This window comes from Zea mays, chromosome 9 (genome assembly GCF_902167145.1).
Source record: "Zea mays cultivar B73 chromosome 9, Zm-B73-REFERENCE-NAM-5.0, whole genome shotgun sequence".
Classification (NCBI taxonomy): domain Eukaryota; kingdom Viridiplantae; phylum Streptophyta; class Magnoliopsida; order Poales; family Poaceae; genus Zea; species Zea mays.
The window spans coordinates 147,064,710-147,136,082 of record NC_050104.1 but is presented as its reverse complement, the minus strand read 5'-3'; the positions used below and the strand labels follow the sequence as shown (position 1 = coordinate 147,136,082).

Below are 71,373 nucleotides of genomic sequence, written 5' to 3'. Positions count from 1 at the left end.
AGGAACTTGTTCGGCTGTCCTATCATTTTAGATTCAAGAAACACTTCAAAGAACCTTGCCAAGAATGGTTAGACACGATTGAAGTTATGTGCAACGAAAACCTGGGCAACTATTCTAAAAAAGAAGATCAATTAACGACTGCAGCCTTCGGCACTCGACAGAAGCGAAGGTTGAACCGGGTGATGGATGCTCTGAATTTTGAATATCCTGACTATGAGCGATTGAATAGAGGTGTCGAAGGGCAAAAAAGAAAAAGAGTTGTTAGCGTTCTGGGTAGAGAAGCTGCTAAATTGGTGAAAAAGGATGAAGAAATTCTGAAGAAAAGGAAATTAAGCCCTGAGCCGAAGATAGTTGTTCCGAAGAAAAGGAAAGCTGCGGCTCCGAAGCAAAAAAACGACTGATATTGAGGATGAGGCTCCTTCAACGCCTTCTGCTGCCGACGTGGAAGAAATTTTAAAGGTAATGACTGAATCTTTGCCTATCAAGCTAAGTCCACTAGGGCCACATCTGACGAAGCTTTTTCAGAAGGAAAAGGAGCCCTCGGCAGCGAAGAAGCCCGCTGAGCCGAAAAAACGGAGAATTATTCATGTGGTTGAAGTCATTGATCAGACACCGCCGCCGGCCTCAGCATCCAAAACACCAGCCGTCGAGGGCACTGTTGCTACCGAAGCTGCACCCACCGAAGTTGAAACTGTCGAAGCTGAAGCTGCCGAAGATTCAAATCTAGAGACCACGCTTTCTGATATTGATAAAATGCTAGTGAATATGGCGGCGGAAGAAGCTGCTACAGCCGCTGAAGAGACTATGGCCACAGCGCCTAGAAAAGAAAAGGAGAGAACCGAAGATACTTCAGAAGAAGAAGACTTCAATTTTCAAGACATACTTGGGCAAGAATTGTCAAAGGCTGAAAAAGAAGAACTGAAGGAATATGCCATATCTTGTGGGTACAGACCAGGGGCGTTACTCTTCGGTGGAGTTGCCGAAGAAGACTTAGGATGCCTTCGGGAACAGACTGGGGCAAAGGTTGTGAGTACTCTATCGAAGAGTGTTGGCCTTCCGAAGATTGAGGCAGACCTCAGCAGGTACCGGCGGCAGCATATCACCGGTAGCCTATTTTATGCTAACTTTAAGGTAAAATTCTAAACTTTTTATTGTTTTGATATGAAGATGTCTTCTGATGAAGGTTATTTTGTCAGAGCTTACTGCTAAGCAAAGTCCTGAGGATGCAACAAGACCTCGAGGACAAGAAAAACGAAGTTATAATTGAGGGTCTGGAGAAGAAGATTAAAGACCATGAAGCTGTCCTAGAGAAAAAAGACTTCATTCTTCAATCCATGGAAGGTTCACTGGCGGAAGCCCAGGCTGAAATTGCTAGATTGAACAGTGAATTTTCCATGGAAAAGAAAAATTTTGAAACCAAACTCGAAGCTGAAGCTGAGAAAAGTTCAAATTTGCAGAAATCGCTGAAAGAGCTTCAAGAAAAATGTGTAGACTTCGGCAACCGATGCCTGCAGCGGCTAAAACAGGTTTTCAATTCGGTTGGAGCCAGTGCTGAGAAATTCAATCCTTCGGTTGAAAACCTGCCGGAGACCTTCGAACATATTGAAGGCGAAGTTGATGCTCTTGATGAAGTTATAGCTGGACACGCTGATTTCTGTGCCCTGCTAGCTTCTCGGGGCATAGCTGTTGCCTTCATGAAATCTGGCTGCACGCATGGGAAAATTGTTAATAGGCCAAACTTCAGCTTATCACCGGCAGATTTAACTGATATCCCTAGCCTAGCTCGGAGCATAGGAAATAGATTCATAACGCAAATTTGGATGAATGGCGGGCGAAACATGGCTGGCGACGAAGCTCGAAGCCACCTTAAGCCGGTAAAAAATTTGTGCCTGTTACCTTACCTTCTCCTTGAACTTTGCACTTTTCTCATACCGTTTTAATATGTACAGGATGACAAAGCTGAGGAACAGTGAGTCGAAGCTTGACAAATGATCCGAAGCTCAATGATGCCGAAGCTGAAGACCTTGCTGCGAAAAAAAACTCTAGAAAAAATCTTGTAATATCGTTGTAAAAAATATTGTAATTTTAAGAATCAGATACTAATTCTGTAAATTTGTTCATACCTTGTAATATATTTTTACCTCATCGTCCATGTATGAACTGCTTTGATGTGGACGAAACTTGTATTTTTTTTTGAGCCGAAGGCGAAAAACACCTTCCCTTCTTTTCGTACACAATGAAGCCTGAAACTGCTTCTTTTTCTTTTTGCCAAAGCCTTATCCTTATAGCCGAAGCATGTGCCCGTGTTTGTATGATATGATGATGATGATCCTATGTATGTCTAAATGAATGTTTTATGAATGCAATGTATGATGTAATGTGACGTGCAAATGAATGTCCAAACACACATACGAAGCCACAACCATAGCCTTCATTCCCTTGGGAATGACTGAAGTCTCTTTGCCGCTTATTTTTCGGCTTCACCGCTTATTTTTCGGTGTAAGTTCTGCATCCACTTAGGAACATCGTTTGAACTTCTTCGCCTTCTATTTCTGCGGTATTCGCGTTGACTTTTCGCGCTTCGCCTTATATTTCGACGATATTTGGCTCTGCATTCCCTTAGAAACGACTTTTGAGCAGAAAACTCTGCGCTCCCTTAGGAACGGCTTTTTTGTAGCTTCGTCATGCTCTGCATCCCCTTAGGGATGACTTTCGAGCTTCTCCCTGTTTTTCCTTTTTCTCTACACTCGATGGTGCATGCTCAGATTTTACATTTACATATTTTGAGGGATTTTGCTCTCGTGGAGCTGAATAAGAAAAGAAAGATTACAAATTATGGCCCCATTAAAAACTTTTCTCCCCCTTCGGAAAGGAAAATGGTACCATAGGAAAAATGAAAAAAGATTACATCTAGTTACACATAGTATTGCCGAAGCTCGTCTGCATTCCAAGATCTAGGAATGTCGTTGTCGTCCATATCCTTCAATCTGTAAGAACCGGGTCTTGATGAAGATACCACAAGAAAGGGTCCTTCCCATTTCGGCTGTAACTTGCCTATTGTGTCTGGATTGGCTACTCTTCGAAGCACCAGATGCCCTGGCCTAATGTTTTTTAGCCGAACCTTTCTATCACGCCATTTTATTGTTTCGGCTTGGTATTTATTGATATTCTCCACAACCTGAAGTCTGGTCCCTTCTATAACATCTTTTGCCACAGAATAATCAGCTTCGTCCTCTGCCGAAGCTACTATTCTGATTGACCCTGCCTTAGCTTCTTCTGGAGTTATTGCTTCGTCACCAAATAATAACTTGAATGGTGTAAAACCTGTTGACTTTGATACTGTTGTGTTGTGGCTCCACACCACTTTAATCAACTCGTCTGGCCATTTTCCTCTGGGCTGATTGAAGATTAACTTCATTATTCCCGTCATTATGATGCCATTTGTACTTTCGACAAGTCCATTTGACTCTAGATGTCTGACTGATGCAAAATGGATCTTCGTGCCAATCTGATCACAGAATTCCTTGAAAGCTTCGGCATCAAACTGTGTTCCATTGTCTACTATGATAGCCTTTGGTACACCGAAGCGACAAACAATATTTTGCTAGAAAAACTTCTGGACTGTGACCGAAGTTATTGTGGCCAACGGCTTCGTCTCAATCCACTTGGAAAAATATTCTACCGCCACCACAACATATTTTAAATTGCCTTGTGCTGGTGGAAGTGGGCCTAGCAAATCAAGACCCCATCTTTGCAACGGCCAAGTGGGTTGTATTAATTGAGTAAGAGATGAAGGTTGCTTCTGGTCTCTTGCACATTTTTAACAGCCTTCACACTTTTGAACTAGCTCTGCTGCATCCAAAGCTGCCTTCGGCCAGTAAAATCCTTGTCGAAAAACTTTTCCCAGCAAAGGCCTAGACCCAATGTGAGATCCACACAATCCTGCATGTATCTCCTTCATCAGCTCTATACCTTCGGCTCTGGATAAACACTTAAGAAGTGGAGAGCAGACTCCATGCTTGTATAACTCCCCTTCTATTATTACATATGGCCTTGTTCTTGCCTCCATTCTCTTATTATAAGTGTTAGACAGCCACTCTTAGTAGGCTATCAGCTGTTATGGAAACCCATCCCAGGATATCAATCCTGTGGTTGCTTGCCCGATTACCCAGATACTATTTCTATAAGCTGGGTATATCTGTGGCTATATATTGTAACCTGTACTGCTGATCTTAATCAAGTCGTGTACTCAACCAAACTCTCACGTCTTCATGGTATCAGAGAAGGCTACGTTCCTCGCCTAGCCCACCCTCGGCTTCCATCTTCCAGTCATGGCCGCCGACGCTCCCAGCAACGCCGACATCGTCGCTCGTCGCGCCGCCGACGCCCGTCGTTCTGCCGACGACCTTCGTGCCGCCGAGGACCGCCGACTCCAGCAGGAGGCTAACGACGTCGCCCAGCGTCGATCTGCTGAGACAGCCGCCGCTCTCCAAGCCCGCGCAGACGCTGCGGCTGCTGCCACTGCCGAGCGTCGCCGTCTTGCTGCCGACGTCGCCCGCCACGAGCAGGCCCTCGCTGCGGCTCGCCAACGCCTTGAGATCGCCTGCGCAGCCGACGACGGCGAGATCGAGCACGACGAAGTCCCAGCCGCCGACGCGCCGGGTAGGGACGCGCGTCGCGACGGTTCCGACCCCGATCCCGTCGCTGCGCTCCATGCCCAGGCTCTCGGCATCCTCAACATCCGCGGCCTCGTCCCCGTCGTCCTCGACCTTGCGACGCCATCCTTCTCCAAGTGGCGCCGCCTCTTCCTCCTCGTCCTTGGCAAGTACGCCCTTGCCGACCACGTGTTGTGCGATGCCTCCTTCCCCGACGTCGCGCACTGGGTACGGATGGAACTCCATGTACTCTCCTGGCTCTATGGCTCCATCTCGCCCGAGCTCTACGAGATTGTCACCACCGCCGCCCCCACTGCCCGTACGACGTGGTTGGCACTCGAGGAGCAGTTTGTGGGCAATCGGGAGACCCGCATCGTCCTCGTCGACACCGAGTTCCGCACCCTGTGCCAAGGCGCCCTCTCCGTCTCCGACTACTGCCGGCGGATGAAGACCCTTGCCGACTCCCTGGTCGAGCTCGGTGAGCCCATCTCCGACCGGCTGCTCACCATCAACCTTCTGCGCGGCCTTGTTGGAGACTTGTTCTCAAATGCTATAAATTAAGAACAAGGCAACACAAGAAATATTAAACGTTAAAGCCCTTCGTCCTTCGAAGCATTATTTCCCTTAGGATATAATGATTTTCGGACGAAGGTTATGAAGGACATACCTTCATAAACTCAACATGTAATAAAGACGAAGGAATCATATGAGACACAAAAGATAGCGTAAACCATTATGTATTATTATCAACTCATTTCTGTATTATTATTATAGAAAAGTAGAAATTATATCAAATTACAAATGTACCTTCGGCTTGAAAGAAAGGCGAAAGTACAAGCGCGACGCAAAAGCAAAATGCCAAGTCAGCGTCCCCAGTACGGGGGCACTGTTCACCTATTTATAGGCACGGGACACAGCCCATACAAAATTACATCCATGCCCTTTACATTTGGTAGTAATTCTATAGTAATCCACCGAGGTCTGAATGGCCTTTTCATCTTTAAGTCGGTTTCCTTTTCTGCTACCATGCCGAAGCTTTCCTGCTCACATCTTCGGCGCCGTATCAACCTTCGTATTATTTGGGCTTCTCCTACTGTGATATCGACTCGAGTCCGAAGATACCTGTTCACACATTATACTCCAGAAACACTGTTAAATCTTGTTTTTGAGGACCTTCGGAAGCCGAAGGCCCCCAAAAGTAGCCCCTCGCAATATTAATTTGTTAAAATAATAATAAATTTAGATTGCGACATGGACGAAGGCCTTAAGCCGAAGGTCCGAAAAAACACCTTCCCTTTGCTAGAATAGCAACATTCACTGACAAACGGGGTCTTTCAATTTTCAACGCACTGGGCGTATAAATAAGAGCATACCGCGAGCTCATTTGGTACGCTCTCTTGCCATCTGCTCTTGCTCACTCAATTTTTAGCTCTTGCGCACCAAGACTTGCTTAGATTTTTAAGTTTTTAAGCTTCGGCGTTGAAAACAGTTTTTTAGTGTTTCCGAAGATGTCTGAAGATAAGAAGGCTGCTGCCGAGATGAAGCTGAGTCTCTCTGAAGAGAAAAACCTGGGGTTTCTTATAGCAATGTCGAAGACCAATACAGAAAAAATCACCAAAGAGATTTTAGAAGGTTTATCTGAAGATACTGATGACAGCGACAGTTATGATGTGGATAGTGGTGGTGAAGACTCCGAAGATCGCCCCTGGCGACCAAGCCATTCGGTTTTTGGCAAATCAGGTATCAAAGAAAATCATCTTGTCAACATGAGGGGAAGATATTTCCAGGACTTATCCATTGTGAGGGCCGACGAAGGAGAGAAAACTTGCCCGTCCCCTGAGGAAAATGAAGTCGTAGTGTTCCGAAGCTTTTTGAAAGTTGGACTACGATTTCCCCTGAGCAGCTTTGTCGTAGAGGTGCTGAAAATGTTTGAAGTCTATCTTCATCAACTTACCCCCGAAGCAATCATAAGGCTGAATATCTTCGTGTGGGCCGTGAGAAGCCAAGGTCTGGAACCTGATGCGAAAAGTTTCTGCAACATACACGAATTATCATACGAGACAAAACCCTGGGGTAAGGAACAGTATCACAATAATTTTGGCTGCTATAGTTTCGTTTCTCGGTCTGGGTCAAGCTGTCCCGTGCCAACCTTTCGGAAGAGATGGCCCGGCGACTGGATGATAGAATGGTTTTATGTGAAGAATAACCTGAAAACACGGGAAGATATTAAAGGTATAATTATGCGCCCTATTTGGCAAAGCTTCGGCCTACGGAGGCCGAAGGTTGAAATGAATGAAGCTGCCGAAGAATGCCAGAGAGCCTTCGGAGTTATTTGTTCTTTTATTGGAACGAGAGATTTGGTCCAAGAGCATATTGCCTTCAGAGTATGGCCGCTCGCGGAAAAATGGGAAATGCCACAAGAGACTATAAAGGAGGCTGACGAAGGTGGACTTATCAGGCTGAAGTATACTTTCAAATTCGGAGACAAATTCGTAGAGCCAGATGATGACTGGCTAAAAAGCATTGAAAATTTAAGTGATGAACTACTTGGGGTTTATTCAAAGGCCGAAGATACTGCATTGTCAGCAGCCTTCGGAGGCCGGAAAAAGAAAAGACTGAACCGAGTGTTCGACGCAATCGGGTTCGTCTACCCTGACTATCGTTATCCCATTCGAGGACAGAAAAGAAAGGGCACGACTTCTACGAAAGAAGAAGCTGCAGCTGTTCCTAGTGAGCCAGCACTGAAAAGAAAAAGGATAAAGGTCCTCACACATCGGCCACGCTATATTGAACCAGCCTCGGTGCCTGAGTTCACCGGAGAGACCTCTTCGGGCACCGAGGCTGAAAAGCCAACCTTGCTGCCAGAAGTCGCAGAAATGGCCGAAGCGCCAACAACAATAGAATTGGAGGAACCAAAGATTTTATTACCAGAAACCAAAGAGACGGCCGAAGCGCCATCGACAGAAAAGATGGAAGAAGCAAGAGGATCAACTGAGGGATCAAAAATATCAGAAATTTTAAGTCCTTCAGCAGAAATTGAAGTAGCAGGAATTAAGAAGGGGCCAACAGTGACCCCAAAAAGAAAATGAATGGTCAATATGCTAGATGTTCTGGAGACAATTAAGTCCTCAAGCACAACTCCGAATAAAATTGTTGAAACTTCCGAAGCGGAAACTAAATTTTTTTATATTCAAGCTCCAAAGCAACAAACTGAGGCTGAAGTTGGGCCTTCAGAACCCACGAAGGTAAAATCCCTGGAAACCGAGGAAGAAAAAATGACGGAGCCCATTCTTGTTGAAGAAATCAGTGCTGTTGCCCCCGAAGCATCCCCCAAAGTCCTTGATTATATTGTTCGACATGCTTCGGGGAAAAATTATCAGAAAAAGAAAAGCAAGAGGCCCAGCTTTACGCCCAAAAACTGAAGTATCCAAAAGGGGCGTTAATATTCAACGGCAGCGGAGAAGAAGACTTCTTGTATTGTCTCCCTGACAGCAAGGAGATTTCTGTCTGTCGAGAGATGAGCAAGAGCTTCGGATTCCCAACACTAGAAGACGGGCTCTCGGTGCTGTCGAAAAACGAACTGGCCGACAGCTTGGCGTACAATAGCTTAAAGGTGCAAAAAATGAGATCTTTGTATTTTTCCTTGAGACCAAAATTTTTCGTTTGCTTAAATTTATTGACGCATACACATTTTTCTTTGCAGGGCCTTATACTTAGCAATGCCCTCAGGGCCCAAAAAGATGCCGAAGACGAAGGGTGCGTTATAGCCCTGAGCAACCTTCGTTCCGAAGTAATTGAACTAAGGAACGAAGGTCTCGAAAAAGATAAAATATTACATTCATTGATAAATAGAATAAAAGAAGACGAAGCTACTTTTAAAGGTCAAGCTGAGGCTTAGAAGCGTGAAATTGAAGATCTTCAAAAACAACTGGCCAGAGCTAAAGAGGAACGCATACTTGAAGAAACGAAGCGAGAACTTAGCGACCAATGGGCAAATCATTTAGAAGGAACTGTTGAAGAGCTTCGTTCGTCCAAGAAAAGATACTATGACAAATCTATGGAGTGTGTTAAAAAGTTGAAAGCTAGCTTCGCCAGCGTCGGCGCATTCTCGAGCGAAGAAAACTTTACAAGAGGCAACCCCGAAGGTCCCATCGAATGGATTAATCACGAAGCTGAGGCCTTTGAGGAAATTTTAAATAGCCGCGGAGACATATGTGCTTTCTCGGGTGCCAGAGGGATTGCCACCATTTTGGAAAAAAAGGGCTGCGAGCATGTAAAGATTTTAGCGCAAACCGAAGCTACCTTGTCCTTCAAAGATGCGAAAGATCCTTCAGCCGAAGCTAGCATGGTTGGCGGAAAATTTTTCACCGATGTCTGGGATAATGGTGGTCGAGAAATGGCCCGAGAAATTATCCAAAAAAGCGAAAAGGGCATCCATGATGCTAGAAAAGTAGCAGAGGCTGCTGAGAAAAGCGCAGAGCCCGAAGGGCAAATAGGTATTAACTAATGGTTTTTATTGTGTTGTAATTTTTGGTTTTAAACTTCGTTCGCAATTTGTAATAGCAATGTAGCCGTATCCTGTCCTCCTTCAGATCCTACTAAAGCGTCTCCGGGCCCTCACCCGAAAGGAGACGACGAAATTAAAGAGATGGCTGAAGCTATCGTGGATGAAGTTGTTAATCGGCTCCTGAACGAAGCTGCGAAAGTTGTACTTAGAGAAGATTAAGTGCTATTGTAAAAACTTCTGAAATGTAAAATGTGTAACATCTTGTAACCTTGAATATAATATACTTGTTTTTATGGTCCAATTCTTTACGATGCATGAAATTTTACATACGTACCATTTTTGAGTCTTTGACGAAAAAACATCTTCCCTTCTTTTCATGCTTCGTGAAGAAGAATTTTCATTTATTACAACAATATCCGTAGTGTTCTGATGAAGAATATCCAAGCTTTGTGAAGATATTTTCCGAAGCTACACTTCCGAAGATCAATAGTGTATCTCCTTGTGACTTAGCATGATTTTCCCCTTTTTTAAAACATTCTTCTGAAGATCGATATTGTGTCCCCTTCTTGTGCCATATGCAGCATGATGTATGATGCTTATGCCATGCGAAATGATGTGATGATGTTATGCTATGTAAGATGATATTTATTCCGAAGATACACGCACATCCCTGTAATAAAACACATAATCTTTTAAAAATCAGTGTTGACTTTTCGCTGTAAGCCTCCCTTAGGAGCTTCTTCGCCTTTTACTTCAGCGGAATCAGCGTTTATTTTTCGCTGTAAGCCTCCCTTGGGAGCTTCTTCGCCTTTTACTTTCAGCGGTATTCGCGTTGACTTTTCGCGCTTCGCCTTTTACTTAGGCGGTATCAGCGTTTATTTTTCGCTGTAAGCTCTGCATTCCATTTGGAACGACTTTGGAGCAGAAAACTTACACTGCGCTCCCTTTGGAACGGCTTTTTGTTACTTCAGCAAACTTACTCTGCGTTCCTTCTGAACGACTTTTTGTTGCTTCAAAGAATTTTTGATAATTCGAAGGTCCTCCTTGTTATCGCAAATCTTTAAGCTTCAACAACTTAAGCCTGTGGAGAAAATATATTTTCCTTGTGGCAAACAACAAAACTATTACATGAAATTTAAAAATGTCCTTTATTACACAGAAAATAAAACTGAATGGAAAAGACTACTTATCAAGGTAGGATATTTGTTAATAGATGTGCTTCGACTCTGGCACAGTGCTATTGACTGTGCGAGCTTTGGACTGTTCTCTGAAGTCCCTTTGGTGTTGAGCATATTGGCCCCCTTCTGGCTGCTGGCCTTGTTGCAGCGGTGGTGGAGGCGGAGGCTGTTGCCAGGAAGCTTGAGGTTGACTCGCCGAAGCAACAGAAACTGCAGGGTGGTTGCCTACATATTCTGGGATATAAGGCGAATGATACGAAGCAGTGTGCATGATTTGCTTCGGCTGAGCCTGTTGTGCTGCAGCTTCGGCTATCTCCTTTTGCTTCTGGATGGTAACATGGCACATCCTGGTGGTATGGCCCTTGTTTTCACCACAGAACAAGCAAAATATTCTCCTTGGTTGATCTCCAAATCTTCCGCCGAAGCCCCTGGCGCCTCTGCCTCTTGGAGCTGGCGGCCGGAAGGAGCTTTGCTGTTGCCCCGAAGCCTGTGAAGAGCACTGTGGCCTTTGCTGCTGACTTCCCTTATCATCATTTTGAGTAGAGTTGTGAATTGACCTAACATGCCTCGGATAAAATCTTCCTCCGAAGCCCCTGGTCATTTCAGAAAACCTGAAAGCCTCCTCCCTTCTTTGACGAAAATCATTGTCGGCGCGAATATACTCGTCCATCTTCTGGAGCAGCTTCTCCAAAGTTTGAGGAGGCTTCCTAGCAAAGTACTGAGCTGAAGGTCATGGTCGAAGTCCCTTGATCATGGCCTCAATGACAATTTCATTGGGCACTGTTGGTGCCTGTGCCCTCAAACGCAAGAACCTCCGGACATATGCCTAAAGGTATTCTTCGTGATCCTGGGTGCACTGGAATAGAGCTTGAGCAGTGACCGGCTTCGTCTGAAACCCTTGGAAGCTGGTTAACAACATGTCCTTCAGCTTTTGCCATGAAGTGATCGTTCCTGGCCGAAGGGAGGAATACCAGGTTTGAGCAACACTCCTGACAGCCATAACAAAAGATTTTGCCATGACTGCAGTATTGCCACCATACGAAGATACTGTTGCTTCGTAGCTCATCAGAAACTGCTTCAGGTCTGAATGGCCGTCGAATATGGGAAGCTGAGGCGGCTTGTAGGACGGAGGCCAAGGTGTAGCCTGCAGCTCAGCGAACAGAGGAGAAGCATCATCAAAAGCAAAATTTCCATGGTAAAAATTCTCATACCAGTCATCTTCGTTGAGGAAACCCTCCTGATGAAGGTCTTTATTCTGAGGCCTTCGATTCTGCTCATCCTGAGTAAGATGACGAACTTCTTCAGAAGCTTTGTCTATCTGCCTTTGCAGTTCAGCTAGCCTGGCCATCTTTTCCTTCTTCCTCTGCACCTGTTGATGAAGCATCTCCATGTCTCTGATTTCTTGGTCTAGCTCATCCTCTGGCGGTGTCGGGCTGACAGCCTTCCTCTTCTGGCTTCGGGCTTCCCGAAGGGAGAAAGTCTCCTGATTGGGGTCTAGCGGTTGCAGAGCTGCAGCCCCAGTTGCTGAAGCTTTCTTCGGCGCCATAGCGAAGGTTTATGATCGCCGAAGGTGTTGAAAACTCAAAGAGTGGAAGTGAGTTCACCGGAGGTGGGCGCCAATGTTGGAGACTTGTTCTCAAATGCTATAAATTAAGAACAAGGCAACACAAGAAATATTAAACGTTAAAGCCCTTCGTCCTTCGAAGCATTATTTCCCTTAGGATATAATGATTTTCGGACGAAGGTTATGAAGGACATACCTTCATAAACTCAACATGTAATAAAGACGAAGGAATCATATGAGACACAAAAGATAGCGTAAACCATTATGTATTATTATCAACTCATTTCTGTATTATTATTATAGAAAAGTAGAAATTATATCAAATTACAAATGTACCTTCGGCTTGAAAGAAAGGCGAAAGTACAAGCGTGACGCAAAAGCAAAATGCCAAGTCAGCGTCCCCAGTACGGGGGCACTGTTCACCTATTTATAGGCACGGGACACAGCCCATACAAAATTACATCCATGCCCTTTACATTTGGTAGTAATTCTATAGTAATCCACCGAGGTCTAAATGGCCTTTTCATCTTTAAGTCGGTTTCCTTTTCTGCTACCATGCCGAAGCTTTCCTGCTCACATCTTCGGCGCCGTATCAACCTTCGTATTATTTGGGCTTCTCCTACTGTGATATCGACTCGAGTCCAAAGATACCTGTTCACACATTATACTCCAGAAACACTGTTAAATCTTGTTTTTGAGGACCTTCGGAAGCCGAAGGCCCCCAACAGGCCTCAACGACCGCTTCGCTCATCTGCGCTCCTACCTGAAGCGCCAGCGCCCCTTCCCGTCGTTCGTCGAGGCCCGCTCCGAGCTCCTTCTGGAAGAGCTCTCCATGGGACCGGGCGCCGCCTCTGCTGCTCCATCCGCACTTGTCGCCTCTGCACCAACTTCCGCGCCCGGCACCGCTACTGCCCTCACCTCGGGACCTCCTCCTCCCCCAAGCAAATGGCGGCTACAACCGCCGCCGCCGGAAAGGAAAGCACAGCGGCGGATCCGGTCCTCCCAACCCTGGAGGCGCTCGCGGTGCCCCTGGCGGTGCCCGTGGTCAGGCCACGCCTCCTCAGGGCAGCTGGCCCAACATCTTCAACCCCTGGACCGGCAGCATTCAGATGTGGCCCGGCCCAGTCCAGGGGCATCGACACCCTGCCTCCCACCAGGCGCTCGTGGGTGGGCCGCCGAGCGCACTTGGGCCTCCCCCGCCCACTCCCACCGGCTGGGCCCCATTCACCTGGCCCACGGCAAACGCGTCCACCTGGCCTGCTCCCGTTCCGGCTGCACCCTGGGCCGTCCAGCGGGCCTCGCCGACCCAGCAGCAGGCGGCTCCTGGTCCTTTTGGCCCATGGGACCAACATGCTTTAGCAGGTGCTTTCAACACCATGACACTCACCCCGCCAGCCGGTGAATGGTACATGGACTCCGGCGCCACCGCTCATATGGCTTCCACCTCCGGTATCCTAACTTATTGCCATCCCCCTTCCTCTTCCACTCCTTCTTCAATTATTGTCGGCGATGGGACCTCCTTGCCCGTTGTCTCCACGGGATCCACACATATGGGTCTGATCCACCTTAATAATGTGCTTGTCTCACCATCTATTATCAAAAACCTTGTCTCTGTTCGTCAATTCACAATTGATAATAATTGCTCTGTTGAATTTGACCCCGCTGGTTTTTCTGTGAAGGATCTCAGGACACGGAGCGTGATCGCCAGGTGCAATAGCTCAGGCGACCTCTATCCACTCTCCATCCCGTTGTCCTCCACCACTACCCCCCAAGTCCTCCTCACCAGTGCCTCTTCATAGCTTTGGCATCGTCGTCTTGGTCACATCAGCCACGACGCCCTTCGTCATTTAACTAGTTCATCCTCTATTTCATGTAATAAAGGCTCTACTGCCCCCGATGTCTGTCACGCATGTCAACTTGGTCATCATGTTCGCCTTCCTTTTTCCATTTCCCAGTCTCGTGCTCCACGTCACTTTGATCTCGTTCACTGTGATCTATGGACTTCTCCAATACCCAGTATTTCTGGTTACAAGTACTATCTCACCATCCTTGACGACTGCTCCCACTTCCTGTGGACATTCCCTCTCCGCCTCAAATCCGACACATTTCCCACTATTGCTAATTTTTTCTCTTTTGTTGCCACTCAATTTGGCACCACCATAAAAAGCTTGCAATGCGATAATGGTCGTGAGTTTGACAACTCCCACGCACGAGCTTTCTTCCTCTCCCACGGTGTCCACCTTCGTATGTTGTGTCCCTATACCTCCCAGCAGAATGGTAGAGCAGAACATGTCCTCCGCGCTGTTAACAACATCGTCCGTTCCTTACTCTTTCAAGCTCACCTTCCTGCTCCTTATTGGGTTGAGGCTCTTCACACCACCACATATCTTCTCAATCTCCACCCCACCAGCACCCTCAATTCCTCCACTCCCCATCTTGCCCTCTTTGGTCGCCCCCATCTTACGACCATCTCCGTGTCTTTGGCTGTAAGTGCTATCCCAACATCTCTGCCACTGCCACCCATAAACTCGCTCCACGCTCCACCATGTGTGTCTTTCTTGGTTACTCGTCTGAACACAAAGGCTACCGTTGTCTTGATATCTCCACCAATCGTATCATCATCTCCCGCCATGTTGTGTTCGACGAATCCTCCTTTCCGTTCGCCGAGACCCCTCCCAGCTCGGCTCTTCCCACTAACCTTGATTTTTTGGATTTCTTTTCTGAACAGGTCCCGGTTCCACCCATTGGCGCATTGCCCTCGTCCACTGCTGGGCAGCGCACCAGCGCCATACCACCTGGACCGCTCCAGCAGGCTGCCCAACCGGCCGCCAGGGCTGGCCCACTCGACGGACAGCCGCAGCCTCCACCTGGGCCGCTTCCGCAGGCTGCCCATCCGGCCGCCCGGGCACCTGCCTCGCCTGGCCCCCTCAACGACCAGCCGCGGCCTCCACCTGGGCCTCCCGCGCCTGGGCCGCCAACTTCCCCGAGGCTTTCGTCTGGGCCCATCGTGCCTGGGCTACCGCCTTCACCTGGGACGCGCGCGGCCGCCCAGCTGCATCCTGCGGGCGCCAGCGATAGTCTTCCTTGGCGTTGGGGTACTACCGACAGGCACCGATCTGCTCGTCATCCGGCTGCTACGACATCATCTGTTCCTGTGGGCTCCGTTCCAGCTCTTCCCGTGGTCAACAGCCACGGCATGCGCACTCGCGCGAAAAGCGGTTTTCACCAACCGCGCCTCAACCTGCAAGCTACGACTACTGCTGCCTCCCCTATACCATCAACGTACCGTCGCGCCCTCGACGACCCCCTCTGGCAGCGTGCGATGGAGGACGAGTTCCAAGCCCTCCTCACCAACAACACTTGGACTCTCGTTCCACGCCCGCCTCATGCCAACGTCGTCTCAGGCAAGTGGATATTCAAACACAAGTTTCATTCTGATGGTTCCCTTGAGCGCTACAAGGCGCGTTGGGTCCTTCGTGGATTTACTCATCGCCCTGGCGTTGATTTCGACGAGACTTTTAGTCCCGTTGTGAAGCCCGCCACCATCCGCACCGTCCTCAGCTTGGCGCTTCATCAGGACTGGCCGATTCATCAGTTGGATGTCAACAATGTGTTCCTCCATGGTACCCTGACTGAGACAGTCTATTGCACCCAGCCAGCTGGTTTCATTGACCCTCACCATCCAGATCACGTATGTCGCCTCAACAAATCACTCTACGGATTGAAGCAGGCTCCTCGAGCATGGTACAGTTGTTTTGCATCTCACATCCGGTCCCTGGGGTTCATTGAGGCCAAGACAGATACTTCGCTCTTCATCTACCGGCATGGTACTGCTAGTGCCTATTTGCTTCTCTACGTTGATGACATCATCCTGACGGCCTCTACATCAGCTCTGCTTCGCCAGATCATCAGTTCACTACAGCAGTCCTTCCCGATGAAAGACCTTGGTCCACTTCAGCATTTTCTGGGGATTACCGTGACTCGTTCCGCCACCGGCATGTTGCTCTCTCAGCGCCAGTACACGCTTGAGATATTGGAGCGCGCCGGCATGACTGGCTGCAAGACCTGCGCCACCCCAGCAGATACCCAATCCAAGTTGTCTTCTTCTGGCGAACCCATGTCCGACCCTACCCTCTACCGCAGTCTGGTTGGCGCCCTTCAGTACTTGACTTTCACTCGTCTCGATATCACCTACGCTGTTCAGCAGGTGTGCCTCCACATGCATGATCCTTGGGAACCACATCTTGCTGCCGCGAAGCGCATCCTTCGCTATCTCCAGGGGACACCTGATCTCGGGCTATTCATCGACCGCGCCTCCTCCCCGACCACACTCACCATCTACACCGACGCCGACTGGGCTGGTTGTCCTGAGACTCGTCGCTCCACCTCTGGCTTTGCTGCGTTTCTCGGCACCAGTCTTGTTTCTTGGTCCAGCAAACGTCAGCATACCGTGTCACGTTCCAGTGCTGAGGCTGAATACCGTGCCATTGCTAATGGTGTGGCAGAAGCTTCCTGGCTCCGGCAACTCCTTCAGGAACTGGGACAGCCCTTGCAGCAGGCTACCCTAGTTTACTGTGACAATGTGAGTGCCGTCTATATCTCGACTAATCCAGTGCAACATCAACGCACCAAACATATCGAGATTGACCTTCACTTTGTTCGTGAGCGTGTGGCCGCCGGCGCAGTTCGTGTTCTACATGTCCCGACATCCTCCCAGTTCGCCGATATTTTCACCAAGGGACTTCCCTCTACAGTCTTTGTTGAGTTTCGCTCCAGTATGAATGTCCGGCCAGCCGACGTTCCTACTGCGGGGGGGGGGGGGGGTGTTAGACAGCCACTCTTAGTAGGCTATCAGCTGTTATGGAAACCCATCCCAGGATATCAATCATGTGGTTGCTTGCCCGATTACCCAGATACTATTTCTATAAGCTGGGTATATCTGTGGCTATATATTGTAACCTGTACTGCTGATCTTAATCAATCCGTGTACTCAACCAAACTCTCACGTCTTCAATAAGCTTCATCATCTAAAAGGCAATTACCTTGGAGGAAAGATATAATCTCAGTCCTCCAATCTTCACTATGAACAGGAGATATAGTGAGCACTGCTCTTTCGACGAGTTCCACCGAAGGTGCTCTTATCGTTTCAAAAAATACTTCCGAAGGTAGAGGCAGCCCCTGTGCCGCTGACTTGGCTAGCAGATTAGCATGCTCATTTTCTCCTCGTGGAATATTCTTAACAGAAAACCCTTCGAATGAAGCCTCAAGCCTTCGAACTGTGTCCAGGTATTTCTCAAGCTTCGGATCTCTTGCTTTGCAACTCTTGTCTACATGTCCAGAAATAACTTGGGAGTCGGTTTTAAGGACCACCCTTCTTATCTCCATTGCCTTTAACTTCCGAAGCCCCAAAAGTAAAGCTTCGTATTCAGCAATATTGTTTGTACAACTAAAATCAAGCCTTGTTGCATAGCATGTTCTGACTTTGGAAGGTGCAACTAAGACAGCAGCCGCACCTGCCCCGAAGGTTCCCCAGGAACCATCGCAGAACACTGTCTAGGCTTCGACATCTTTATTTGCTTCTTCTTCCTAAGCCCCTGGCGTCCAGTCAGCAATGAAGTCTGCTAACACCTAGGACTGAATTGAGGATCTATGCACATAATCAATGCTGAATTCGTTTAGTTCTGCAGCCCACTTTCCAATTCTTCCAGTAGCTTCTCTGTTCCTCATGATATCCTTCAGAGGTTGTGATGAAGGAACAATTATATGGAATGCTTGAAAATAATGCCGAAGCTTCCTGGAGGCCATTAAGACAACATACAACACCTTCTCCAATTCTGTATAGTTTTTCTTTGATAAGCTTAGAACTTCGGAAACAAAGTATTCTGGAGCTTGCTTTTAAATTTGTCCTTCCAATTTCTCCTGCACAAGTGCCACACTTACTGCAGAGTGCGAAGCTGCCACATATAATAGTAATGGAGCCCCTGGCATTGGTGGAGTTAGTGTTGTTAGATCAATTAAATATTGTTTTAGCTCTTCAAAGGCTTTCTGTTGAACTGGACCCCATTGAAAGACTTCGGCTGACTTTAGTATTTCAAAAAATGGCAAGTTTCTTTTTGCTGATCTAGATATAAATCTATTCAATGAAGCCAATCTTCCTGTCAACCGTTGGGCCCCTTTTTTGTGCTTGGTGGTTCCATTCGAAGGATGGCTTCAATCTTGCTTGGGTTAGCTTTGATCCCCTTCATTGAAACCAGACAGCCAAGGAACTTACCCTTCTTCACTCCAAAGACACATTTTTCAGGATTTAATTTCAGGCCAGCTTGCCTGAAATTAGCAAATGTTTCTTGCAGATCAGTGATATGATTTTCTTGCTTCGTGCTTTTTACTATAATATCATCAACGTATATTAGCACATTTATGCCTATCTGGGAATGAAGGACCTTGGCTGTCATCTTACTGAAACTGCCTCCAGCATTCTTGAGCCCCTTAGGCATCCGAAGATAACAATAGGTGCCACTGGGAGTTATGAAGCTAGTCTTTGGCTCATCCTCCTTCTTCATCCATATTTGATGATATCCTGAATAGCAATCCAGCAGACTCATAAGTTCTGAAGAAGCTGTCGCATCCACTAGGGAGTCTATCCTTGGTAATGGAAATTTATCCTTCGGACAGGCCTTGTTAAGATCCGTGAAATCGATACACATTCTCCATTTGCCATTGGCCTTCTTTACCATAACAATGTTTGCTAGCCACTCTGGATATTTTACCTCTCTAATAACACCAGCACTGAGAAGTCTTTTCACTTCATTCCGAGCACTTTCGGCTTTATCATCAGACATTTTCCGAAGCCTTTGCTTTCTGGGCCTAAAAGATGGATCGACATTGAGTGAATGTTCGATAACGTCTCTATTGACACCACAGAGATCATTGGCCGACCATGCAAAAACATCTTTGTTGTTGAATAAAAACCTTATCAAATTTTTCTCCTGCTCTTCAAATAATTGGGACCCTAGCAATACCTTCTGCTCTGTTAAGTCTTCACATAGAAGCATGGGCTTCGGCTGATCAACCGAAGCAGCCTTCTCTCTTTTGTACTTGTACTGCTCACAAGCTTCAACTCCGTCTATATTGTGGATGGCTTTTGAGTTTGTCCAATTTCCCTCAGCCTTTCTGGCAGCTTCCTGACTTCCATGAATAGCAACAGGCCCTTGTTCCGAAGGTATCTTCATGCATAGATATGCTGGATGAAGAATTGCTTTAAAAGTATTAAGTGTCCCACGACCAATGATTGCATTGTAGGGGTACTCCATGTCAACAATATCAAACACAACTTGTTCAGTCCTTGTATTGTGGACAAATCCGAAGGTCACTGGCATTGTGATCTTACCAAGTGCTACAATCTGCCTTCCTCCAAAGCCACAAAGAGGGTGTGTAGCATCATGAATCTTGTCCTCTGGCTCTTGTATCTGTCTGAATGCTTTAGCAAATATGATATTGGCTACACTGCCTGTATCAACTAGAACATTATGGACCAGAAATCCCTTGATGACACAAGATATGACCATAGCATCATTGTGGGGGTAATCCTTGAGCTGAAGGTCCTCCTGGGAGAAGGTGATTGGGATGTGGGACCATTTCGACTTAATGAAGGGTCCCTGCACCCCAACATGCTGCACCCTTCTCTGAGCTTCCTTTTTCTGCTTCTTGTTGACTGGCTCTGAGCATGAACCGCCTGTTATCGGGAGCACCAGCTTCGTAGCCGAAGCAGCTTCAGCTTGCTTGTTGGACGAAGCTATCAGCTCAATCAGTGGAAGTGAGTTAATCGACGGTGGGCTCCAATGTTGGGGACTTGTTCTCAAATGCTATGAGTTAAGAACAAGGCAACATAAAAGGGTTAATGGTTAGTACCCTTCGTCCTTCGAAGCATTATATCCTTTAAGATGTAATGATCTTCAGACGAAGGGCATGAAGGACATACCTTCGACATTTCAATACATATTAATAAAGGAAGAAGCATATGAAATATGAGAAATAACATAAATAATCATATGGCATGATTGATATCTTTGAGTTATATCATCATGAACAAACGTGAACAATATTGAATTACATTTATACCTTCGGCTTGACAGAAGGCAAAAGTCAAGCGTGATGCGCGAGCAAATACAAGTCAGCGTGAACAGTACGGGGGTACTGTTCATCTATTTATAGGCATAGAGCGCAGCCTGTGAGATATTACATTCATGTCCTTTACAAAAGATTACAATTATGACACAGGCTCTCATGGACTAATCGGTCATTTCATCTTTAAATCGGTGCGATCCTTCGTCTTGAGACATGTCACTGTGCCGAAGCTTCATAGATGGTAGCTTCGACGCTGCTTTTGAAAGGATCTGCCGAAGGTGTTTCTTCTTACAGGATCTTCGGCGACGAAGCATACCCCTAACATCCATATAGGGATAGATCCAAATACTTATTGTTAATTTTTTAATCGTTTTCTTTTTAATTGCGAATAGATAGATATATAATCTGCTATATAAATTATTATAGTTTTTAATATTGACTATTGAGCTTCAAAAGGTTCATAAAAATTAAACCTCAAACTTATCCTATTTCTTCTTAAATGATGGATATTAAAAAAATCAGATACAAACACTATTTTAGATTTAGATGAATTTTCACATTTTTAGTTGTAAGGAGCAAATAATATAAAATAATTTATACAAAAAATTTATTCGTGTTTTTATAATGTGTTTAATAACATAACTGAGATTAGCATCAAATTTTATTTATATTTATTTTAGATATTAAATTTATCATAATTCGGTGTGTATTTCCACATCCACAGACTACAAGCATACCCTCAGCAATTCCGACTCCGACAATTCCAGAAAATCGCCGCGTGGTCGGTCCATCCGGGTCGACTTGACTTCCCTCTGCAACCTCGGAACCCAGCCAATCCGCTGATCTCAACTGCCGGGCACTCCGATCCGGCAACGATGGAGGGGAGCGCCGACTCCTTCGGGTCCTTGACGGCGCCGCTTGCCTGGCACGACTTCCTCGAGCGCATGCGCCAGCCTTCCGCCGCCGAGTTCGTCAAGTCCATTAAAAGGTCAGCTCTAGCCCACGCGCCCACTCCCCCTCAATCATATGGGTGAAATTAGGTTCATGTGAGATTCAGTTCGTGGGTGATGAGATCCGCGGCGAAACATATTGCAATTGCTTTGCTTGAGCTCTTGCGGCCTGTGTAGGGCGAAGTAGCTCGAGGTGGGAGATTAAAGTGTAGTGGGAATTCGGGGACACGAATGGGATTTCAATGCCGTGCCTTTCAAAATGTAAGCCCACATTGTTAGAGAGCTTGTAGGGTCAATCTGTCTGTTTTTGGACAGCTTAACCTAGGTTTGCTATTTGGGTTGGAACCTGTCGTCTAGGTTCGAGCTGGTTCCACTTGTCATTCCTTTCTGCCAACTTCTAGAGTTCAGACTTCTTTGATGGATGCCTTCCAAGCTGCAATATGATAGAGACATTGCACATTGTGAGATAGTTTTGCGTTGAGGTTTTTCATATGCTCTGCGAACTTGATTGATCCTGTGTATGCTTTAGCATATGTAGATGATACCCGAATTGGTAGAAAATAGTGGAGTACTTACATTGGGATTAATGCACTGAGTTTAAATGCTAATTCCAGGATAACTATTTGTTTTCAATTTAGGGTTAGAGTACGGCTTTGTATTTCCCATTACTGCCTGGTACAAAACCAAGGTTGACTTGAGCTGTGATATAGGCATGATAGATGATTATATGTTACTAATTGATCTTATGTTACTAATGGGGCGAGAAGCCCAAAGCTGTGAGTAAATGCTTCCTGAGCTATTAAGCGCTCTTTTTCTTTCAAATGCAGCCGTATGCATTGGAGATGCCTCATTTTTCTTAATAGACTTAGTAGCTATTAATATTTAACATTTATTTAGGCCTTTTTACAAAATACTTGAAATTAACTTAGTTATGTTCCATGCATACAGCTTTATTGTGACATTCTCAAACAGAGCTCCTGATCCAGAGAAGGATAGTACTGCTATCCAGGAGTTCCTGGAAAACATGGAAGGGGCTTTCAGAGCCCACACCCCTTGGGCTGGCAGTTCAGAGGAAGAACTAGAGAGTGCTGGTGAGGTAATCTCCTTATTCTGCACTCTGAAGTATCAAGTACTATTAATGTGGCTCCGTATTTTTGTTCGTACAGATGTCTGACTCAGAAATAAAGATAAGCTAACTTATTTTCAGCACTTAGCAACCTCACCAAACAGACTGAGATCCAAATACCGGACGATTAGTGCTCACACTGCAGGGCTAGAACTAAACATGTTTTAGTTTCCAGTGCCATTATTTCAGCAATTTAAAACCCATCAATTGTTCATGTCCTTTATTTGTCTCCATCTGTCAGCAACTGAGTCTGCAGGCTATTTTTCTACACTGACATCTTTCATAGGTTGCCTGGAGCCCTGGATGATATTGAGTCACATCATGGTTAATTTCTACACCAGTGCTGATGTCTTCATCTTATAGGAGCTTAGAACCACACATGCTGGTAAAAATTGGCTTACCCATACAAAATAATATTATAAAGATATTGAATTATAAACAGCATTAAAACACAAGGTTAGCATGCTTCAAACTGCAGTAGTAACTCAGAACAGATGCAAAATAGTTTCAGATTTATTACAAGAGTAGGACATAGGATATCCTGCCATCTTCTTTTAGTCATGTATCCTTAGTTGAAACAGCACTGTTACCAAGTACCAGTCAACTACAGAAACCTTGTCTTGGAAAAATTCCTTCCATGAAATCTTGTTGCTAATCCACTATAAGGACAAATACAGTGTTGGCGGCTCCCACATGAGTGGGGTCTAGGGAAGGGATAACCGGCAAGCCTTACCTCTGCATTTTTTCAGAGAGGTTGTGTTGAACACAGGACCTTTGGCTCAATGGGAAGACTTCTCACCACTGTACCAGGCCTGTCCTTCTTGCTAATCCACCACAAGGATCTGTTGAAACATTTGTAAACAATTTTTTCTGAAAATTGTTTGTTAGATACCCACCATTCAATTTGCACTTATTATTTTCTTCAAATATCACAGTACTTAATAAAAGACCTATTCTGTCTTGTTTGGGTACAAGATGACTTCAAATATACCCAGAATCAAATATGTTGATATTGGATTTGGTTTCATTGCATCTTAATAGTGCTCTTCATTAGTTTTCTTGCCCCTATATCTTAATTTCACTTCATATTGGCGTACAAATTATATAGTAGTTGACTTCTATTTAAACATGATTACTCTTTATGATCATTGCTAATTTAGTAATTCCTTATGTCTGATAAAATGACATTTGATGTCAAAACTTCACTCATTTACAGTAGTCATGCTGCCCTTTTCTTCGATTAAGAATAGCACTGATAGATGGTACTGCCAAGTACTACTATTAGTAACACTGTTGTTCTATTCATACAAGCAGCTGGAACTACATGTTGTAATGTTTGATGCATCTTGCAAAAAAAAGGGTATTGGTCATTCTAGAGTTTACTTACTAACAATTTATCATTTTATTATGCTGTGTACTGACTAATAGTTTATCATTTTATTATGCTGCATATCGACTAATATTTTATCATTTTATTATGCTGTATGTATACCGAATAATTGTTGTATGTGTTGGATTTTTTGCTCTTCGTAGCATATGACAACGTTTTGTCTTCTATTTAGATCTGATTACTCTTTATGGTAATTGCTAATTTAGTAATTCTTTATGTCTGATAAAATGGCATTTGATGTCAAACTTCACTCATTACAGTAGTCATGCTGCCATTTTCTTCGATTAAGAATAACATTGATTAACGATATTGCCAAGTACTATTTGATAATACTATTACGCCCCGTTTGGATCATTAGAATTGAATTCAATTCTAATAATAGTAATTTTGGCATATATCAATTAAGATAATTCGGTTTTATGCAAAATATATTTGTATACTATTATTAGCAAGATGTCGGAGATATTTATGTGCTACATTTTTACTATAGAGGACTAAGACGAAGAGTGTCATGTAAGTTACAGAGTAGAAACAAATTCTACTAATGCATAAAATTATTTCTCATCCTCCACCCTATGAATTTGAGATAGGCTTATATCTGAACTTTGGAAAGTGGTGGAATGTCAAATTCCAAACTAAATAAGTTACTTTATTGAGTGAATTCCAATTCCTCTAAAATGAAGGGATCCAAACGCCCCGTTAGTAACATTGTTGTTCTATTCATGCAAAAAAAAACTCGACCTTCGGGGGTAAGACCACTGACCACCCCCACGGTATTATATTAAGAAGAAGACATTCTCACGCAGGTCAAGAAACCCCCGAACCCCTGCCCCACCCATACGCAACGGCACCGTAGCCCATGTGAAAACAACCGCGACCGGGGCTGGGCCTTAGACCTGTGCTTTGGCGTGGGACAACGAGGAGATTTTTTTAACCACAACCTGAAAATTCGCTCCCACGGGAAGTCGAACCCGGGATCTGAGGAGTGCTAGTACTCAAACCATCTAACCAACTTGGCTAAAGGCCCTTTCGCGGTTCTATTCATACAAGCAGCTGAAACTACATGCCGTAATGTTTTATGCATCTTGCAAAAAAGGATAATTTATCATTTTATTACGTTGTATACTGACTAATAGTTTATCATTATATTATACTGTATATCTACTAATATTTTATCATTTTATTATGTTGTATACTGAGTAATAGTTATATGTGCTGGAATTTTTGCTCTTCGTAGCATATGACAACGCTTGACTTCTCTTTTAGGGACTTGAGAAATATGTTATGACAAAGCTGTTTAATCGGGTATTCGCATCAGTCCCAGAAGATGTGAAGAGTGATGAAGAACTTTTTGAGAAAATGTCTTTGCTACAGCAATTTGTAAGGCCTGAAAACTTGGATATAAAACCAGAGTACCAGAATGAAACATCCTGGCTGGTATGAGAATTAACTTCCCTCGTTTTTGGGCATTTTTTTGCTTGATGTATTGCATCTCTGGCAAGCTGCACACATGAATAAGTTTCTGGCAGAAGCTGAACCAGGATTGAATTGTACTTGTGTCTTGCGTTGGGTTGGTCTCTTGGATCTTTCTATGTATTATGTCTATACTCTGTAGACTACTGGCCAGCCACTCCATTTACGTATTACTCTTCCATTGTGAGTTTTTGCTCTTCAATTTCTTATCACTCCCAGTCACTCAGCTATCCACATTTCCACACAAGTAGTAGTTAAGGACACATTTAGTTTCGAAGGACAGTGAACTTTGTATGATTCATTGTGAATCTGCTGATCTTCAAATTGGACAACAAATGTATACTCCTTCCTGTTAGAGGAGGTACTGTGACAGGATTAGATTGCATTGCATTGATCCCCATGGGCTGATTATATACAATTCATAGCACTAACCCTACGTCGTAGGCAATGTGGTACAATGCATATCTACATATATGCAGCGTTGGGTGAGCCCAGCGTAACTACGGTTGTCGGGAACAACGGTTGCCTGGACGTGGAGGTAGGCGACAACGGCAGCCTCACAGTCTGCAGTGGGGTTGCCCTGTGATGGGGTCCGACGGCCATGGGGGGTCTGTAAGCCCAAACCCTGCCTGACGATGGTGGCCTTTTGCTTGAGGGCAGCAACGACAGCCTTCTCTTGCTCGAGAAGTGTGGCTGCCTGGACGCGAGCGCGTGCGTTGACAGCCTCCTTTTCCATAGCCTAAGCTGCGACGAGCATATGTCGTTGATCTTGCCAAAGGCCGTGTCCTCCTCAACGTGGGTGCGTTCCTAGTCACTCGATGAGGTCCCTGTCATGGGTGCAGGAGGAAGGAGATGCTTTTGCATTTTTGTGGCGACGTGGCACAAGGGGAGAGGAGGCGACAGGTGACAGGCGACAAAGATCCTAGAGGGATGACTGCCCTGGAGAGGCGACAGTCCTAGAGGGGTGGCGTCCAGGGAAGGAGCAAAAGCGAGATTAGACTCATGATACCATGTTAGATGAGGTATTGCCACAAAAAATTAGATTGTATTGCATTGAGCTTCATGTGTTGATTATATACAGTGTATAGGACTAACACCCGACGTTAGTAGACAATACAGTGCAATTATTATCTACATATATGTAGCGCTAGGTGAGGCCAGCCCAACGATAGTTATAAGGCCTAAGGCTATGGCCAGCAAATCGTGCATATGGCCATGCAAAACACTGTAAACTGTCCTATTTACAGAGTATAGTTTAAAATGGTTGTTCGCTTCGGATTAAAGCCAATTGTTCAGACTGCTGCAGCTGCAATTCATAGAGACAACACTGTTTAAACAATAGAAGCCGGTACAGATTAAAGCCAAGAGAACAAGCTTCTGCTAGTGATAGCCTAATAGGGCTCTATGGCTAATTCTAACACTCCCTACTGGCCAAGCCATTTATTTAGGGCCAACCTATTTATTTAGAGACCTCGTGACAACTTTTGATTCTTCATATAGGTGTGACTCACTGATACTTGTTCTTGTTTTTTGTATAGCTCGCACAGAAGGAGCTGCAGAAAATAAACATGTATAAAGCTCCAAGGGATAAGCTTGCCTGCATTCTGAACTGCTGTAAAGTTATAAATAATTTACTTCTAAATGCTTCCATTGTGTCCAATGAAACCCCCCCTGGAGCTGACGAATTCCTTCCAGTCCTTATCTACGTCACCATAAAGGTATGGTTTATAGCCTTTGCAAAAGAAGTATCTGTTGTCAGTAGTACTTTTTTTATATTCAGTTTCGCGTTGAAGATGGATCCCCATTTACACGCAAGTGCCAGTGTCAGTTTGGTAGAATTGACCTAGCTTTTTATATATGCTGGAATTTTTTTATATGTGCTGGAAAAAATTCAGCCAAGTGTGATGAAATCTGATGCGTTGGCATGTCTCTTGTGACTTTTGAGGTATCCTTAACTGTGTCAGACTGTCCACACTCATGGTGCATCCTTGCTTTGTTCCTCATTTCCTTTTCCCTCGAGCACTATGGCTCTGTAGGTATCTACTTGGATAAGTTGTCTCGTAGCAATAACTTTTAGTTAGGATCTACTTGAGCTTTTCTTACAAGAATGATTATACTTCCAAATTCCAATAGCAGTCAAACTATGTATTTTTCAGGATCTTGAAAAGATACAATAATAGAACCACTAGGCTTAGTTTATAGGAACACAGGGCCAGTCTCAGTTGGGGCCGCTGATTTCCAAGACTCGTGTTGTGGATTGGTTTCATCCCCAGGAAACCATTTTTCTACCATGAAATTTTGATCATCTCATGCCAGCACATTTACTAAGTTGGTAGCTTATTTAATGTTCATGAAACCCCCACTAAGACTGGCCTAATAAGTTGTCATGCTGAGGGCTAAAAGCCGTTTTGATTCGACAATTCCTGCATGGCTTCAGCTTTGGCAGTAGACCTCGTATCTTTTCCTTTTCCCTTTGTAGTTAGGTTGTTTTATCCTTTGTAATCTTCTTTTCTGTCTGCTTCTAACTCTGTTATTTTAAAGTTTTAATAAAATTTTCAGTAGGGGCTCGCCCCTCCTGTCTTATCAAAAAAAAGACTGGCCTAATAATGAGAAACATGATTACATGTGACGGCATGCATGCCGAACTGATCAATAAGAACTTTGGATTGGAGCATCTTGTATAGGTGTTTGTATTGTTCAGTCAATCACGTGTAACAAATATTTGGTCTTAAATAACTTATTAGATCTGTGCCCTTCCGCAAGTCTCACTCAGCACAAAAAATGTATTGTGGTTGTCTTCTAACAGTATTACAAATTTACCCTTGCATCTTGACTAGCTTTAATTGTCGACTTCAGTCTCATAAAGAGTGTCATTCTCACTTGCTGAGAAGTCAAACATTTTCAATTTTGACCAAATATATAAAAGAAAATATTAATTTTTATGATGCATAATTAGTATCATTAGATAAATCGCCGAATATATTTGCATAGAGTTATTTGAAGATACAAATGGTGCTAATATTTTCTATGAACCTAGTTAAACTTAAGAAAGTTTGACTAGCACTAGCCCCATAGCGACACTCTTTTTGGGATGGAGTAAACAATAATGTCAGGATCCTTTTGTTGTTCGCTTCAATATTTTTCGGTAAATCATTTTTTGCAGTCCATATTACAGTCAGGATTGCTCTAGTAATTAAGCACACGTTCTAAGTGCAGGCTAATCCTCCGCAGCTCCACTCAAATCTGTTGTACATACAAAGATATAGACGGCAAACAAGATTGGTGTCAGAGGCTCAATACTTTTTTACAAACATATTGTCTGCTGAGTCTTTCATATGGAACATTGATGGGGAATCATTATCGATGAATGAATTGGATTTTCAAAGGAGAATGGATTCAGCAAGGGAACGCATGTTGGGGTTATCAGCTGACTCAGAATACCAGGATAATCAAGCCAATCCTGATGTCCAAGATCGTACGTCACAAAGTCTTGGAGCTAACAGAAATTCTGATGCCAGTTTATCTTTGAAAGACCACGTCCAAGGTTCAGGGCAGGATATGAGAAGGGACAGTGATGTGACTGTGAGTGGTAAACAAGCTGAGCAGGTGCAATCTATTTCTGAATTAGAGAAGAAAGGAACTGCGGAGCTCCTCAATGAGGATGACTTGAACAAAAAATTCCAGGAGTACCCGTTTCTGTTTGCCCGTGCTGGTGATCTGACTATTGCTGATGTAGAGAGCCTATTGAATTCGTACAAGCATCTAGTACTTCGGTATGTAGCACTTGCACAAGGTATGGGTGTCAGTCCTGAAACCACTCTTACTCAGAACGGGCAGACATCTGATCTTGTAGTATCTGAGGAGCCAGAAATTTTGAATAGCGTGGTAAAGGACAACGAGAACAGTGCAATAATTAACAAAAATGTTGATGATGTTATAAGCTTAAACCATCATTCAGAAGCAGTTGACACAGAAGCATCTGAACAAATGAACCAGAGAACTGCTGTTGATTCCAGTGATGATCTGGAGGCATTGGGTCGGCCTGAGAATGCATGACCTGCTGGTTAAGCCAAGATGAAATGGCCATACATGGCAGAAGTACTCTGAAGTTTGTTCTTATACCTATAGACGACAATGATCACAAAACAGAGTGCACATTTCCCTGAGTGATATGCAGCAGCTCCTCGAACCACAATTTTGTATGCTGGAGGCTTGAGCGTCAACATAGTGGAAATTAATCTACTCTGCCGAAGCTGTTCTTAGATCCAAATGTTCATTGCATTGAAGTTCCTGGACTCTTGGCTCTGTTGTAGGTCCAATTTGTGGTGAACACACCCTTTCATGTTTTTATGTAACTATAATTTCCGTAAGTGAAGATTAGTTCATATAAAAAATTATATTCAGAGCAAAGAGTGAAAATGCCATGAGCGTATGGTGCCATAGAAAAACCTGTTGCTTCAGGTTTCGGCAGTCGCTGGCCTTCGAGAGAGAATTTATCACCTGTACAAACGTGAATTGTAAGCCAGTTTTTTTACTTTATCCAAGCCAAACTCTTTTTTACTACTCCCTCCGTCCCATAACAGTATCCATTTTAGCTCTTGTTTTTTATATCTAAATTTAAATAAACTGTGATGAATCTAGACACATATAAACACATACATTAATTATTGTACAAATCTATTAAAATGCTAAAATAAATTTTAATTTAGGACAAATGGGGAGTATTAACTAAGTTTATAGAAAAGTCTATAAATATCTACTAAACTTTTGATTTTAATCAAGCTTGTAAAAATGTATAATATCTACTACATCAAACTATATTTATTGGGACTTGATCAACAATTTATTGGCCACTTCATTACATTTAGGAGTGGTAACGGGCTTTAAATTTTGTAGTATAAAATTTAAAGATCGAATTAGGATGGACTCAAATTATATTTATTTTTAAACTAAAATTAATTAAATGCTTATATAAAATTTAAATAAATATTTGGATCATGATCTATTACCACCCTCCAATTACTCCACACAAATAGACTATTTAATAGTTGTAACGTGGAATGTGGTAAGCTTCTATAGTTCTATATGGAGTACCACCTTGGTGCCCTGGACCCTGAGTCATCACCCGACGTTGCAGCAGCCATGAGGTAGCACAAATTTTGACGACATCAGTACTGGCCGGTTTGTTTCGGCTTCTGGCAGCTTCTGGCCACCAAAAGCTGCTGCGGACGGCAAACGCTCAGCTTTTCAATCAGCTTCTATAAAACTCGTTGGGGCAAAAACCATCCAAAATCAACATAAACACATAATCGGTTGAGTCGTTGTAATAGTAGGAATCCGTCACTTTCTAAATCCTGAGCCCTATGAACAACTTTATCTTCCTCTACACGTAACCGTAGTGATACTTAGGGCCCGTTTGGCAAAGCTCCAGCTCCTGCTTCTTTAGCTCCAGATCCTGATCCTCGTGAGGAGTTGATCCTTCTGATTCTCCTAGAGAATCAGAATCATTTTAAAAACCGTTTGGCAAGTAAACTGATTCTTGTCTTCTTAAAGTTGGTGGTCTGTGGCGATTGTCTGTTTTACCCTTTACAGTTCAACTTTGTTATCTATACTACTATATAAGACTCTATTGTAGACGTTCACAGCGTGCACCACGGTTCTGCCTGCCTCCCCCCGTGCCCCACTGGCGTCCTTGCTCATGCCCCCAAATCCGCTCCCGACATTCTCGCGCACGACATACCTTCCATCGTCGGCGCGATGATCCCGTAGCGCAATCCTAGCAAATTCTATGCCGACGCCCCGTCATCGTCGCCCCCGCGCCCGGCATCCTACTGAAAGGGAATTAGGCTTACACCTAGTTCCTAAGTTATTTTGATGGTTGAATTGCCAAACACAAATTGATGAACTAACTAGTTTGCTCTAGATTATACGTTCTACAGGTGCCAAAGGTTCATCTACAACTATACTAATTCGACTGTCCGGAATACCGTAGATTATTCCGGACAGGAGAAGCTTTTTGGAAAAACAGGCCAAGCGCGGACCGTCCGGGCTCTTGCGGCGGACCGTCCGCGACATCGGGATACCCCTCGGACAGAACCAATGCAAAAACACAAGTTTCCACTACAGACTGTCCGGAGGAAAAGCAAAGACCGTCCGAGCCCTCGCGCGGACCGTCCGGCCTCAGGCGCGGACCGTCCGGTCGGTAAGAAACCGAAAAACCCGAAGGTGACGGGTTCGGAGAAATGAATTATAGAGGGCCTCGCGGACCGTCCGGGGTGCTCGACCGGACCGTCCGCGACTGGCTCTGTCTGACATCTGACGACGCATTAAATGCAATATAGCCGTTGATATAGCCGTTACTGCTGACCGTTGCATTTTCAGCCGTTGATCTACAGGGGCGGACCGTCCGCACCAGGAGGGCGGACCGTCCGCGCTCAGCAGAATGGCCCAACGGCTAGGAAGTGGTTGGTGGCTATAAATACAACCCCAACCACCTCCATTCACTTCACCCAAGCATTCCAACCTTCAACATTCAATACAAGAGCTAGCAATCTATTCCAAGACACATTCAAAGCCTCCATCTCTCCAAGTTTCACAATTGAGAAAAGAGATCATTAGTGATTAGTGACTTGAGAGAGAAAGTGATCCGTGTGTTATTTGTCGCTCTTGTCGCTTGGCCTTTTAAATCGTGCTTTCTTGATTCCTTCATTGCAATCAAACTCACTTGTAATTGAGGCAAGAGACACCAAACTTGTGGTGGTCCTTGTGGGAACTTTGTGCTCCAAGTGATTGAGAAAAGAAAGCTCACTCGATCCGAGGGATCGTTTGAGAGAGGGAAGGGTTGAAAGAGACCCGGCCTTTGTGGCCTCCTCAACGGGGAGTAGGTTTGCAAGAACCGAACCTCGGTAAAACAAATCTCCGTGTCTCACTTGCTTATTCGCTTGGGATTTGTTTTGCGCCCTCTCTCGCGGACTCGTTTCTTTATTACTAACGCTAACCCGGCTTGTAGTTGTGTTTATATTTGTAAATTTCAGTTTCGCCCTATTCACCCCCCCCTCTAGGCGACTTTCAATTGGTATCAGAGCCCGGTGCTTCATTAGAGCCTAACCGCTCGAAGTAATGTCGGGAGATCACGCCAAGAAGGAGATGGAGACCGGCGAAAAGCCCACTACAAGCCACGGGAGCACTTCATCGGAAGAGTCCCGCACCAAAAGGAGGGAGAAGAAAAAGAGCTCCTCCAACAAAGGGAAGGAGAAGAAATCTTCTTCTCACCACAAAGAGAAGAAGGAAAGATCTTCCTCCCACAAGCCGCACCGGAATGGGGACAAGCAAAAGAGGATGAGAAAAGTGGTCTACTACGAGACCGACACTTCATCAACATCTACCTCCGACTCCGATGCGCCCTCCGTAACTTCTAAACGCCAAGAGCGTAAGAAGTTTAGTAAGATTCCCCTACACTATCCTCGCATTTCTAAACATGCACCTTTACTTTCCGTCCCATTAGGCAAACCACCAACTTTTGATGGTGAAGATTATGCTATGTGGAGTGATTTAATGCGATTTCATCTAACCTCACTCCACAAAAGTATATGGGATGTTGTTGAGTTTGGTGCACAGGTACCGTCCGTAGGGGATAAGGATTATGATGAGGATGAGGTGGCCCAAATCAAGCACTTCAACTCTCAAGCAACAACGATACTCCTTGCCTCTTTAAGTAGAGAGGAGTATAACAAAGTACAAGGGTTGAAGAGTGCCAAGGAGGTTTGGGATGTGCTCAAAACCGCACACGAGGGAGACGAGCTCACCAAGATCACCAAGCGGGAAACGATCGAGGGGGAGCTCGGTCGGTTCCGGCTTCGCAAAGGTGAAGAGCCACAACACATGTACAACCGGCTCAAGACTTTGGTGAACCAAGTGCGCAACCTCGGGAGCGTAAAGTGGGATGACCATGAAATGGTTAAGGTTATTCTAAGATCTCTTATTTTCCTTAACCCTACTCAAGTTCAATTAATTCGTGGAAATCCTAGATATACTAAAATGACCCCCGAGGAAGTAATCGGGCATTTTGTAAGTTTTGAGTGCATGATCGAAGGCTCGAGAAAGATCAACGAGCTTGATGATCCCTCCACATCCGAAGCTCAACCCGTCGCATTCAAGGCGACAGAGGACAAGAAGGAGGAGTCTACACCAAGTCGACAACCAATAGACGCCTCCAAGCTCGACAATGAGGAAATGGCGCTCGTCATCAAGAGCTTCCGCCAAATCCTCAAGCAAAGGAGAGGGAAAGACTACAAGTCCCACTCCAAGAAAGTTTGCTACAAATGTGGTAAGCCCGGTCATTTTATTGCTAAATGTCCTATATCAAGTGATAGTGACCGAGGCGACGACAAGAAGGGGAGAAGAAAGGAGAAGAAGAGGTACTACAAGAAGAAGGGCGGCGATGCCCATGTTTGTCGCGAGTGGGACTCCGACGAAAGCTCAAGCGACTCCTCCGACGACGAGGACGCCGCCAACATCGCCGTCACCAAGGGACTTCTCTTCCCCAACGTCGGCCACAAGTGCCTCATGGCAAAGGACGGCAAAAGGAAGAAGGTAAAATCAAGATCCTCCACTAAATATGAAACCTCTAGTGATGAAAATGCTAGTGATGAGGAGGATAACTTGCGTACTCTTTTTGCCAATCTTAACATGGAACAAAAAGAAAAATTAAATAAATTAATTAGTGCTATTCATGAAAAAGATGACCTTTTGGATTCTCAAGAGGACTGTCTAATTAAAGAAAACAAGAAACATGTTAAGGTTAAAAATGCTTTTGCTCTAGAAATTGAGAAATGTGAAAAATTATCTAGTGAGCTAAGCACCTGCCGTGAGATGATTGACAACCTTAGGAATGAAAATGCTAGTTTAAATGGTAAGGTTGATTCACATGTTTGCAATGTTTCAACTTCAAATCCTAGAGAAGAAAATGTTGATTTACTTGCTAGGATTGATGAGTTGAATGCTTCCCTAGCTAGCCTTAGAATTAAAAATGAAAAATTGCTTGCTAAGGCTAAAGATCTTGATGTTTGCAATGCTACTATTTCCGACCTTAGAACTAAGAATGACATGCTACAAGCTAAGGTTGTAGAATTAAAATCTTGCAAACCCTCTACATCTATCGTTGAGCATGTATCTATTTGCACTAGATGTAGAGATGTTAACATTGATGCTATTCATGATCATATGGCTTTAATTAAACAACAAAATGATCATATAGCAATATTAGATGCAAAAATTGCCGAGCATAACTTAGAAAATGAAAAATTTAAATTTGCTAGAAGTATGCTCTATAGTGGGAGACACCCTGGCATCAAGGATGGCATTGGCTTCCAAAGGGGAGACAATGTCAAACTTAGTGCCCCTCCTAAGAGATTGTCTAATTTTGTTAAGGGCAAGGCTCCCATGCCTCAGGATAACGAGGGTTACATTTTGTACCCTGCCGGTTATCCTGAGAGCAAAATTAGGAGAATTCATTCTAGGAAGTCTCACTCTGGCCCTAATCATGCTTTCATGTATAAGGGTGAGACATCTAGCTCTAGACAACCAACCAATGCTAAGTTGCCTAGAAAGAAAACTCCTAGTGCATCAAATGATCATGATATTTCATTTAAGACTTTTGATGCATCTTATGTTTTGACTAACAAATCTGGCAAGGTAGTTGCCAAATATGTTGGGGGCAAACACAAGGGCTCCAAGACTTGTGTTTGGGTACCCAAAGTTCTTGTTTCTAATGCCAAAGGACCCAAAACCATTTGGGTACCTAAAATCAAGAACAAAAATTGTTTTGCAGGTTTATGCATCCGGGGGCTCAAGTTGGATACTCGACAGCGGGTGCACAAACCACATGACAGGGGAGAAGAAGATGTTCTCCTCATATGAGAAACACCAAGATCCCCAAAGAGCGATCACATTCGGGGATGGAAATCAAGGTTTGGTCAAAGGTTTGGGTAAAATTGCTATATCTCCTGACCATTCTATTTCCAATGTTTTTCTTGTTGATTCTTTAGATTACAACTTGCTTTCTGTTTCTCAATTATGTCAAATGGGCTACAACTGTCTATTCACTAATATAGGTGTCACTGTCTTTAGAAGAAGTGATGATTCAATAGCATTTAAGGGAGTGTTAGAGGGTCAGCTATACTTGGTAGATTTTGATAGAGCTGAACTCGACACTTGCTTAATTGCTAAGACTAACATGGGTTGGCTCTGGCACCGCCGACTAGCCCATGTTGGAATGAAGAATCTTCATAAGCTTCTAAAGGGAGAGCACATTTTAGGACTAACCAATGTTCATTTTGAGAAAGACAGGATTTGTAGCGCATGCCAAGCAGGAAAGCAAGTTGGCTCTCATCATCCGCATAAGAACATAATGACGACCGACAGGCCACTAGAGCTCCTGCACATGGATCTATTCGGCCCGATCGCTTACATAAGCATCGGCGGGAGTAAGTACTGTCTTGTTATTGTGGATGATCATTCTCGCTTCACTTGGGTATTCTTCTTACAGGAAAAATCTCAAACCCAAGAGACCTTAAAGGGATTCTTGAGACGGGCTCAAAATGAGTTCGGCTTAAGGATCAAGAAAATAAGAAGCGACAACGGGACGGAGTTCAAGAATTCTCAAATTGAAGGCTTCCTTGAGGAGGAGGGCATCAAGCATGAGTTCTCTTCTCCCTACACGCCACAACAAAATGGTGTAGTGGAGAGGAAGAATAGAACTCTATTGGACATGGCAAGGACCATGCTTGATGAGTACAAGACTTCGGATCGGTTTTGGGCCGAGGCAGTCAACACCGCTTGCTACGCCATCAACCGATTATATCTTCACCGAATCCTCAAGAAGACATCGTATGAACTCCTAACCGGTAAAAAGCCCAACATTTCATATTTTAGAGTCTTTGGTAGCAAATGCTTTATTCTTGTTAAAAGAGGTAGAAAATCTAAATTTGCTCCTAAGACTGTAGAAGGCTTTTTACTAGGATATGACTCAAACACAAGGGCATATAGGGTCTTTAACAAGTCCACTGGACTAGTTGAAGTCTCATGTGACGTTGTGTTTGATGAAACTAACGGCTCTCAAGTAGAGCAAGTTGATCTTGATGAGATAGGTGATGAAGAGGCTCCGTGCATCGCGCTAAGGAACATGTCCATTGGGGATGTGTGTCCTAAGGAATCTGAAGAGCCTCCAAATGCACAAGATCAACCATCCTCCTCCATGCAAGCATCTCCACCAACTCAAGATGAGGAAGAGGCTCAAGTTGATGAAGAAGAAGATCAATCAAATAAGCCACCTCAAGATGATGGCAATGATCAAGGGGGAGATGCAAATAATCAAGAAAATGAGCAAGAACCAAGGCCGCCACACCCAAGAGTCCACCAAGCAATCCAACGAGATCACCCCGTCGACACCATCCTCGGCGACATTCATAAGGGGGTAACCACCAGATCTCGTGTTGCTCATTTTTGTGAACATTACTCTTTTGTTTCCTCTATTGAGCCACACAGGGTAGAGGAAGCACTTCAAGATTCGGATTGGGTGGTGGCGATGCAAGAGGAGCTCAACAACTTCACGAAGAATAAGGTATGGCATTTAGTTCCACGTCCTAATCAAAATGTTGTAGGAACCAAATGGGTCTTCCGCAACAAGCAAGACGAGCATGGTGTGGTGACAAGGAACAAAGCTCGACTTGTGGCCAAGGGATACTCCCAAGTCGAAGGTTTGGATTTCGGTGAAACCTATGCACCCGTAGCTAGGCTTGAGTCAATTCGTATATTATTAGCCTATGCTACTTACCATGGCTTTAAGCTTTATCAAATGGACGTGAAAAGTGCCTTCCTCAATGGACCTATCAAGGAAGAGGTCTATGTTGAGCAACCTCCCAGCTTTGAAGACAGTGAGTATCCTAACCATGTCTATAAGCTCTCTAAGGCGCTTTATGGGCTCAAGCAAGCCCCAAGAGCATGGTATGAATGCCTTAGAGATTTTCTTATTGCAAATGGATTCAAAGTCGGAAAGGCCGATCCTACACTCTTTACTAAAACTCTTGAAAATGACTTGTTTGTATGCCAAATTTATGTTGATGATATTATATTTGGGTCTACTAACGAGTCTACATGTGAAGAGTTTAGTAGGATTATGACACAGAAATTCGAGATGTCTATGATGGGGGAATTGAAGTATTTCTTAGGATTCCAAGTAAAGCAACTCCAAGAGGGCACCTTCCTAAGCCAAACGAAGTACACTCAAGATATTCTTAGCAAGTTTGGAATGAAAGATGCCAAACCCATCAAGACACCCATGGGAACAAATGGGCATCTCGACCTCGACACGGGAGGTAAGTCCGTGGATCAAAAGGTATACCGGTCGATGATAGGTTCTTTACTCTACTTATGTGCATCTCGACCGGATATTATGCTTTCCGTATGCATGTGTGCAAGATTCCAAGCCGACCCTAAGGAAGCTCACCTTACGGCCGTGAAACGAATCTTGAGATATTTGGCTTATACTCCTAAGTTTGGGCTTTGGTATCCTAGGGGATCCACATTTGATTTAATTGGTTATTCGGATGCCGATTGGGCGGGGTGCAAAATCAATAGGAAGAGCACATCGGGGACTTGCCAGTTCTTGGGAAGATCCTTGGTGTCTTGGGCTTCAAAGAAGCAAAATTCGGTCGCTCTTTCCACCGCCGAAGCCGAGTACATTGCCGCAGGCCATTGTTGTGCGCAATTACTTTGGATGAGGCAAACCCTGCGGGACTACGGTTACAAATTAACCAAAGTCCCTTTGCTATGTGATAATGAAAGTGCAATCAAAATGGCCGACAATCCCGTCGAGCATAGCCGCACTAAACACATAGCCATTCGGTATCACTTTTTAAGGGATCACCAACAAAAGGGGGATATCGAGATTTCTTACATTAATACTAAAGATCAATTAGCCGATATCTTTACCAAGCCTCTTGATGAACAAACCTTTAACAAACTTAGGCATGAGCTAAATATTCTTGATTCTAGGAATTTCTTTTGTTAACTTGCACTCATAGCTCATTTGTATACCTTTGATCATATCTCCTTCATATGCTATGACTAATGTGTTTTCAAGTCTATTTCAAACCAAGTCATAGGTGTATTGAAAGGGAATTGGAGTCTTCGGCGAAGACAAAGGCTTCCACTCCGTAACTCATCCTTCGCCGTCACTCCAAGCAACTCTCCATTCTTGGGGGAGAAAAGCATGAGCATCAAAGAAAAGGACTTTGTCTTTGGGGGAGAAAGAAAGAAGCCCAAAGCAAAAGGACCGGACTTCGTCTTTGGTATAATCTTAACTCATTTATTTATGACCAAAGAGGAAGATAGCACTTAAAGGGCTCTAATGATTCCGTTTTTGGCGATTCATGCCAAAGGGGGAGAAAGTAAGAGCCCAAAGCAAAAGGACCGCACCACCACCAATTTCAAAAATTCGTGTTTCCAAGAATATTATCAATTGGTTTCCTATTGTGTTCAAAAGGGGAAAATAGTATTTCAAAAATGATATATCAAAACCCTCTTGAACACTAAGAGGAGGATCTCATTTAGGGGGAGTTTTGCTTAGTCAAAGGAAAAGCATTTGAATCAGGGGGAGAAAATTTCAAATCTTGAAAATGCTTCTCAAAATCTTATTCATTTACCTTTGACTATTTGCAAAAAGAACTTTGAAAAGGATTTACAAAAGAGTTTGCAAAAACATGTGGTGCAAGCGTGGTCCAAAATGTTATATAAGAAAGAAACAATTCATGCATATTTTGTAAGTATTTATATTGACTCAATTCCAAGCTACCTTTGCACTTACATTATGCAAACTAGTTCAATTATGCACTTTTATATTTGCTTTGGTTTGTGTTGGCATCAATCACCAAAAAGGGGGAGATTGAAAGGGAATTAGGCTTACACCTAGTTCCTAAGTTATTTTGATGGTTGAATTGCCAAACACAAATTGATGAACTAACTAGTTTGCTCTAGATTATACGTTCTACAGGTGCCAAAGGTTCATCTACAACTATACTAATTCGACTGTCCGGAATACCGTAGATTATTCCGGACAGGAGAAGCTTTTTGGAAAAACAGGCCAAGCGCGGACCGTCCGGGCTCTTGCGGCGGACCGTCCGCGACATCGGGATACCCCTCGGACAGAACCAATGCAAAAACACAAGTTTCCACTACAGACTGTCCGGAGGAAAAGCAAAGACCGTCCGAGCCCTCGCGCGGACCGTCCGGCCTCAGGCGCGGACCGTCCGGTCGGTAAGAAACCGAAAAACCCGAAGGTGACGGGTTCGGAGAAATGAATTATAGAGGGCCTCGCGGACCGTCCGGGGTGCTCGACCGGACCGTCCGCGACTGGCTCTGTCTGACATCTGACGACGCATTAAATGCAATATAGCCGTTGATATAGCCGTTACTGCTGACCGTTGCATTTTCAGCCGTTGATCTACAGGGGCGGACCGTCCGCACCAGGAGGGCGGACCGTCCGCGCTCAGCAGAATGGCCCAACGGCTAGGAAGTGGTTGGTGGCTATAAATACAACCCCAACCACCTCCATTCACTTCACCCAAGCATTCCAACCTTCAACATTCAATACAAGAGCTAGCAATCTATTCCAAGACACATTCAAAGCCTCCATCTCTCCAAGTTTCACAATTGAGAAAAGAGATCATTAGTGATTAGTGACTTGAGAGAGAAAGTGATCCGTGTGTTATTTGTCGCTCTTGTCGCTTGGCCTTTTAAATCGTGCTTTCTTGATTCCTTCATTGCAATCAAACTCACTTGTAATTGAGGCAAGAGACACCAAACTTGTGGTGGTCCTTGTGGGAACTTTGTGCTCCAAGTGATTGAGAAAAGAAAGCTCACTCGATCCGAGGGATCGTTTGAGAGAGGGAAGGGTTGAAAGAGACCCGGCCTTTGTGGCCTCCTCAACGGGGAGTAGGTTTGCAAGAACCGAACCTCGGTAAAACAAATCTCCGTGTCTCACTTGCTTATTCGCTTGGGATTTGTTTTGCGCCCTCTCTCGCGGACTTGTTTCTTTATTACTAACGCTAACCCGGCTTGTAGTTGTGTTTATATTTGTAAATTTCAGTTTCGCCCTATTCACCCCCCCCTCTAGGCGACTTTCACCTACCCCTCGCGCATTCGGCTCCACCCGCTCCCCCCATCCCCGCTATGCCACTGCCTCCATGACCCCCGCGCCCCGCCCCACCACCCCCGGCAATCTCCCGTGCTCCCCCTCCCCCCATCAAAGCTCCCTCCTCACATTCGCCGCACACCAAGAGACGAATCTGTCCACGCTAGGGTTTGGATTCGTGGGTGGAGCCCGAGGTTAGATCCAGCAGGGGAAGGAAGATAGAGGAAGGGAGGGAAGGGGTGGCGGGCCTAGCAGACATGAATGGCCGCCACCGTCGCAGAGTTGGACGACGCTGGTAGCGGCGGCGGCTGTGGGGGCGGCGAGCGGATGAAGTTGCTATTCAGCCTGGGCGATCGCATCCTCCCGCGCCCAGGAGACGGCACGCTGTGGTATGCAAGAGGGGTGTCGCTGCAGGACCTCCTCGTGCGGCTCGCTGACACATACGACGCAAGCCATTGTCCGCCTCCAGCCCTCCATCGATAGCAGCGGCGATGGCACCTCCTTCCATCTGCAACAACCCATGGAGGTCGACGGTGGTGCATCTAGGGTATGGATCGACGGTCGCGTGGATGCCCCTACCCCTCAAGGCATTGCGATCCACCCTGGCTCCCTCCCTGGATGCAGCTAGCGCTCGCTGCGGGTGCCCGTGGACAAGCGATTGCTCGGGATGGCGGTGGAGGTGGATGCGAGGTGGGAGCCCATGGGGGCACAGGAGTACTACGACTACTGGCGAGCCATGTACAACGCCCGCGGCAACAGGTGATCGCTCGGGAGTCGGGGTGGAAGAGGAGGTGGCTGCAAGGTGACCACTTGAGATCTGCAACTCTTGTTGATGTTAGTTGTGGTACTAACCTTAACAAAAAGTAACTCTCAACACTCCTCTCATTTCTCAAACACGTATAGGACAAAACAGTTAGTGGTATAAAATGGAAGTTATGGATGAATTGTTCTTTTCCCTGCAGAGTCATTTTCCCTGCATATGACCTTGATGTTTTCAGTTTGTAAAATGATGATATTGTACTGTTTTGTTACTGACATCATTTTACCTTTATAATGTTTATTACTTGTCAGTTAATCTGATAAATCCATTTCCAGCATTATCTTTGAAAAAGGTAAATCAGAGAGGGAGAAGAGAACCATGAAAGGGAAGAGGTTCATCTGATATTTTGGGTTAAGTGGTGACACGCCTGCAGTCTGCAAAAATAACGATGTCTGGTTAATTGATGATCCAGTTGTCTCTTCAGGCTCTTGGAGAATCAGTTCTGCCAGGTGCAGTTTATAATCGCACATGAAGGTTACTATACCTTGACAGCATGGAATCATCAATCAGGAAGCACCCTGTTTTCAACATCGAGGAGGATGAACATTCTACGAAATCAAAAGGACCCCTTAAGTTCTACAACTCGGAGGTGTGTATTTTTGCTGATTTCACTCCTTTGCATTAGAACTCAAGTTGTTTCCTGATTCTATTCTATTTCTATATTTTCAGATCCACACGGCATCATTCTGTTTGCCCTCTTTTGCAAAGATGGTAATTGAGTCAACCCAAACTAGACGTGAGGATACTTCACCAAGTCCAGTCGATTGGGTTAAGTACCTTAGGCGCAACACAAAATTAGTCCTTTTGCTTACAAAATTATGAATAGGACATTGTGGTACCTAGCAATGCTCATAATTTTCTTCAGCATAAAGAAATGAATAAACCTTCTTTTGCCACTGGTTTACTATAATGTTCCTAAGAACTCACCAATATTACACAAAGTCTGAATTATATAAGCATACCACTGTTACCAAAAAACTACAATCAGAACCCATAAGTACATATGACACTATCTGTGGACCTAGCTGGCAGCTGCAAATTTCAGATACTTCAGAACAAAAACAACCCAGCATTTAAGTCCATACTTGTATTATTACATTTTTTATAAGCAAAAGGAAAATAGAAAGGGGAAGTCATGAACCAAAAAATTTACAACGGCCAGTCCATTGTAGTGGTTCAAATGATGTTTTTCATGGCCCATGGAAAATCAGTCATACCTCTGTTATTTCCTAATAATGTTACATGATTTATCATCCCAACATCCAGTGAATAAAGCAATATCATCATTATAATTTTGGCAATGAATAAGCACATGAGATGAGATGCAACGGTTATCAGAGTTGTCAGTCTATACGATTCTGTCTGTTGTATGTGCCGGCTGCCAGGTGCAGCTATGAAAACATTTTGCAATAGCTGTTTTCGGCAGTGCTCTGATCAGGTTGAGTTTTGGACATCATTTATTATGTTCCTGCATCCATACCTGATACTCCCTACGTTCAGCATAAAGGGCTCTGTCTTAACATGTTGAATTTTTTGAATGCTAATCTGACATAGTTTGTTTATGAGGTAATTAAGATGAGATTTCTTAGGATCCACATCCTTGTATACTGTTTACCACCTAATTTAATTTGTAGTATAATATTAAAATTAAGTGCAGGTCCTCCATATAGTTTCTGGTTCTCAAGTATGTTATTCACGCCCATTAGTGCAAAAATAAAGTGAAATCTGGTGAGTGCTTGTTTTCCATTTGGTTCTTCACCAGCACCATCACTAATCTGTAGTTCAGAAATTGTACTCGGATATAGTGTTTCATAATAATATTTCATGTTATTGCATAAGTAAATAGTGGTATATTATTTGGCTGGTCTGCTATTTGGGAAAACAAAAGAAAATGATACTATACAGGGATAATATGAAATTTATTTTTAATCTTATACTCCTGCGTGGTTGGTGCAAGGTGATTCTTCCCTGCGACGGCAACGCCACCAGCGAACTGGGAGGTGTTGCGGCTCCTCTGCAACTGCACGTACCTTGGTTAGCCTTACTCAACCTTTTGCATCCCCTCTTGCTTGCTTTCTCTAACTGTAGGGATTTCTCGAGTTAGGATTCTGTTTGCTTCTCACGGTGGGCTTAATCATTAGTTAGAGAGATCTAGCAATAGCTCTAACATATTGCCACGGGAAAACATGCACAACAAGGTTATTAATTTCTTACAAACATCCATGATACTCCTGATATCTCTGTCCTTTTGTGTGGATCCACAATATCAACCATTTTGCTTGGTGCAAGTGGATCAGGCTAGGGAAAATCTACTAACACATGAAACAGAATGTCAATATGGTTTAAATTTTTTTAATTAGATTGTCTAATTTGCAATTTCTTCACTCCAAAAGTTCCGATCTGTAGGTTTCTGTACAAAAATGCACTCCAAAGGTGTTTTTGGATCAACAAATGTTTTTATAATTCACGGCGGGAGGATAAACTGAAAAACAAGTATTCCAAATGATTGTAGATGCTCTGTAGGAAACAAGTATTCCAAATTCACTAAAGAACAGTTGACGCACCTTCAAAGACGCACAACGACATTTTTCGTGCTTTTGTTCGTGCTTTTGCATGCTATCTGTGTTATGGTTACTGATATTTTTTCATGGTGTTAAAGACTTCGACAGATACCTGTTTACGTGCTTTTGTTCCTTCCACAGCGTGGTCCGGCCCGAGGAGATTCCGAAGGTCTTGGAAATCAGCGGCAAGCGCAGCCTCATCGACAACTTCTTCTCCTCCTACCACGTGTAATAATCACGGTACACCTGTTTACGTGCTTTTGCATATTATATATAAAAGAACTGCAATTGGATAAAATTCTTTTTGTTAGGTGTGTTCATATTCCATGGACAATCTAAAACGAACAATTAATCAAGTTCGTATATTTTGTGTATCTATACAATGTAACTAAACTCTTTATATAACAACTAGAAGATCAATGGCACCGTCTACACTTAACCAACATAGGTCGGTTGCAGTCCTACATCACGTCTCTACAGAGTCTCCATAAGCACACATTTCAGTTGTCGCATCTATATATGTGTGGACAAAAGAATCTAAACTCACTTTTAATGTAGACTCACTTGTAGTGGCTGAAAGTGTAAGATGTGCCAGTCAGGCCACATAGGTGCCTGAGTGGAAGCTTCAAAACATCACTCACTCAACAGTGAGGTAACAGAAGATTTGTACAGTTCTAACATGCTGCTTACCAAAGAAAGTATTAATCTTGAAAAATCCATGTCATCACGATGGGAACGCCTATAGCAGAAATTGTTCTAGAATGCAACTGCCACTGAAACACACTATGCTTGCACTGATAAAAGAAATTTGTTCCATGTAATGAGCAATGAAAATGCAGAAACTGAAACCATTAATGTCATCTTTGAGAGGGGAAAATTCAGGCAACAAATAAAGCAAATGCAAGTCCCTTAGGACAATCCTCCTCAATTTGCCCCTAACCGGACAAGCCCTCAATCTCCTACGATCTTCATGCAACCGAACAAGATCTAAGGGAGTCTGTTGGTTTATTCTTTGGGTCGGATTGTTGACCAGGAAGCCTTGATCAGTATGGGTTTGGGGTGGCAATATTTTTCCTTAGGGTAATCAGTGTAATCAGTGGGGCTAGCTGCTGTTTGTTGGGCTATTTGGCGTACCAGGAATGCAGTGTGCTTCGACAACGAAATAGCAAAATTTCCTACTGAGATTGCTTGCTTGATATGTTCCTTTTTCTTGCATATTGGGCAGGTCTACTAATGGAGAACTTGAAGCAGCAAGTTATCCAGGGAGCGGAGTAGTGAAGTCTAAGGCCCTCTTTTCTTTCACAGGCAAGATGTGCAGTATGTGTGTATCAGCTAGGTGCAGCCTGCGCACTATTCGGGCAGGTGCCCTGTAACTATAAGGAACACTTAGCTGTGTTTTCAGAGATTTTTGGTCAGTTGTTCTGAACTTTGTTTCTAGGAGTGGCGGTAGTCAGTTCATGCATTTGTTCCCTTGGTGAACAACATCATTGTGTTGTTTGCTTCACGTTGTTGTTAAACTATTAAACTCTGTAATTTCGAGGCTTTGGTAGTGAAATTCGGTTTTACTGGTGTGGAGAAAAAATGAACCAAGAAATAAGATTATATGCACAGCCTTAACTGGTGAAAATTCTGCCTAGCTGACCCGAGCGGCTAGGCGAGCGGCCAGGCTGCAACAAATCATGCCTGTGTAGACCCGAGCGGACAGGCTGGAAAGAAAGCCACCAATCATACCTGTGTAGACGAGTTTCCCTCCACACGTTATTTCCTGCCTTATGTCTGTAGGGCGAGTGCATTATCTATCTTCATAATATTAGTCGAGGTGGATCCCTAGCTCTTGTTTCCTTGAATGTGTGGATCTCTTTCCTTCCTAAATTTCTCCATTGATGGAAGGTGTAAATTGACAGTGCCCTCACCGGCTACAAATGGAGCATGACCCATTGTATGTCCTTGAACCTGCTTGTTTCTTGGTGGGTTCAGTCCTCTAATCCTGACAACAGAAGATTTCCTATACGATGCAGTCCTTGCGCTTGGTCCCCGGAAACTCCGCTCTGACCCCATTGTAGTAGGCTCAGCTCCCACATCTTCATTTTCCCAACCAGGTGATGGTGTGCTGACCTGCCAAGCTCCGGAGTCACCCCATTGCTAGAAGCAGTCTCCCATATCATATGATCGGAAGGAGACACTGTACTTGAACAAAGCAACTAGGTGGTTGTGATAGTTTGTCGTTGGATCCCGCAGCGACTTCACTCACTTGAGCTGCACCAAGGTTCTTGACAGTGGGGCATCCACAGACACAGAGTGGCACCTCATGTCCACACCCCCAGTTTCTATCTGCTCTTCCTCTTTTCACGCCTCCAGAATTTGTCACCTATCACAACAGCTTCTCAGGTAATTGTGTTGAATTTGTGATCTATTTTATGTTTCTTGTGATTTTTATTCCCTTGACTATGCGAGGCACCATTTATATTCCCTTGACTATTCGCTGGATGATAGGCGATGTGTGCCTTCCGTTCCGCTCGCCCACCACGCTGTGGTCGCGTGGTCGTGGACGTGTCGGTGCTATTCCATCGTCGTCGTGCTGGTTTTCATGCGCTGCTACGAGCAGAGTACAATTCACGTTTGCTTTTTTCCTGCGCCTCAGTCGCGGGGGCACCACGGTCATGAACGCACGAGCACGACGAAGAGAGAGAGATAGACATTTTCTTGTATAGATGCTCGATCGAATTTTCCTCCGTTCTGTATATATTTCTGCTTGCTTGCTATTGTGTCATCTCGATATGTCAATTGAGCTTGCGCGCGCGTGTTTCACGATTTCGTTATGGGCACGTGGTCGAGCGAGCAACAATATTTGAGTTGAGAAGAATACAGGATATCCGTGTCAACTAACCACACCATTTTTGAGCTAATGGTACATTCTCCCCGAATATTTTTTGGATCACACACCGCTTACCTACTCTACTCTTGTCCGTCCATACCTATTTGTTCTCGTAAAGATTGAAGCAATCATGTGTCATTTTTTTATTTGTCCACTATTAGTTCAGAGATGGCTCCATGGTTTATTTTATTAATTTATTATGCATCTAACAATTTTTTATGCATGTTGGCTTACTCTTTTAAATCGTCATTTATTTTTTTCACTAACATGGCACAGCATGGACACTAACCTATCTTACCTTATGAATGTAGACTTTTGTCCCGCGAGAATGAAATCTCTATTTGTAGGCTTGTGTCATACCAAGCCAAAAAAATCGGTGGCAACCGCAATAGTTCCGGAAGGTATTATAATTTTCGTAGTTCTGTATGGATCAATTTGTATTTTTTATGATAACTAATTTTAGTTTTATCTCACGATTGTTTGCTCTAGACTATATTTGCACGCATGGTGATCTTGCCCTCATCGATTTTATTAAGGAAATTCCTTGTGAACCAAGGGTAGAAGTCGTGCTTATTGATGATGCCTTTGTTGAAAGGAAGTCGATGGAATGTTTATTTCAGCCGAATGCATATCTAGGTGACGAGGTAATTCATGCTTAGTTTTTAATTTTAGCGACCTTGTTATGTATAAGTTTTTTTACTCACCCTGGTACTTTTAACCACAACTTACACACTTGCAGGTTATAGACTATTACATAAATTTAATAAAAGCTCAAAAGCATCTAAAGTGTCGATCTGGAGGTCGTGTCCACATAGAAAATGATTTCCAGTTCAATTTCCTGAAGCGAGATGGTGATGTTGAAATTAAAACAGAGGAGCTATGTCCAATTAAAGACATGACATAAATATGTAGCGCTGAACGAAGGGTTTTACTTTACCTAGACAATGACATGTTACATTTGAGTTTGCAATCTAAACAAAATAGTTAGTGTTTACATGTATTTTATTGTTATGTAGTATTTATAATTATTTTGTAGGTGTTTATTCTGATAAACATCCGAGAGACGCATTGGTATCTTGTCGTGATCAATGCAAGAAATATGGAGATACAAGTGCTCGATTCACTTGGTACTTCACAAGACCGCAAAGACCTCACTGACTCTGTGAGTATGCACAAGCTAATTACTAATTCACTATTAACTTATCCCAATCTCTGATTTTGTTTTACAATATATAAAGATTAAAGGACTTCAAAGATAAATTGATATGATATCTCAACGTAAGGAGTTAAAAGACCACAGGTGGCCAGACCTCCAAGTTGCTTCTCGGCCGCTCAAGGAAATAGAAATGACATATGCAAAGCAGACAGATAGGTATAAGCACATGTCATACAAGAGATTCACAGAAGCGATTATCATGGCCTCAAAGAAATATAAGATTGCCTACAACAAGAAACATTATGTATGGGCGAAGGATATTTTAAGTGGGAACATACAATTCGGAATGGTGTTCCAATTGACTTCAGAGGGTATTTTCTTCGTACCACCTTCTCAGCAGTTTAAATTTTTCTATGATAATCATTGTATATAACATAGTTGGCCAAACATTCATTTATAGGCTTAATACCAGCTACCTCGTTCTCCAAGTTATGACCATGTGAGGGAATGACAGACGAATGGAATTTATTAGGGTGAGTGTAGTACGCTCGTTTCATGTTCAAACATACATTCCGGTTACATAATACAAATTTGACGTTTTGTTCTCTGTTGTCTTTGTGTGTAGGATGCAAAGATTATTCGAAGTAACTTTGTAATTGATCTGTTAAGTTATGAGGACAATTCGTGTCGATATATCATCCCTGCAAACATACAACAGCGACTTATCGATATCGCTAAAAAAGATTAGATTAGTGTATGGTTGTCGACATATTTGTCCGTCATTACAAAAATCTAAATTAACTCTTTAGAAATAATGTGTGATATTGATAATGTTTACCACACGGAATTTTACATATCATAGTGATATTTGTCGTTCCGTTTATATGTTTCATACATTTTTTTTACTTCCGTCGCAACGCACGGGCACTCACCTAGTAAACCAATAAGTAGGATGCATATACGGAAAAAATTATGAAACAATAACATATAAAATATTCCCATCATAGTAGTGCATAAAATAGTCTCAAATGTTCCATAAATTGGCTCGTTATGTTTTTGTCCAATGGCAATTGCGGGTAATTTCGATCAAACTTTAAGGGGAGGTCCATATTTGGTTGGTTGAGGAGCTGTTTTAAGGGAGGGTGGAGTAGGTTTTTTTAGATCCCACCTTTCTTCACAAAAACGACTCCTGATCTTTCGGCTCCACACGAGAATCAGTTTAAAAAAATACCCGTTTGGCACGACTCCTCCAGATCCTCGCTTAGAATCAGGAGCTGGAGCTGTGCCAAACGGGCCCTTAGATTCTCCCCACAGCCAGATTCTCCCTACAGCCGGATTTTCAGAAAAGCTGGTCAGAAAAAAGCTGAACCAAACAGGCCCAGCATCACGTGGTAAACAGGTACTACTATGTGTGACTTGAGAAGTCCTGCCCGATGAACGCATCACCCTTACTTTTTCATACTGCGAAACCGCAGAGCTCTTAAAACTAAGACGCGAAAGGAAACGAGAACGACGGGTGCGCTAGATTCGATCGAGCTGGATCAAAAGCAGCGTGTGCATTCACCTTTACAACACCGAAAACTACGACAGATCAGCAGCAGTACAGCACACTGCTAGCGTGCAACTGCAAACTGCTTAGACGCGAAGCCTCGTCAGGATCGGAGACACAAAGCGCGTCCTTCCGAGCACTTTCCGATTTAAGCAATCACGCGAATTGTTATTCTTTAGCAAAATGGAGGCAAATCTAGCAGAAAGTATCCGATGCTCCCTGTCTCGCTCGCTCAGCAATCCATGAACGTACTGTTCACATGAGTACAAAATAATTAAATTTATCTTTTCGATCTTATCAAAAAAGCAAAAAGAATCTTTGGTGGAAGCTGGCTGGGCATGCATGCACCTAGGCCCTAGCTAGGTACTCCTTGCAATACCTGTCATGCTGTAATGCATGCATTGCACCCTAGCCGAATGCTGTTTAGAGGCCTAGCAGAAACTCCACAGCCTCATCAACTCGCCGTCGCCGTCGTCCTCGGGCTCCTCCCACGTCGACGAGTACGGCGCGGCGCCGGTGTCCATTAGTAGATCCATGAACTTGGGCGAGGCGAACGCCTCCAGGTCCAGGTCTGTCCACAGCTCCTCCTTCCCCTCGGGCGGCGAGCCGGTGCTGGCCGCGGCGGATGTTGTCGTCGCGTGCTGCTCCTGGCCGACGTGATCGGCGGTGCTGCCCTGCGTCGACAGAGAGGCAGACGTCGGGGTCGTCGCGCCGGCGCTGGAGGAGCACCTGTCGTCAGCGGCGCTGGCGCCCATGCCGGCGTCGTCGTCGATCGCCGCGGCAGCCGCCGCCGCGGCGCGCTGGATGGACCTCGGTGACATGCCGCCGCCGGCAGCAGCCGGCGGGTCGTCGTCCGGGTGGCCGCGGCTGTGAGCACGCCGGTGGGACGAGGACGCGGACGTGGAGGAGGATGAGGAGGAGGCGGCAGCGGGGAAGTTGAGGACGGCGTTGGAGCCCTTGAGGCAGAGCAGAGCGGCGTCGTAGGCGCGCGCCGCGGCCTCGGGCGTGGCGTAGGAGCCGAGCCAGATCCGGCGCTTCTGGTTGGGCGCCCTGATCTCCGACACCCACGACCCCCAGCTCCGCATCCGCACCCCCCTGTACGGCCTCCCCGCCGCCTCGCCACCTACGCCGCGCTCCGGCCTGGCTTTGCTGTCGGAGAAGGCGGTCGCCGTGAGAACTCCATTGCTGCTTGGGTTCTTCACCATCATATATGTTGCCGTTCGCCGCGGCGCTTAGATCTTTCTCTGTCCGTGCCTTGGGGCGGGGATGGGAGAGTGACGCTGATGCGTGAGCAAGTCGACTGGTATATATAGGAGAGGGCGAGAGGCCGTCTGCGCTGCTGCCCACAGCGCGCGCAAGCAAAGGGTCACACAGACACACACCCACACTAGTTGTGGAGAAAGGGTTGAGGCTAGGCTACCGATTTGGAAGACGCGTCACGCGCGCTTAGGTGTCATGCCACCCTCCTTTTAGCAAAGTGCGTACTTCTTCGATGCACCGCTTTTCTAATCTAGTAGTTCACATACTAGCTGGGGCAAATCTGTGCTGTACTGGGCGGTATTTGATTTCTATGGACATATTTATAGTTTCTCTATTTTATTGAAACTAAGATAAAGTTTTAATTTATGTATTTGGTAATTTAGACACTAAAATAAAATAAAATAGAGAGACGAAAAATTAGCCCTTCTATTTTATTCTATTTTAATCTATAAATTGTCTAATATGGAAACTAAAATATAGTTTTACTTTTCGTATTTGGCTTTAGAGACTAAAATGATATAAAATGGAGGGTAGTCCCTAAAAATCAAACACCTCCTAAGGTTTTTATTTTTATAGACTATTTTTTAGTCTATCTATTTTATTTTATTTTAGTCCCTAAATTATCAAATACAAAAAATAAAATAGAGTTAAGAATTAAAATAGAATAAAATAAAGAGACTAAAAATTAGTCTTTACAAACCAATCAGCTCGTAACTTCTCGGTCGCGTTCGTCGAACACTAGTAAAAACATGCGGTGTCGTAAAATACACATTCCTTATTTTAGGCATTATCACAGTAGTGAAAACAAAAGTTTGAACACCGATCGTCAATATACTGTTGTTGCTAAAATGTTGTAAAATCATCATATGTCTTGCTAAGGAAAATAAGTTACCAATATGGTTCCGGAAGGTATAAGTTTAAATAAATTAAGTAAAAAAAAGGATGTGCTGTGTCAGAATGAAATAATGTTTTTGCTTTATTAACTGCAGAGATCACTAGGGATAGCAAGTCGCATAGGACCTTGTGGTATTTATATATGTACACTAAATCTGTCTTGGGGGGAGATTGTGATGCCGGGTGGCATGGTCTTTAAGTAACCCACACGTTGCGTCGATTTGGGGCGAGGATGGCTCCATCGGCGTTGAAGGTGGCCTAGGGAAGGGCGCTGGGATTTGGGGCGAGGTTGGCTTCAGTGGAGGCGGGCGTAGATGGGAGGCGTGGCGCAGGAGCTGATGGCTCGGGCGGATTTGGGGCGAGGATGGCTCCAGCGGAGGAAGGCGTAGATGGGAGACGCGACGTCGACTGCGGCGAGGATGGCTCCATCGGCGTGGAAGGCGGCCTGGGGAAGGGCGCTAGGATTTGGGGCGAGGATGGCTCTAGTGGAGGCGCGGTGTTGATGGGAGGCGCGACAGCTGTGTTGATGGCTCGGGCGCTATTGGAGGTGGCCGCGCTGATGGCTCAGGCACAGTTGGAGGCGCCGCACGATGGTGGTGGACTGGCGGGGGCATGGTGACGCCTGGTGGACGCCCTCGGTAGTTCCTTATGGTGTAGTATAGATATGAGCTAAACTTTACAGCAACTAATCAGAGAGTACTTGTGAAGTAACGCGCTAGCCTGTAGACATGGCATATGGGAGAGATGCACGAAAGCCCAGTGGAGTTTCAGGAATATTTTTCTGCACGAGAAAAGAAAAGAAAAGCGAATGGAAATCATCGCATGCAGGCACTGCCAACTTCACTGATGCTGCCGGAAACCAATAATAATAAATCCATGTTTACAAATCATAAAAACTAGATCGATTAGCTGCCAGAAAGGAAAACACACTAAAAAGGCCGGAACAAATAACCTTTTCCATTCTCGGTCTCTATTTTTTATTAAAAAAGGGTGGTTTTAGGTCTGCAACAAAATAACTGATTATCTCCCTATTTCATTCCTTATTGCACCCACTATTTCAAATTTAACTCTACATTTACACGGAACGCTAGAGACAGTCTCCGAAGTCGTTTATGGCCATGGTGACCCGTGCAGCCGTGCTACATGTCTTCATGAAGCGATCTTGCCATGAACAATGTTGGTAGCATCTAGCATGTAGCTGAACGATAGCTTTGGCGAGGGGCTCGTTGCCGTAGCCACTTGACTTATTCGGGTGTAGAGGGATGGTAATGGGTTCCACATTTTACACTATATATAAAATTTAAGAATCGAATTAAAATCGGATTCTATTTCTATTCGTTCGGTCCGTTCGGTTACCCATGATTCGATCCATAAACTATTCCACCTCATTATGATTATGCATATTAGTAAACTATTAGTAAACCATTTCAACTTGGAATCATTTTCTGGACTCAATCCAAAAGAACCGAAGGAAGCCTAGAGGTTTCCCAAACACATGGCGCGATTCACCATTCATGATCACAAGAGTACTGCTGCATATAAATCGCTTGAATTGGTTTTTAAGCTGATTCCAATCCTCTCGTGACATTCACATCAACTATAGACCAACCTATTATCTACCGCAACCTTCCAATATATAACACTTACCGTTACCCTATAGTCATCTCGTCGTCATGTCTACTTTTCTTTTATACTCTTAGTTGACATAAAAACATGACATTTTAATAAAATAAAAGTACATATGATTACATAATTAAACAAATTGAGATTCAAATGCATATAATTCTCATGATGAGTATGGAAATGACTATCATGATAGGGTCATGACCAACCTCCCCTTTGGGGAAAAAATGTGCCCTGAGATTAACCAAAATAGGTGTTATGCATTGAAAATCAAAATCGAGAGAAATTAGCAATTTTCGTTCCCTCCTAGCTATCCCTTTGAACCCAAACTAAACTTTGCTACAAAACAATGGCTTCTAGTTATCTTGAGTCGAAGAGATATGGATATTGCTTCCTATCGTGACTTCCACTTACCATGTGGCTTCTTCAAACAAGTACTGACTCCATTGCACTTTCACCATTTTGATGGTTTTAATTGTTGTCTTCCTTTGTACCTTGGATTTTGATGTAACTCAATTTCTTGCAATTTGACCAAATCGGTCGACCAAATCTGAGTATAGTCTAGAGACCATGTAAGCCTATGATAACATTCAAAGTTTTGAGTTGGAAAACATAAGGCAACACAAGCAAGCGTGAAACTTTTGCCGACTGTCAATTACTGGAACATTGCTAAGCACTTAACTACTGCTGTTGTTGCCCAGGAAAACCATGCATTGGAGGGCGTGGTGGGGGTGCTCCAGGAGTGAAGTTAGGTGGCGGTGGAATCATTGGCCGCGGACCATTTGCAACTGGCGGTGGAGGAGGCGGCGGAGGTTGAACACCACCCATAGGGGGTGGAGGAATCCTAGGGGGCATTCCCATGGGTGCAGGAGGAGGTGCATGAGGCGGGGGCGGTGGAACTTGTGGCAGGGGTGGAGGGGCTTGCGCCGGTGGCCTTGTTGGAGCACCAGGAACCCCAGTCCCATTAGGCAAAGTCCCCGGAGGAGCTGGTGGTGGTTTATTAGCTTCTGGCGGTCTTGGCTTGAAGTACAGTTGCAGCTGTTAACCAAACACAAAGCATAGCTGTGAAACCAAGATTGCTAAAAAACAGCTAAATTCAAGGTAATTTTTTACAAGAATGCAAACTCACTAGATATTCCTTCTTGTCAGGATCCCAGTAAGAGAAGAATTTGTTCGCTGATTTATCAATCTCTGTACTTGGTATCTGCAGCAACAAACAGTGTCAAAAACAGTAATTGACCAGTGTACCTGATACCTTGACATTGAACTTTTGGACGAGATTACCTTGAATGCAATAATTTCATAGGGCTCTGCAGCAAAAAGTAGGTACTGATAACCCTTATCCCAACTTTGGACTTTCTATACAAATAAGCCGAATAGATTTTAGTGAACCAGACAGTACAGACACCAAATCAATAGACTATAGTTCAAAGGGTTGTCAGCACTCGTCATGCTCAGAGTCAGAGATCAGGTTTACCTGTTCATATGATGACATGAAACGGTGCCTTGGCTTGCAATTATCTTCGATTTCCGGGTAACCAATCTAAAATGAAAAAATGTCAAAAGATATTGATCCGAGCCTCCAATGTACAATCGTAACAAAATAAATGGTAAAGCAAAATTTGCGAATCATGAGGTATAATGTCATTAGCTAGTGTTGTATTCATCAAAACTGTATTGTAATATATTATCCAATCAAATGCATAAAGCTAATTACTTCTAAAGATAAAAATAGTTTCAGATGAAAAAGACTAGTCAAGGAACAAAGTCGAGAAAGTATAGGCAATTACTTGCATACTATAATTTGGAGAACCTATCAACTATGCTACTTTATCAGACAGTCGGCCTTATCAGTACATAAATTGCAGATAAGATATACACCTGATTCAAAATTCGAGCTTAAGCATTCTTTATATATAAAAAGATACTACGACGTGAAATAATCTTTAAAATGCAAACAACAAGTAACTTAACTGAAATCAGTAAAAGATGATTGGCAAGGAATACTAACTTCAAAAAGAAACGAGTGTTGCTTCATCTCAGGATCATATTGTTTGGTTACTTTATACCCAGGTCTGCCAATCTTAACTGCAAAGGGAGGAAAGAAAACTAATTAACAACATCAATTTTGCAGATAAAGGAGAGTGGACAGTTTTTTTTTCACGCGACGCACCAGACTTGCGGGGGGCAAGCTTGCGCTTGTTGGGCTGAGGCTGCGCGGGTGCGTCCTTGGCCTCGCGGGCGGCGCGCTTGGCGAGGTTGGTCTGGTGCCGCTTCCCCTGCGTGTGGGCCAGGTAGTTCCCCTCATTGTTGTGCAGCGTCAGGCACAGCTTGCACTCGTAGCTACAAAAAAGCAGAATCAGCGCATAGATCGAGGCGAATCGATCCGGGTGCGAGTAAGCGAGTTCGAAGAGGAAGCTAGGGTTTAGGGCGGGTTACCTGCCGAGGTGGTTGCGCATGAAATAGGGGTCCTTGGCGAGGTCGATGGTCTCGAGGGCCAGGCGGCGGAGGCGCTCCCGCCGGTCGATGGCCTCATTCTGCGCGGAGGCGGCGCCGCCGCTGCCGGGCTTGGAGCCCCACTCGCGATCCATGGCGGCGTCCGCTCGGTTTGGCTCGCCGCCGGCTCGGGTCGGTCACTACTATGTCGGCTAAATCAAACCGAGCCCAATTCGCGGTCGCGGACCCGTGACAATCCAAATTCGGCCCAATCATACTTGTATTGCAGATCTAATTTGAGTTTTTTTTAGATGGCCCTTACTATAGACGAGCAAGAGGGTACAACCGTACAAGCTGGAGCAAATTGTAGCAAAGTGAGAGCTCAACATGATCCCATTCAATTAGTGTGATGCGACTACAGCACCAATGCCCATTGAATCTGTCCATTATTATGCCAATTTGCCAAACACAAACAAGATTACAACCAGTGACTGCATTAGACATTTATAGACGTACACAGATTAGGAGGCATTGAAACAGCATAGATCATGGTTAGTCCTCTAAAGGGTAGGGGATGGTGGCGATGTGGTTGTGCGCCACGGTTCCGATCCACAGCTTGCGGCCCACCTCCCGCACCTCGCTCACCAGCTTCATCACCTCGTGGCCCCGGTCCTCGAGCACCTCCACGACGCGCCCTTCGCCGTCGAGGAGCGCGAGCACCGTGTGCATCCTCCTGGCGGCCTTCCAAGTGAGCACCTTGAGCGACAGCGGGAACTTGAAGTACAGGGTCCGGAGCCACGGCCTCTTGGCGAACACCTCCTGCGCCGGCGTCCGGCAGCAGTCGATCGCCACCCAGAACTGGCCCCTGCCGTTGGAGCGCACGTTGTCGGGGAAGCCCGGCAGGTTCGCGAACACCTCTACCTCGCCCGCTCTTGGGCCTTCCAGCCAGTACCTCATTATCCTGGTCAAGGCCAGATTCGTGTGGTTTGTGTTCATGACTATGGATACGGTAGAATCATGAGCATCGTCAGATAGTATTTTTGTTACCTGCAGTTTGTTGTCTCGGAGAAGAGAAGAAACTGATGGTCCTCTGAGATCTGCACGCCGTTTGGGAACACCAGCCCCTTGAGCACGACATGGACACCGCTTGTTTCTGGATCATACCTGAGCAGCCTCCCGGTGCCTTCTCCTTCTAACAGGATGTTCAGATGGTCCCTGCAAATTCAGCTCTTGTCTGGTGAGCTACTCTTTCAGCAGAGAATACAGAGGCGTTTGAAAATGAGAAGCCGGATTGTTACGTCGCTTTGCTCACTTTCTGCTGTATCTCATGCTCGTGTCAGTGAAGAATACGGATCCATTCCTGTGCACATCGAGGTCGTTCGCGAACCGGATGGGGTCCCCGTCGGCTTCCCTCGCGACGGAGGACGCCACGCCGCCGCTCTGGCCAACGACCATGAGACCGTAGTACGCGTCGGCGACGTAGAGCTCGCCGGTCTCCCCGTGGAACCTCAGGCCGAGCGGCCGGCCGCAGAACTCCTCCTTCTCGTGCTGCTTCCTCGTCGTTGAGTTCACTCCATTGGCACAGACTTCTTCTGACCTTTGCCAAGAAACAACAAATTTTGCATGACGTTTCTCCCAAGAATGCAAAAAATCAGATCAAAATATCTTAGTACTACTATATTATAGCATGTAACGAGTGGACGCCGGAGCGATATCGAGCACTTACCAGTCAGGATTCATGACGGCGAACGTCTCCCACCCGGCCTCCTCGCCCATCCACCGCACGACGCGGCCGTCGGCGAGGCCGGCGTACGGCCCGCGGCCCTGGAGATCGAACTCGATAGACTCCGGCCCGAACACCTCGCCGACGAACTCCAGCCTCCCGCGCCTGAGCCGGCTGGCATTGTCTCTGGGCCAGCTGCCCATGACCTCCCCGTACGGCGCGAGCTCGTGCTTCACCGGCCGGTAGTCGACCTCGGCCAGCGGACTGAGGCCGAACGGGTCCGCGACTAGGAGGGCCAGCGCCAGGGCCGCGAAGAAGAGGTGAGGGTACTGCACGATGCCATCACGCCCTCGCCGCCACTGCAGGTTCCTCTTCTCCATGCTGGTGGACGAAAAAGATCGGCAGAGGAGAGAGGGAAGCTAGCGGGAGAACGCTAGCTGTTGTGATCTTTAATGGATTGGTTCAGGAAACATATGTGCGTGTTTGCATGGAAGTTGCATGAGTAAGATGGATTGTTTGGGAGTAGGTATCCTCTTGGTTCAGAATAGGCAAGGCTTGGACGATGGAACAAGACGAACGGTTGAACAAGCATGTAGTATGCCATGTGAGATGACACGAGAGCTGCCGAACCTGACGTAGGCACCTATGAGCTATGATTACGGTGGCTATCGTTGCCAAACCGCACATCTCAGGGACAATGACTTAAAACTGATTTCTTCCTCTCTCTCTCCCTTTTTACTAATCTAGAGAAATAGCTCAGATTTGGTTTCGCTCGATTTCAGTTTCGGTTTAAATAATTTATGGGGCTGGCCAAATAATTATACACAGTGATTGTAATTTATTGGGAAAACATTCTAGGGCTAGTCTGGCAACTCTATTTTTCTAAGTGTTTTCTATTTTATAAAGAGAAAATAAACTAATTTTTTTTGAAAAAATCAAAATTCTTTGAAAGAAACAGGGTTGCCAAACTAGCTCTTAAAAAAATCAGAAAGATTTTTGAACGAGAATCTACGACATGCGTGCTCTTATATAAAAATGACTTTATAGTCATTTTATAAAATCGGAAGAAAATCACTCTATTGTAAGAGAAGAAAATGTATATAAAAACAATAACAAAATAACAAGAATGAAAAAGAAAAATCTGAACGTCATAGCTTACCTTTCGATATAATTTGTCGCTCTTAGATGTTTGTAAACTGTAACATAATTTGTCTCTTTCGAAATATGCTTGTTTTTTAAGAGGATCGTGGTTTTAATAGATGTTTCTTTAAACATTACATGATAGCTTTCGAGTGGATTAGTTACTTTGGTTATTTTTTTAAATCTTGTTCTGGGTAGTGCCAATAGTGGACACTAGACATGGCTGGTCCTCGCATTTCTGGGCCCTAAGCGAAAATCTATGCTGAGGCCCTACACAAAAGTATAAGTTTGTTATTTTTCCAAAAATTAAATAATATCTAAAGAATAATAATATAGGTGACGATTGTGGGGGACATATATCCCCTGGATCACCACGACCCGATACGTCTCGTGGGCCATCCGAAAGGCCCTTGATGGGTGTCCCGAAAGGTGTCTGATGGGCCTCGGTCAGATGGGAACCACCGACATCCAAGAAATGTGCAACGCGAGGTGGGAGAAGTGGAACATGGAGATCATGCACCCGTGGAAGTTTTTTGTAACCCCGATTCAGTCAGTAATAAGGCAGAAGAAGGGACCCTAAGAAAACGGATATAGACACATTGTACTCATCTTTTTCATAGAGACACCATGGATAACCCAAGGAGAACTCAGCATCACACAGATAGAAAGCGCAGGTCGTAGGGTATTACGCCTTTGAGAGGCCCGAACATGAGCAATCGCTTGTGTCCCCAACATGCTATGCACGTACCATCGAGTTGCGATCGTGTCGCCTTCCTTTGAAAAGCGCTACGCGACCATGAGAGCACCTAGAGGGGGGTGAATAGGTGATCCTGTAAAACTTGAACTTAATGCCACAAAACCTTGGTTAAGCGTTAGCACAGTATTGCCAAGTGGCTAGAGAGGAGTCTTAGCGAAACACAATAACCACAAGATAATCAACACAGGTAGACACAGTGGTTTATCCCGTGGTTCGGCCAAGTACAACACTTGCCTACTTCCACGTTGTGGCGTCCCAACGGACGAGGGTTGCAATCAACCCCTCTCAAGCGGTCCAAAGACCTACTTGAATACCACGGTGTTTGCTTTTCTTTTCTATATCCCGTTCGCGAGGAATCTCCACAACTTGAAGTCTCTCGCCCTTACAAAGATGTTCACAAAGAAGCACGGAGTAAGGGAGGGATTAGCAACTCACATATTACACAAAGATCACAGCAAATACGCACACACAAGACCCAGACTTAAGCTCAAAAGACTAGCACACTAGAACGGAGCTCAAGTCACTAGAATGTCGAACAAGTGCGCAAGAATGGAGTGTGAGTGATCAAGAGTGCTCAAGGAATGCTTGATATCTCCTCCATGCGCCTAGGGGTCCCTTTTATAGCCCCAAGGCAGCTAGGAGCCGTTGAGAGCAATCCGGAAAGGCAATTCATGCCTTCTGTCGCCTGGCACACCGGACAGTCCGGTGCAGATTTCCTTCCTTATTTGGCGAAGCTGACGTTGGCAGCCTTGGAGCCGTTGGCGCACCGGACACTGTCCGGTGCACACCGGACAGTCTGGTGCCCCCTCCCGACCGTTGGCTCGGCCACGTGTCTCGCGCGGATCACGCAGCCGACCGTTGGCCCGGCCGACCGTTGGCTCACCGGACAGTCCGGTGCACACCGGACAGTCCGGTGAATTATAGCCGTACGCCGCTAATTTATTCCCGAGAGCGCCAAGTTCGCCTGAGCCAGCCTGGCACACCGGACACTGTCCGGTGCACCACCGGACAGTCCGGTGCACTCAGACAACACTGACTTTGGCTGAAACAAAGTTATCTCTCTCCAATTTGTTTTCTCCTGTTTCCAGCACTTAGACACAATACATTAGTCTTTAAAACAATGTACTAAGTCTGAGAAACATTGTGGCGGAACTGCCCGAATTATTCCAACTTAAGTGCCCAAGTCCCGCCTTAGAGGCTAGACCACACTTAAATGGGAATAACCCGTCAATCCCTCGGATCTAGTCCGACACGGCCACTGACAGGATCAAGTACCACAATCTCACTCGAAGGTGAGTCACAGAGCAAATACAATAAAGCATAAAATCATACATGTCACAATGTTAAATTATTACATCACCATCATCATCATCGGAGTCTTTGCAAAAGTAACCATCATTGTTCGAAATGCAGCGGAATAAAACTAACGATAATTAAACAGAGAGATGGGGAAGCCTGTCCCATCACTCCTCATGCTCCCCCTCAGCCGAGGCAGGGTCCCACTCAAAAGTCCAACCCGGTGGCAAGGTGGACGACCAAGTTATCCCGGCAACCATCTCCTCCAGAGAACCTGTAAAAAATTATGCCACAAGCAAGGCTGAGTATACTCAGCCTTGCTTGTGGCATAATTTGTTATCCCGGCAACCATCTCCTCCAGAGAACCTGTAAAAAATTATGCCACAAGCAAGGCTGAGTATACTCAGCCTTGCTTGTGGCATAATTATACTCAGCCTTGCTTGTGGCATAATTTTTTACAGGTTCTCTGGAGGAGATGGTTGCCGGGATAACTTGGTCGTCCACCTTGCCACCGGGTTGGACTGTTGAGTGGGACCCTGCCTCGGCTGAGGAGGAGCATGAGGAGTGATGGGACAGGCTTCCCCATCTCTCTGTTTAATTATCGTTAGTTTTATTCCGCTGCATTTCGAACAATGATGGTTACTTTTGCAAAGACTCTGATGATGATGATGGTGATGTAATAATTTAACATTGTGACATGTATGGTTTTATGCTTTATTGTATTTGCTCTGTGACTCACCTTCGAGTGAGATTGTGGTACTTGATCCTGTCAGTGGCCGTGTCGGACTAGATCCGAGGGATTGACGGGTTATTCCCATTTAAGTGTGGTCTAGCCTCTAAGGCGGGACTTGGGCACTTAAGTTGGAATAATTCGGGCAGTTCCGCCACAGCTGGTATCAGAGCTTGTACCACCACAGAGGAATCAATAAAATGTAAATACCATCAATTTTCTAAATAAAACTTGATAGAAACAAGGTTGGATAGATAGTAGGACGGGCAGGATAGACCTAGGGCGTGAAGCCTTAGGGTAATAGGAGGGTAGCTAGGTGGCTAAGTAACTAGGCCCTACAGGCCACTTTTACAGGATGGGAGTTCCTCCCTATTCCTTTTATCTTGTTGCGAGGTAGTTCAGGACGAGCATGCATGCATTCATAACTAAACAATGGATAACTGAGTAAAGGACTTAAAAACAAGATAACAACCAACTAGGTCCCTAGTGCCTTTTTACTTAACTAGAGAAAGGCTGAGTTTTACTTTTCCTTGTTCTTTTTATAATTCTTTTTCTTTTACTTACGCTTAACCGTACACAGATGACTTCCCACGGATCCTCCGACGACGAAAATGCACTGACCCACACTGACGGACTTGCACGAGAGGGCTTTCCCCGCATTTTGTGGGAAGTACTTCAGGGGGCCGGATACACGACACCCCCTCAGTACGCGGTGCAGCAGTTCGAGAAGCACCGAGTGCCTCGCTGTAGGGTGAGGATGACCTTGGAGCCTCATCCCCTGCAGCCAGGATGGCGCTCCTTGGACTCCGAGTCTTTCGGGTACCGGGCAGAGGACACGATCGAGGCGATCACTCTGCATGGATTGACTACCTTCTGCGGATTCCATCCCTTGGAGCTGGCTACCCACCCCATTGGCTTGTTCCCCGCTGAGAAGGAGGACGACCCAATGTGGAAGGATCGGGTGGAGCATGCCAAGGACATCTGGGCCATCTACCCAGGTCAGACTGCACACTTGACAGTACGGTGCATGAATGCTCTGTACCGTCTGCAGGTGATGCGTGGTGAGGCAATGTCCCATCTGATGGCACTGCTGGAGGCAACAAAGATCACGTTGGATAACAGAGAGGAGCTCGTGGTTGATTTATCTCAAGAAATGGTGGAGAAGGACTTGCAGGTGGAGCAGCTATCCACTGATATTCAGGAGTTGGAGGAGCTGGTGGGCACCAGGGAGAATGATAGTCGCCTAGAGGGGGGGGTGAATAGGGCGAAACTGAAATTTAGAAAAATAATCACAACTACAAGCCGGGGTTAGCGTTAGAAATATCAACGAGTCCGCGAGAGAGGGCGCAAAACAAATCGCAAGCAAATAAGGAGAGTGACACGCGGATTTGTTTTACCGAGGTTCGGTTCTCGCAAACCTACTCCCCGTTGAGGAGGCCACAAAGGCCGGGTCTCTTTCAACCCTTCCCTCTCTCAAACGGTCCCTCGGACCGAGTGAGCTTTCCTTCTTCTCAATCAACCGGGAACAAAACTTCCCCGCAAGGGCCACCACACAATCGGTGCCTCTTGCCTCGGTTACAATTGAGTGTTGATTACAAGAGCACAAGAGAAAGAAAGAATGCGATCCAAGCGCAAGAGCTCAAAAGAACACGGCAAATCTCTCTCGCTAGTCACTAAAGGCTTGAGTGGAATTGGAGAGGATTTGATCTCTTTGTATGTGTCTAGAATTGAATGCCTAGCTCTTGTAAGTGGTTGAGAAGTGGGAAAACTTGGATGACAATGAATGTGGGGTGGTTGGGGTATTTATAGCCCCAACCACCAAAAGTGACCGTTGGCTGGAGGCGTCTGCTCGATGGCGCACCGGACAGTCCGGTGCACACCGGACAGTCCGGTGCCCCTGCCACGTCATCACTGCCGTTGGATTCTAGCCGTTGGAGCTTCTGACTTGTGGGCCCGCCTGGGTGTCCGGTGCACACCGAACATGTACTGTTTGATGTCCGGTGCACCGACATGGGCGATTCTGACTTCTGCGCGCGCTGCGCGCGCATTTAATGCACCGCAGGGAGCCGTTGGCGCCGCAGGGAGCCGTTGCTCCGCTGGCACACCGGACAGTCCGGTGTACACCGGACAGTCCGGTGAATTATAGCGGAGCGGCTGCCACGCGAACCCGAGGCTGGCGAGTTCAGGAGGCCGAGCTTCCTTGGAGCACCGGACATGTCCGGTGCACACCGGACAGTCCGGTGAATTATAGCGCGCCGGCTTCCGAGAATTCCCGAGAGTGAAGAGTTGGAGTCTGAGTCCCCTGGTGCACCGGACAGGTACTGTTCACTGTCCGGTGGCACACCGGACAGTCCGGTGCGCCAGACCAGGGGTGCCCTCGGTTGCCCCTTTGCTCCTTTATTGAATCCAAAACTTGGTCTTTTTATTGGCTGAGTGTGAACCTTTTACACCTGTATAATCTATACACTTGGGCAAACCAGTTAGTCCAAAGATTTGTGTTGGGCAATTCAACCACCAAAATTATATAGGAACTAGGTGTAAGCCTAATTCCCTTTCAATCTCCCCCTTTTTGGTGATTGATGCCAACACAAACCAAAGCAAATATAGAAGTGCATAATTGAACTAGTTTGCATAATGTAAGTGTAAAGGTTGCTTGGAATTGAGCCAATAAAACTACTTACAAGATATGCATGGAATGTTTCTTTCTTATTTAACATTTTGGACCACGTTTGCACCACTTGTTTTGTTTTTGCAAAACCTTTTTGTAAATCCATTTCATAGATCTTTTGCAAATAGTCAAAGGTAAATAAATAAGAGTTTGCAAAAGCATTTTCAAGATTTGAAATTTCCTCCCCCTGTTTCAAATGCTTTTCCTTTGACTAAACAAAACTCCCCCTAAAAGAGATCCACCTCTTAGTGTTCAAGAGGGTTTTGATATACCATTTTTGAAATACTACTTTCTCCCCCTTTTGAACACAATAGGATACCAGATGATAAAGACTTTTGGAAAGCACTAAGTTTTTGAATTTGGTGGTGGTGGTGCGGTCCTTTTGCTTTGGGCTCATTTCTCCCCCTTTTTGGCATGAATCGCCAAAAACGGAATCATTAGAGCCCTCGAAGTGCAATCTTCCCCTTTGGTCATAAATAAGTGAGTTAAGATTATACCAAAGACGAAGTCCTTTTGCGTTTGAGCTTTTACTCTCTCCCCCAAGGATGAAGTCCTTTTCCTTGATGCTCATTTCTCCCCCAAAGACGAGAGAGTTGCTCGGAGTGATGGCGAAGCATGAGTTACGGAGTGGAAGCCTTTGTCTTCGCCGAAGACTCCAATTTCCTTTCAATATACCTATGACTTGGTTTGAAATCGACTTGAAAACACATTAGTCATAGCATATAAAGGAGATATGATCAAAGGTATTCAAAAGAGCTATGTGTGCAAGCTTAGCAAAAGAAATTTCTAGAATCAAGAATATTGAGCTCATGCCTAAGTCTGGTAAAAGATTGTTCATCAAGTGGCTTGGTAAAGATATCGGCTAATTGATCTTTAGTATTAATGTAAGAAATCTCGATATCCCCCTTTTGTTGGTGATCCCTAAGAAAATGATACCGAATGGCTATGTGCTTAGTGCGGCTATGCTCGACGGGATTGTCGGCCATTTTAATTGCACTCTCATTATCACATAGCAAAGGGACTTTGGTTAATTTGTAGCCGTAGTCCCGCAGGGTTTGCCTCATCCAAAGCAATTGCGCGCAACAATGTCCTGCAGCAATGTACTCGGCTTCGGCGGTGGAAAGAGCGACCGAATTTTGCTTCTTTGAAGCCCAAGACACCAAGGATCTTCCCAAGAACTGGCAAGTCCCTGATGTGCTCTTCCTATTAATTTTGCACCCCGCCCAATCGGCATCCGAATAACCAATTAAATCAAATGTGGATCCCCTAGGGTACCAAAGCCCAAACTTAGGAGTAGAAGCCAAATATCTCAAGATTCGTTTTACGGCCGTAAGGTGTGATTCCTTAGGGTCGGATTGGAATCTTGCACACATGCAAACGGAAAGCATAATGTCCGGTCGAGATGCACATAAATAAAGCAATGAACCAATCATCGACCGGTATACCTTTTGATCCACGGACTTACCTCCCGTGTCGAGGTCGAGATGCCCATTAGTTCCCATGGGTGTCTTGATGGGTTTGGCATCCTTCATCCCAAACTTAGCAAGAATGTCTTGAGTGTACTTCGTTTGGCTAATGAAGGTGCCCTCTTGGAGTTGCTTGACTTGGAATCCTAGAAAATACTTCAACTCCCCCATCATCGACATCTCGAATTTCTGTGTCATGATCCTACTAAACTCTTCACATGTAGACTCGTTAGTAGACCCAAATATAATATCATCAACATAAATTTGGCATACAAACAAGTCATTTTCAAGAGTTTTAGTAAAGAGTGTAGGATCGGCCTTGCCGACTTTGAAGCCATTTGCAATAAGGAAATCTCTAAGGCATTCATACCATGCTCTTGGGGCTTGCTTGAGCCCATAAAGCGCCTTAGAGAGCCTATAAACATGGTTAGGATACTCACTGTCTTCAAAGCCGGGAGGTTGCTCAACATAGACCTCTTCCTTGATTGGTCCATTGAGGAAGGCACTCTTCATGTCCATTTGATAAAGCTTGAAGCCATGGTAAGTAGCATAGGCTAATAATATGCGAATTGACTCAAGCCTAGCTACGGGTGCATAGGTTTCACCGAAATCCAAACCTTCGACTTGTGAATACCCTTTGGCTACGAGTCGAGCTTTGTTCCTTGTCACCACACCATGCTCATCTTGCTTGTTGCGGAAGACCCATTTGGTTCCTACAACATTTTGGTTAGGACGTGGAACTAAATGCCAGACCTCATTCCTCGTGAAATTGTTGAGCTCCTCTTGCATTGCCACCACCCAATCCGAATCTTGGAGAGCTTCCTCTACCCTGTGTGGCTCAATAGAGGAAACAAAAGAGTAATGTTCACAAAAATGAGCAACCCGAGATCGAGTAGTTACCCCCTTATGAATGTCGCCGAGGATGGTGTCGACGGGGTGATCTCGTTGGATTGCTTGGTGGACTCTTGGGTGTGGCGGTCTTGGTTCTTCCTCATCCTCCTTTTCTTGATCATTTGTATCTCCCCCTTGATCATTGCTATTATCTTGAGGTGGCTCGTCTTCTTGATTTTGCTCTTCATCATTTTGAGCCTCATCCTCATTTTGAGTTGGTGGAGATGCTTGCATGGAGGAGGATGGTTGATCTTGTGTACTTGGAGGCTCTTCGGATTCCTTAGGACACACATCCCCGATGGACATGTTCCTTAGCGCGATGCATGGAGCCTGTTCTTCACCTATCTCATCAAGATCAACTTGCTCTACTTGAGAGCCGTTAGTTTCATCAAACACAACGTCACAAGAGACTTCAACTAGTCCAGTGGACTTGTTAAAGACCCTATATGCCCTTGTGTTTGAGTCATAACCAAGTAAAAAGCCTTCTACAGTTTTAGGAGCAAATTTTGATTTTCTACCTCTTTTAATAAGAATGAAGCATTTGCTACCAAAAACTCTAAAATATGAAATATTGGGCTTTTTACCGGTTAGGAGTTCATATGATGTCTTCTTGAGGATTCGGTGAAGATATAACCGGTTGATGGCGTAGCAGGCGGTGTTGACCGCTTCGGCCCAAAACCGGTCCGGTGTCTTGTACTCATCAAGCATGGTTCTTGCCATGTCCAATAGAGTTCGATTCTTCCTCTCCACTACACCATTTTGTTGTGGCGTGTAGGAAGAAGAGAACTCATGCTTGATGCCCTCCTCCTCAAGGAAGCTTTCAATTTGAGAGTTCTTGAACTCCGTCCCATTGTCGCTTCTTATCTTCTTGATCCTTAAGCCGAACTCATTTTGAGCCCGTCTCAAGAATCCTTTTAAAGTCTCTTGGGTTTGAGATTTTTCCTGTAAAAAGAATACCCAAGTGAAGCGAGAATAATCATCCACAATTACAAGGCAATACTTACTACCGCCGATGCTTGTGTAAGCGATCGGGCCGAATAAGTCCATGTGTAGTAGCTCCAGCGGCCTGTCGGTAGTCATGACATTTTTGTGTGGATGATGGATGCCAACTTGCTTCCCAGCTTGGCATGCGCTACAAATCCTGTCTTTCTCAAAATGAATATTGGTTAGTCCCAAAATGTGTTCTCCCTTTTGAAGCTTGTGAAGATTCTTCATTCCAACATGGGCTAGTCGGCGGTGCCAAAGCCAACCCAAGTTAGTCTTAGCAACTATGCAAGTGTCGAGCTCAGCTCTATCAAAATCTACTAAGTATAGCTGACCCTCTAACACACCCTTAAATGCTATTGAATCATCACTTCTTCTAAAGATAGTAACACCTATATCAGTAAAGAGACAGTTGTAGCCCATTTGACATAATTGGAAAACAGAAAGCAAGTTGTAATCTAATGAATCAACAAGAAAAACATTGGAAATGGAATGGTCATGTGAAATAGCAATTTTACCCAAACCTTTGACCAACCCTTGATTTCCATCCCCAAATGTGATAGCTCGTTGGGGATCTTTGTTTTTCTCATATGAGGAGAACATCCTTTTCTCCCCGGTCATGTGGTTTGTGCACCCGCTGTCGAGTATCCAACTTGAGCCCCCGGATGCATAAACCTACAAAACAAATTTAGTTCTTGACTTTAGGTACCCAAACTGTTTTGGGTCCTTTGGCATTAGATACAAGAACTTTGGGTACCCAAACACAAGTCTTGGAATCCTTGTGTTTGCCCCCAACAAATTTGGCAACTACTTTGCCGGATTTGCTAGTAAGCACATAAGATGCATCAAAAGTTTTAAATGAAATGGCATGATCATTTGATGCATTAGGAATTTTCTTCTTAGGCAACTTGGCACGGGTTGGTTGCCTAGAACTAGATGTCTCACCCTTATACATGAAAGCATGGTTAGGGCCAGAGTGAGACTTCCTAGAATGAATCTTCCTAATTTTGCTCTCAGGATAGCCTGCAGGGTATAAAATGTAACCCTCGTTATCCTGAGGCATGGGAGCTTTGCCCTTAACAAAGTTAGACAAGTTCTTAGGAGGGGCATTAAGTTTGACATTGTCTCCCCTTTGGAAGCCAATGCCATCCTTGATGCCAGGGCGTCTCCCATTATAAAGCATGCTACGAGCAAATTTAAATTTCTCATTTTCTAAGTTGTGCTCGGCAATTTTAGCATCTAGTTTAGCTATATGATCATTTTGTTTTTTAATTAAGGCTAGGTGATCATGGATAGCCTCAATATTAATATCTCTACATCTAGTGCAAATAGAAACATGCTCAACATTAGATGTAGAGGGTTTGCAAGATTTAAGTTCTACAACCTTAGCATGCAACATTTCATTCTTAGTTCTAAGGTCGGAAATAGTAGCATTGCAAACATCAAAATTTTTAGCCTTAGCAATTAAATTTTCATTCTCTAATCTAAGGCTAGCAAGAGATGCATTCAATTCATCAATCTTAGCAAGCAAGTCAACGTTATCATTTTTAAGATTGGGAATTGAAACATTACAAACATGTGAATCAACCTTAGCATTTAAAATAGCATTTTCATTTCTAAGGTTGTCAATCATCTCACGGCAAGTGCTTAGCTCACTAGACAATTTTTCACATTTTTCAACTTGTAGAGCGTAAGCATTTTTAACCTTAACATGTTTCTTATTCTCCTTGATTAGGAAGTCCTCTTGGGAGTCCAAGAGATCATCCTTTTCATGGATGGCACTAATTAGTTCATTTAATTTTTCCTTTTGTTCCATGTTAAGGTTAGCAAAAAGAATGCGCAAGTTATCCTCCTCATTTTTATCATCATCCTCATCACTAGATGTTTCATATTTAGTGGAGGACCTTGATTTTACCTTCTTTTTGCCGTCCTTGGCCATGAGACACTTGTGGCCGACGTTGGGGAAGAGAAGGCCTTTGGTGACGGCGATGTTGGCGGCGTCCTCGTCGTCGGAGGAGTCGCTTGAGCTTTCGTCGGAGTCCCACTCCCGACAAACATGGGCATCGCCGCCCTTCTTCTTGTAATACTTCTTCTTCTCCTTTCTTCTTCCCTTCTTGTCGTCGCCCCTGTCACTGTCACTAGACATAGGACATTTTGCAATAAAGTGACCGGGCTTACCACACTTGTAGCAAACCTTCTTGGAACAAGGTTTGTAGTCCTTCCCCTTCCGTTGCTTGAGGATTTGCCTAAAGCTTTTGATGATTAGGGCCATCTCCTCATTGTCGAGCTTGGAGGCGTCAATTGGTTGTCTACTTGGTGTAGACTCCTCCTTCTTCTCCTCCGTTGCCTTAAAGGCCACCGGTTGCGCCTCGGATGTGGAGGGCTCGTCAAGCTCGTTGATCTTCTTGGAGCCCTTAATCATGCATTCAAAACTAACAAAATTCCCGATGACTTCCTCGGGGGTCATTAGTGGATATCTTGGATTGCCACGAATTAATTGAACTTGTGTGGGGTTAAGGAAAATAAGAGCTCTTAGAATAACCTTAACCACTTCGTGGTCATCCCACTTTGTACTCCCGAGGTTGCGCACTTGGTTCACCAAGGTCTTGAGCCGGTTGTACATGTCTTGTGGCTCCTCCCCTTGGCGAAGACGGAAGCGACCGAGCTCCCCCTCGATCGTTTCCCGCTTGGTGATCTTGGTGAGTTCATCACCTTCGTGCGCCGTCTTGAGAAGATCCCAAATCTCTTTGGCGTTCTTCAACCCTTGTACTTTGTTGTATTCCTCCTTGCTTAGGGAGGCAAGGAGGATGGTTGCGGCTTGGGAGTTGAAGTGCTCGATTTGGGCCACTTCGTCTGTGTCATAGTCCTCATCCCCTATTGATGGTACCTGTACACCATACTCAACAACATTCCATATTCTTTTGTGGAGAGAGGTTAGATGAAATCGCATTAAATTACTCCACATAGCATAATCTTCACCATTAAAAGTTGGTGGTTTACCTAATGGGACGGAAAGTAGAGGTGTATGTTTAGGAACACGAGGATAGCGTAGGGGAATCTTACTATACTTCTTACGCTCTTGGCGTTTAGAAGTGACGGACGCCGCGTCGGAGCCGGAGGTAGATGTCGATGAAGTGTCGGTCTCGTAGTAGACCACCTTCCTCATCCTCTTGTGCTTGTCCCCACTCCGATGCGGCTTGTGAGAAGAAGATTTTTCCTTCTTCTCCTTGTGGTGAGAAGAGGAAGATCTTTTCTCCTTCCGCTTGGAGGAGTTCTTCTTCTTCTCCCTTTTCTTGGTGCGGGACTCTTCCGATGAGGTGCTCCCTTGGCTTGTAGTGGGCTTGTCGCCGGTCTCCATCTCCTTCTTGGCGTGATCTCCCGACATCACTTCGAGCGGTTAGGCTCTAATGAAGCACCGGGTTCTGATACCAATTGATAGTCGCCTAGAGGGGGGGTGAATAGGGCGAAACTGAAATTTAGAAAAATAATCACAACTACAAGCCGGGGTTAGCGTTAGAAATATCAACGAGTCCGCGAGAGAGGGCGCAAAACAAATCGCAAGCAAATAAGGAGAGTGACACGCGGATTTGTTTTACCGAGGTTCGGTTCTCGCAAACCTACTCCCCGTTGAGGAGGCCACAAAGGCCGGGTCTCTTTCAACCCTTCCCTCTCTCAAACGGTCCCTCGGACCGAGTGAGCTTTCCTTCTTCTCAATCAACCGGGAACAAAACTTCCCCGCAAGGGCCACCACACAATCGGTGCCTCTTGCCTCGGTTACAATTGAGTGTTGATTACAAGAGCACAAGAGAAAGAAAGAATGCGATCCAAGCGCAAGAGCTCAAAAGAACACGGCAAATCTCTCTCGCTAGTCACTAAAGGCTTGAGTGGAATTGGAGAGGATTTGATCTCTTTGTATGTGTCTAGAATTGAATGCCTAGCTCTTGTAAGTGGTTGAGAAGTGGGAAAACTTGGATGACAATGAATGTGGGGTGGTTGGGGTATTTATAGCCCCAACCACCAAAAGTGACCGTTGGCTGGAGGCGTCTGCTCGATGGCGCACCGGACAGTCCGGTGCACACCGGACAGTCCGGTGCCCCTGCCACGTCATCACTGCCGTTGGATTCTAGCCGTTGGAGCTTCTGACTTGTGGGCCCGCCTGGGTGTCCGGTGCACACCGGACATGTACTGTTTGATGTCCGGTGCACCGACATGGGCGATTCTGACTTCTGCGCGCGCTGCGCGCGCATTTAATGCACCGCAGGGAGCCGTTGGCGCCGCAGGGAGCCGTTGCTCCGCTGGCACACCGGACAGTCCGGTGTACACCGGACAGTCCGGTGAATTATAGCGGAGCGGCTGCCACGCGAACCCGAGGCTGGCGAGTTCAGGA

General features: G+C 45.0%; 4 protein-coding genes across 5 annotated transcripts; 1 reads left to right on the top strand and 3 right to left on the bottom strand.

Moving 5' to 3' along the window:
• The first annotated feature begins 20,735 nt into the window (after positions 1 to 20,735).
• Positions 20,736 to 29,530, top strand: LOC100273143 (uncharacterized). 2 transcript variants are annotated; one of them, XM_008660033.3, is made up of 5 exons: positions 20,736 to 21,016; positions 21,927 to 22,074; positions 24,761 to 24,931; positions 26,506 to 26,685; positions 28,199 to 29,530. In XM_008660033.3, exons 1-5 carry the CDS (start codon positions 20,904 to 20,906, stop codon positions 29,021 to 29,023), a joined length of 1,437 nt encoding a protein of 478 aa, XP_008658255.1. In that variant the 5' UTR covers positions 20,736 to 20,903; the 3' UTR covers positions 29,024 to 29,530. The 2 variants fall into 2 exon arrangements, with proteins under 2 accessions (XP_008658255.1, NP_001141062.1); NM_001147590.1 differs by having other exon boundaries at positions 20,892 to 21,016; positions 28,184 to 29,355.
• Positions 29,531 to 49,106: 19,576 nt separating this feature from the next.
• Positions 49,107 to 50,408, bottom strand: LOC103639329 (ethylene-responsive transcription factor ERF014). Its single transcript, XM_023301071.2, has 2 exons — positions 49,498 to 50,408; positions 49,107 to 49,369 (listed from the first exon to the last, which is right to left on the bottom strand). The coding sequence occupies exon 1, from the start codon at positions 50,324 to 50,326 to the stop codon at positions 49,550 to 49,552; it is 777 nt and encodes a 258-aa protein (XP_023156839.1). The 5' UTR covers positions 50,327 to 50,408; the 3' UTR covers positions 49,107 to 49,369; positions 49,498 to 49,549.
• A 2,619-nt stretch (positions 50,409 to 53,027) lies between these two features.
• LOC100273898 (male sterile45) lies at positions 53,028 to 55,493 on the bottom strand. Its single transcript, NM_001148290.1, is given in 7 exon segments — positions 53,028 to 53,933; positions 54,025 to 54,099; positions 54,180 to 54,254; positions 54,373 to 54,438; positions 54,907 to 54,983; positions 55,069 to 55,238; positions 55,335 to 55,493. Coding segments are annotated over 7 exon segments (972 nt in total). The 5' UTR covers positions 55,487 to 55,493; the 3' UTR covers positions 53,028 to 53,576.
• Positions 55,494 to 55,698: 205 nt separating this feature from the next.
• LOC103639328 (uncharacterized) lies at positions 55,699 to 57,525 on the bottom strand. Its single transcript, NM_001324231.1, has 4 exons — positions 57,058 to 57,525; positions 56,644 to 56,928; positions 56,379 to 56,546; positions 55,699 to 56,292 (listed from the first exon to the last, which is right to left on the bottom strand). Exons 1-4 carry the CDS (start codon positions 57,432 to 57,434, stop codon positions 55,884 to 55,886), a joined length of 1,239 nt encoding a protein of 412 aa, NP_001311160.1. The 5' UTR covers positions 57,435 to 57,525; the 3' UTR covers positions 55,699 to 55,883.
• Between the last annotated feature and the right edge of the window lie 13,848 nt (positions 57,526 to 71,373).

Bases quoted from the DNA above. Each gene is read 5' to 3' on its own strand.
- LOC103639329 (XM_023301071.2), bottom strand. From the start codon at position 50,326: ATGATGGTGAAGAACCCAAGCAGCAATGGAGTTCTCACGGCGACCGCC.
- LOC103639328 (NM_001324231.1), bottom strand. From the start codon at position 57,434: ATGGAGAAGAGGAACCTGCAGTGGCGGCGAGGGCGTGATGGCATCGTG. The intron at 56,929-57,057 runs GTAAGTGCTCGA...TTCTTGGCAAAG, and splicing joins GCCGTCATGAATCCTGACTG to GTCAGAAGAAGTCTGTGCCA. The intron at 56,547-56,643 runs GTGAGCAAAGCG...CTGAATTTGCAG, and splicing joins AGCATGAGATACAGCAGAAA to GGACCATCTGAACATCCTGT.
- LOC100273143 (NM_001147590.1), top strand. From the start codon at position 20,904: ATGGAGGGGAGCGCCGACTCCTTCGGGTCCTTGACGGCGCCGCTTGCC. The intron at 21,017-21,926 runs GTCAGCTCTAGC...CCATGCATACAG, and splicing joins TTCGTCAAGTCCATTAAAAG to CTTTATTGTGACATTCTCAA. The intron at 26,686-28,183 runs GTATGGTTTATA...TTCTAAGTGCAG, and splicing joins TTATCTACGTCACCATAAAG to GCTAATCCTCCGCAGCTCCA.